At 41.5% G+C, this 72,089-nt stretch overlaps 3 protein-coding genes across 4 annotated transcripts; all 3 read right to left on the bottom strand.

Moving 5' to 3' along the window:
• Window positions 1-30,684: 30,684 nt before the first annotated feature.
• On the bottom strand, window positions 30,685-40,257 carry LOC136949555 (SH2 domain-containing adapter protein F-like). 2 transcript variants are annotated; one of them, XM_067243886.1, is made up of 8 exons: window positions 40,227-40,257; window positions 38,863-39,103; window positions 38,671-38,772; window positions 38,206-38,368; window positions 34,483-34,731; window positions 34,210-34,375; window positions 33,980-34,099; window positions 30,685-32,368 (listed from the first exon to the last, which is right to left on the bottom strand). In XM_067243886.1, exons 2-8 carry the CDS (start codon window positions 39,097-39,099, stop codon window positions 32,182-32,184), a joined length of 1,224 nt encoding a protein of 407 aa, XP_067099987.1. In that variant the 5' UTR covers window positions 39,100-39,103; window positions 40,227-40,257; the 3' UTR covers window positions 30,685-32,181. The 2 variants fall into 2 exon arrangements, with proteins under 2 accessions (XP_067099987.1, XP_067099986.1); XM_067243885.1 differs by lacking the exon at window positions 40,227-40,257 and adding an exon at window positions 39,605-39,843.
• A 4,005-nt stretch (window positions 40,258-44,262) lies between these two features.
• On the bottom strand, window positions 44,263-46,729 carry LOC136948629 (uncharacterized). Its single transcript, XM_067242528.1, has 5 exons — window positions 46,481-46,729; window positions 45,915-46,006; window positions 45,664-45,774; window positions 45,011-45,287; window positions 44,263-44,307 (listed from the first exon to the last, which is right to left on the bottom strand). The coding sequence occupies exons 1-5, from the start codon at window positions 46,727-46,729 to the stop codon at window positions 44,263-44,265; spliced, it is 774 nt and encodes a 257-aa protein (XP_067098629.1).
• Window positions 46,730-60,037: 13,308 nt separating this feature from the next.
• On the bottom strand, window positions 60,038-71,212 carry yju2 (YJU2 splicing factor homolog). Its single transcript, XM_067243288.1, has 8 exons — window positions 71,096-71,212; window positions 70,662-70,762; window positions 70,413-70,557; window positions 68,039-68,173; window positions 67,742-67,923; window positions 67,511-67,655; window positions 61,222-61,393; window positions 60,038-61,019 (listed from the first exon to the last, which is right to left on the bottom strand). The coding sequence occupies exons 1-8, from the start codon at window positions 71,117-71,119 to the stop codon at window positions 60,913-60,915; spliced, it is 1,011 nt and encodes a 336-aa protein (XP_067099389.1). The 5' UTR covers window positions 71,120-71,212; the 3' UTR covers window positions 60,038-60,912.
• Window positions 71,213-72,089: the final 877 nt, after the last annotated feature.

The following is a 72,089-nucleotide window of genomic DNA, read 5'->3' as shown; positions in this document are numbered from 1 at the left end:
GGGTGCAGCCCAAGTACAGTCCACATCCAGCTCCTTGCGAGTGTAGCCTCTGATAGTAAAATGGCCGACTCTCTGCTTCAATTAAACTACACGACATGCACACTCAGGATGACCAACAAGATTATATTAACTAACAAACAATAACATTACAAACATCTAACTGAACGAACACAACAACTGAAATCCCTCGCATGGCCGTTGTAACCAAACTATTTTCCACAAGTCTTTGCGTTTTTTGACATGCCGCACTGCATGCTGGGTCAAGAGCGCTGACAGCTGATTATCTAGCTGTGCGCCGACTGCGTGATATGACAAGATGCTAGTGACGTGCTAAGGTCTCTGAGTCTCCTGCATTAACAAGTTCTGCTCGATTAGCAAGATATTTTTACTAATGTTTTGTTAGCCATTGAATGGTAATGCAAGATAGCTAAAAACAATGTTAGTTAGCTTGGCTAAACTGGTTTTCATAGCAACAGAAATCAACAAATCAGATCAGTTGAACTTTATTCAGAAAGGGGGGGATCTGTATTTTTTACTCTACTCTTAACTCATGACTAGGTTTAACTTAATGTCTGCACTTCCCTGTCACCAACTGTCTCTGGAGTGGAGGGTGGGGGCTTCATATCCAACAAATTACACCCCTGAACTTTTAAAACAGATCTAATGGCCTACTACAATTGTAAATATCCTATGGCCTCTTCTCCAATTGGGCCTCGATACAATGTCATCTAATATTTTCTGCCCATTCTGCACAGGTTTTGGGGACTTTCCACACCAGCACCCTTTGCCCAGTCCCTCTATTCTGCCCTCCTACATGTTTTCCAACACCACTTACAATCAACCCTGGGAAGGGACGGCGCCAGATAATTTTTTATACAGGTGCTGAGGAGGTGCTAGATCATTGACAGGGGGAGCTGCGCAATTATATATACATAAATACTATTAATAAAGAAGCAGTACTTCTCTTGAGTGGTTTTTATTCAGATGAATAATCATTGGATTCAGGTCAAAAGTCTATCACTTGAACTGGTTTCATCACTTTAAGACACTCAAAGTCAGCAGCTTGGCATACTGGGACATGGAAAGGATTAAACATTTAGACTTTCATCAAAGTAAAAAATGCTGGTTTGTCCTTTTTCATCAATGTCCTCAAAAGAGCAGGCTGCAGAGCTACTGTGTCTGTGGGGTGACTGTCTGTCTCTGGAGGGCTGGCAGGCAGGGGCAAGTAGGGCCTGCAGGCAGACAGGCAGGGCAGGCCAGCTGAATGAAGCTGTCCAGCTAGAGAGGGATAGTCCAGCAAGGGGTCTGTGATGCTCTCAGCATTCTCTGTTGTTAATCTCAGCATCCTCTATTGAACTCTGTTGAGCAGGCCTCTGCATGACCCTCCAGACCTGTAAAAGTGAAGAAAGGATCCATGTCAGTTCAGTTGTGAAAAACGAAGCTTTTTCCATCTACACTTGACATAAACTACAGTTTTGACTGTGAAATGCAGTGGCATTACTTGAGCTTGAATCCAAATGTGTTGACCCAATGGAGACCCATGCAAAGTCACTCAAAACACGGGTTTGATTCCAGGCTCTGGCAAGAGTATTTAGCTCTAAACTGGTCAATGTATACACATCTGACAAAAGTCCAGCTCGACTTTTGCCTGTAAACAGTGATTCTGACTGTCAGAGACCTTTAAATAGCCTGACTTACTGAAATGGGCAAAACTAGCCTGGCTAACATAGGTCGCTTTCTCAGGGCATATGACGAATGAAACAGGCTCGCCTTGAAAAATCAGATATACTGGCTATCTTCAGCAGGCCCTTGTCTACAAAAAGCAGTCCTCCCTGACGTTTTTGGAGTAGAATTGAGTGAAATACAAAATTGTTTATACACTGCAAGTGGGCGAGCCGAGTCTGACTCTGAGGCTAACGTCAAAACAATGTACGCCCGGGACGCAGTCTCACTCCAATTGCAAGTCCCCAAATCACAAAAATAATCGGAGCATCTGGCTAAAAGCACAATTCCCACATCTCCTAAAGGCTGCCCTCCTCGAACTTTTTTGTGTAGACCTAACTGTAAAATGGTGAACTTATGAACATGACGCGACCAAAACATGGCTGCCGCCTAAGCCTATATGCGGTCTCCCTGGCGCATACTAGGCTTATTACAAAGACTTTCACGCCCCAAATCAAAATTCTGAGCCGACAGCTCTGTGGGGAATTACTTTTTCTCCTAAAGGCTGACCTTCTCGACCTTTTTGATGAACAATTCGCCGAGATGCAAAATGATTCACTAATTAAAAACAGAGGAAAAAAGCTAGAGCTAGCTACTTTTCGAGTTCGGTTTTCCGTCACTTCAGACACACGATCTAAAGGTCTAAAAGTGCTAAAACCTTCACCATAATTCAAGAGTAGTGTACTTTCACGAAACCAATCATTGATTCTAGCTTAAAATGTGTAAAAATAGGATTTACCGAATGTGGCTGCCTCCAACACTATCAGGCGATTCCAGTTGAAAACAACAATGGCCGCCGAAAAATTATTTATATTCGTAACGGCGAGCTGCGATTGGAAGCGAAATGAAACAGGAGCTAAAAACCGAGGGTGGGGGGTTGGTCAGCACACAATTTCCAGAAAGGATGTGTGTGCGTCTCGCCAAGCTTGCGCGTTTGTCAAGTAGGGTGACCACCTGTCCCGCTTTGCGCTGTATCGCACAGCATTTTCAATATGGGACGTGCGGGACAAGGGGTTAAAATGCTGTGCGACACAACGCAAAGCGGGACAGTGTCAAGGGGCAGGATGAGTCTGAGAATTTGGAGCAAGCGTGCTATCGAGCAATTCAATTGAATTCAATCATAGATTTACATATCAAGGTGAAATTGCTTATGGTACTTCAGAATGATGTCATCTTGAAGGCACAAAGGTTTTGAAAAACCATCAGTCAAAATTATATTTGAACCTTTTCAAAATCCAGTTACATTTGCCTGAAAACGCCTAAACAGCATACCCAAAGTAAATTGGAAGCTGTTCTTGAACCATTTGGAGTACATGCATGTAAATGATCTCTTTTGAAAGCTGACACTCTGAAGTTATGTCCCCTGTTGTCAGGACCCCTGTCAGTCCTACTAGTGTTGAGTAATAGAAGCTTGAACACAAGGAAAGTGAAAATTTCTATTTCCGCCTAGATTTTGTTTTGAAAACAGAGGCCTGAAGAGGCCTAGAGGTGGTAGGTATTAGCTGGAAGACTAAATTGGACCACAGGTTGAAGCCTTACCCAATTCAAATCAAAAGTCAAACATAATACCACAATATATTCATATTTGACACATGTTTTTATAAGAGTACATCCAGGCATTTTCTAAAAGGGCCTTTTGGAGACTCCAAAATGACCCTTTGTAACCAAGGTCAAATACTCAGGATAAAAGGTATTATTTTTCATAATTGTTATCTCTAATGAAAGGTGGTACTTAGAACTATCATATATAATAGCTAAATCCCTAATTAGTATTACTGAAACACAAAAATTGAAGCATGAACACATTGGAGTGCTTTATCTGATTCCCAGGATTGGCGCACAAAGAAAACTGATTCTGTCAACCATATTGCGCTCGACTGTTATTTTGAAGGCTCCACAGACGCATACAAATGAGGTATTGGCATTTTCAGCTAGCTGTCAGCTACAAGGCTAACGAGCTAATTTCAGAGCCAGTCGAAGCCAGTTCGAGAAATTAGTTTAGAACGAGTGTGGGGGGGGGGGGGGGGGGGGGGGCGGGGGGGGGCAGGACGCACAGACCTAGTTGGCTTTAGAGGGCTGTCAACGGGGCATGGAAGCTCCTATTGGGTCAAACAAGGTGTCAATCAAAAGGGGAGGGTTCAACGGACATTTTGATGCCTTCATATCGTAAATACTCCGTTGCTAACCGGAGAAAAGAACACTTTTATGTGAACAAGTTGTTTCTTCCGTCGGCTAACTTGCATAATGAAACAAAGGATAATGGCTATTCATGAACGTAAAACATTGTATTTGGACGAATTACTTTACATGGTTAGATACTTTGAACCCTTGGGAATGTACGCAGATCAAGTTTTGATGTGTTGTTTGCATACCTGGGCCCAGTTCGTCGTAAGGGTTGAAGCTAAGTTAATCAATTGTCCCTTTAGCCCGTTAACATTAGCGAGATGAGTGAGAATAGCAAATATCGGTTCGTCAACGGCTGATCCGCATCCAAATCATGTGGTTAATTTCAATCAGGGAAATTGCACGTGCACGTCCTACTTCAAAAGGCAGGAAAGGTCGATCACCAAAACCGTGATTTTCTAACGGTATGATGGCGGAAAATACGAAAGAGAGAGCGGTGATAGGCTATTCTCACCATCCGAGCAAACTATCATAATGAGTCTCTAAGAAGACAATAAGTATATTGTCATGGCTAAGTCAAACACCGCCACCGCTGCCAGAGCAAGACAAGCAGCTTGGCAAAAAATTGCCAATAAGCTAAAAGCGAAAGTTTTGGGGAAATGTATAGGCTCATTTTAAGTGCCTCATTACCCCAATCAATCAGATCACATTTCTTTAAATGTACCTGCTGGTATAGGCTTAACGGAAATTAATAATCGAATGAGATCTTGCTAGCGAAAATCATGATCTCAACTCTTCTCAGAATAAGTAGGCTAGATAAAAACAAGGCCAAAGAAATTGATACGAATTCATAGACAATTATGAGGATATACTGCGCTTATATCATGTAGGCCTACTATATATGTGCATGTAGGCCTATGTGTAAATCCCTCTTTGATTTAATTGACTGGGACATGGCCAGGGAATATGATGAATTGATTCATCAGCTGGTTAAGCGCCAAGTACACTTTTCTTACAGCAACGCATGATGCGGCTTTGCCAATGTTTTCTGCATCGCCTATACTGTATAAAAATGTAGCCTATAGCCTACCTGACGCAAAAAACCTCAAGGCTATGCAGTCTGAAGAACAGTTAAAGTTTCAAGTAGCTTTATTGTCAATTTCTTCACATGTCAAGACATAAAAAGGAATCGATATGACGTTTCCCACTCTCCCACAGTGAAACATATAAAAATCACAGGCAAAACAGATAAGACAAGACATTTCGTAAAACATAGCGTTACATATTCACATACAGCAGCATAACCTCATAATAAAGCATAAAGCTTGCTGCGGCGTGTGATATTTGCAATGTACGGCCCGAGAAGGTCTGGCAAATAAATGAGTCCTTGTCGGCTGAATCGATATCGCTCAAACAAGAACTCATCCGTGTGAAATAAAGGATCTTGGCAATCGCGAAGAACTCTATTGGTATGGAATGCTAATCTAACTAAAATATAGCTCCTTGGTCAACTGGGTCTCTCAAAAAGGGAGCTGCCATGTTATTTTCCGGGGGTGTGGCAAGCTTATCCAGCTACACTTACGTTAGCCTGCTCTGGAGCAGGTTAGTGCTAATTGATATGTTACTATGGTGATTTATCGAAAGTTGCTTCCACGAACCAAAAAGAGGGGCGTTTTTTATCTTAGCCTGAAAATTAGCTCGCTAAACTGCTTAGCGAGCTATGACGAATACCCCCCTGGACGACACAGAACCTTTGAGGGTAAGTAGAGACGTTTGGCTTTGTAAACAACACCAAAGTGGTGACTGGACAAAGACGTTGTTGTTGTGACTCGATCTTGAAATGGTTTACATATCTACAAGCACAAGAATCGTAGCTTTCCAATGATGTATAACATGTGTAGTAGTCTAAAAAATATATTTATTAACATTTAGTGCGTAGTAACAGGGGGAGTAGGGGGCAGTGTTTCGGTCCCGCGGGCGGGCCGGACGAATTAAATGGTTTATTAACACAAAGATATTGTGGCAATGTGGACATTTACATATATACACTTCTTTCAGCCATTTTGTATTGCATTCCTTATTCAATTTCACCCTATAGAAAGACATGTATTCTACAAATCTGTAACAATTTTCAAGGTTCTATGGTTCATGAGGAGAAGGGTTTTGAAGGTTGTAGCAAATTTGGACAGTACAGCAAAATCTATCATGGCGGACCTTATGGGTTCTTGAGGCTTTTTTGGCAATTTTCAGGCATTTTGGAATAATGGGGCGCTGGGGAAATCACGTAGACTTTGACATGAAGTCGTTTTGCTCTCTGCCAACGCTGGACCTGGTCGCCAACCGGAAACCAGTCTCCATGACGGGCAACAGCAAGTTTCCCGGTCCCTTCCCACGTATACCAAGTTGAACAATGGATTTTGGTGCTTCAAAACCCATTGGCTGCTGTATGAATGAGCGGAGATAGTTCAGGCATGGCACTCTGGCAGCGCGCGCATATCACCCATCGCCGTGTTCTCAGCCCATAGGCTTAGCTTGATAGGCGGCGCTATAAAGTCGCACACATGCACGCACACGCGTCCTCGATTACCTTTGTGTTCGGCGCTGCTGCCATTGCTGGTCGCGCCCCGTTCTCTGTGTTGTGTTGGCCTGTCTGTCGTTCGCGTTTCCCTGTCCGTCTCTTCGGTCTCGGACGGCGTGTGCGTGTTTTGGGGATCTGAACAAAGGTTTCGAGCTGCTTCCTGATGATTCTCCATCCGAGGAGCCCTGCACCGATGGGGTAGGTGGAAACTCGGGGGGGGGCGAGTCCGGCGCAGTTCCCGTTTGGCCTTGTCGGCCAACATTAAGGACTGTCCGTTGTACAACATGGGGTACGGCCACTAGGAGATGTTCGTTCCTCGAGTGCGGCGATGCCTTTCCATCCGCACCCCGGCATGCTGCCGGGGAAGGCTCCGGCGAAGGGCGGCTCCGTTTCCCGTGCTGCTGTTGTGCTGTCCAAAAAGGGGGCTCGCGTTCAGGAGCCTACCACGAGCACTCGCAGCCTATCTGGCATATCCGAGCAGCGACATTTGCAGATACTGTCGCGAATCACGTTCAGGTTTTTTCGGTGCACTGACCTGTTGGACAGGCGTCTGATCGATTGCGGGGTGTAGGGTTGGACATATCGTGCAAGGACAACGCAATGTGCACACTTCTCAGTCTACTAGCAGTCAACAATAATAGGAGCATTAATGCATTGCTGCACAAGCCCGCATTCGAAGAAGCAGCCAGAGTTCGCTAGGTAGCTACTTAAGCCATTAGTAGTGTTATTGTTACTAAGCTGCCCTGTTTGTCACTGCTTGACCGAGCCGAACAGAAGTGCTTGCTGTATTCGCGCCGTTTAAATTGGTTGTTAGAATCGTGGAGCAGATCCAATCTACTCGCTCGCATTTGATGACGTTTCATTCAATTCCGAGCAGCGGTATGATGAATACAGCGGAAGCACTGGAGTGCATCGTCCTAGTGACATTTTAAGTAGCCTAACAATGGAGACGGCAAACGTTGTCGGTTAAGAGTAGTAATAGTTTAATAGGATGTGTCCTGTAAAGGAATGAATCTATGATGTTAATCCTGCTGCTATTTCATATACTACTAGTTATGTCTCTTACTTAAGAGACGCATCTTAAGGTCCCATGACATGCTGTTTTGGATGCTTTATACAGCCTTAGCGGTCCCCTAATATTGTAGCCTATCTGGTCTACGGTCATTTGCACGCATGTTGTCTTATGACATCATAAGAGGAACATTTTTAGTTGGAGCGTTGACCTTCTTTTTCTCAAGGCAGAGAAGAATACCCTGGCCCGGTTACACCTTTAGATATACCAATGTGTACTGACAATGCTGAACATATGTGTCTGATGTAATCAACACGTCAGATAATGAGTAACGATAATGACGAACCGAGAAGCTCGTGAGACGGTCTGCATGAAGCCAGCTATACTGATTGCAATAGGTATCTGCATGCTGCAGGTAGCCTGCAGGGACGCTTCCCCGATCTGTGCCCTTGTCAAAGGGCAAGTGAAGACCATCAACCCCTGCCTAGCTTCGATATTCTTATACATACCATGATGCGTTCTCTGTGAGCCCTCTGCCTGTAAACATGTCTGTGCTGTGCCCTTTGCAGGGTGCACCGTTTCGAGTCCCGCAAGCTGCAACCGTGTCCATCAAAGCATTGGTGGCAGGTGTCCAGTTGTACGTTCGGTGTGCGGATCCTTCATCATGCAGTCTTCTGGGGAGCCCGTCTATCCATCTTGTTATGAGCGGTGCACGGAAGCAGCGGGGTGAAAGCAGACAAACGTCTTCCTAACACTCCCCCTTTACTGCACAAACTACTGTAGTGTCCACTGAGACAGGGGTGCATCGTGCTAAGTCCAAGCTGACACCCTGCTCGATACAGTGTTTCTCGGGTTCTGTGGTGTAAAGGTACTGAAGGATTTAAAGTCTGTGTGTCTATTCCAATATGTAATGATGGTATTCAATGACACAAATCTGTGTTCTAGAAAGAGTGGTCTGGAGTCGCAGAGGTCCGATAATATCAGCTTTAATGCAGCAGTTGGAAATCAACAAGTACAGAGCTCTGGAGTTGTCTAAGTTTCCCTACCCGCAACAGAGTTTTGGGCTGGTTCACGAAGTCCAACTGGCTATCTGTCCCTCCCCAGCATATATTTATACAGTGCAATTGAAACACAAGTATCAAAAAAGGGTTGAGCTTGTTCTCTCGTGCATCAGGGAGTTGTTCTTGCCTACGCGTCCCACCTGCTCGGGTGCCGTCTCCACCCGGTTTCAAGGTTGTTTCTGAAAATGAAGAGATAGAGACACAAAGAACAGCCTGCTTCCCACACCCAGTGTGAGACCCAATGTTTAAGCCTGAGCACACTTCTAAGTTCATAACTTTAATAAGCACAATGCATAACTTTAATAAGCACAATATATTCTTTAGTACCCTCACTGTGATGGTCCAAACTAACTACCTTTTGTCCCCTCTCCTTCATGTGCCAGTACCTGCTGTACTGCCCCCGGGCGACACCTGATGAGCCCCTGTTGAGGGTGACGCAGCCGGTGAGGCCACGAGCAGATCGTGGCTCACGCAACTACACTAAGTTCTGTGTGAGCGCTATGGCCTATACGGAGCTGTATACGGCATATTCCTTCCGGATCAGGGCGGCTGCTTCTGGTGTCCACGTCCGCGCTGGACATTGTGGAAACGCAGAACTCTTGAGCGCTTGAGAACACAGACCGGGACTGTGTCGGGCAATGCTTGCAGCCGGTACACAATAGAGGCTTGCATTGGATAACGCTCTGCGACTATCTACTCTAGGCCGAGCAGCTGAGCAGGCGCTCAAGAAGAAGCCGAGCAGGCGCTCAAGAAGAAGCCGAGTAGGCGCTCAAGAAGAAGCCGAGCAGGCGCTCAAGAGGAAGCCGAGCAGGCGCTTGAGCAGGCGCTCAGGAAGCCGAGCAGGTGCTCAGGAAGCCGCGAAGGCGCTCAGGAAGCCGAGCAGGCGCTCAGGAAACCGAGCAGGCGCTCGAGAAGGCGCTCAAGCTGAGCAGGCCTTGTAGTGGAAGAATTCTAGTGGCACTGTGTAGATTTGAATAGTCAAGAGATGGCGGTTTCAATTTAATTTATTTAGCTTGTACATTAGCATAAGATTTAACAAAGTACTTTGTGATCAGTCTAACGAAGGAGGTGCTAGCCACAGATTGTTCGCAAGAGTGATGAAGAACAATCATAAACGCTACCTTATATAAACTTTAGATCAAATGGCATTCTATAAGGTAAATCCATCAATGTAGCAAACTCTGTGATTGGCTAACTCAACTCAGTGACAGTTTGAAACAATACATCTCCATACCATTTGTCCCACAGTTCTTTGATGTGGCATCTCTCCCCAAATCAGGAGATACTAAAGCCACAGAATTTGATCAGTCAAATGGTCAACTGTCCTTTGTGTGGGCAACTTCAAACAAGTATTTAATTAACACCACCCATGCAACAGGAAGGGTCAAAGCAGCTTTATCAGTTCCCAGCTATCTCTTCCTCCCCAGGTGACAAGAACTCTCCCAAGTCACCCAGACTTCCCGTCCCTAGACTTCACGTCTCCTAGTTAGGTGTTATAAAACTACAGGTGGCATCTCTACCAAATTAGTTGAATCAACTTTCACTGTATCAAGCTTCTTAACCAACTTTTAGACTTCCCTTAAAACACATTCCTCATATATAAAACACACATTATAACTGTATTTCAAATTTCCACCACAATTTCACTCTTTTTTTGTTTTACAATACCATAAACCCAAACAGTTAATTAAGAAAAATACAATTCAAACATTAACATAAGCATGCAACTAACTCAATAAAAACATCCACACTGAACATGTACCGATAAGAAAATAACCATAACCCCTTTAATCAAAATATCCTCCAAAAGAACATTAGAAATCACATATCGCACATATTAGCCTCTTCATCCTCAAATGGCGGAACCCAATCATAATCCTCTGAGGGACTATAGTTCATCATTTGAACTGCAAACGATTTAGCCATTGTCTTTTCAACCATCTTCCTTATACAGGGAAACAGACAACAACCCAAAAATAACAGTATCAGCAAAATGACACCTACCCCACACAGTACAGACAAAAAAACTGCCTTCCATTTACCAAACATTTCCCAAGATCCATCAATCCATGACCAGATCCCTTTTGAATCATCAAAACCAGAATTTTCTGACAATTCCAATGCCAAAGTACGCATGCCTGATAATGCTTTAGTAACCGACCCATCACTCGCTGTATTATTGGGAATGTACGTACAACATGTACCCTTGAAAAGTACACAAATACCTCCTTTTTCAGCCAACAACATGTCTAGAGCAATCCTGTTTTGCCATGCCATCTCTGAAGTCTTAACCAATTGTTCCGTCAACCCAGAAATCGCATCCACCGTGTAATTAATAAAACGTTGCTGATTATAGTATATATAACTAGAGAGGGTACAATTTCTGGGGAAATTGTAGGGTGTGCTTGATTGCTTGCGTCAGTTGCACAGGGGTCCGTTTTTTTATGACATTTTTACAACTGATTTTTGGTATATTTTATATAAAAATGCATAGGGCCTACTTATAATTTATAAAGATTACATAGATTTAAAAGCATCTTTTTTTGATGCTCAGAACTGCTCTTTTTCAGAGCTCCTATCAAATTGGGAGCCTATCAATTCGACGTGTGAGCGTATTCTTTTGTTTTCTGATTGATTATTTACAACTCAAAATACGAGTGAAGTGTAGAATGAAATATGATGTGTTCTCATTTCCCCTGCAAGAGGCAGCCTCATAGCTGAATCAACGAATACATTTGGCAGACCGGTGTAAAAATGTACCTAATCTCTATGACTTAAACGTTCTTTTAAGTTTTCCCTTCTCGTGATATTGCAGGCATGTAGCCTACTCATATTGCATTCATTCATGAATAAAGAACCCCCTTTGAAGATTATTCTACGACGTTACCGGCAGTAGAAGATGGAATCGCGATTCAAACAGTACCATCTGCTAACTGAAAATATGCCCCCAAAAACATAAATAAGCTTGACATTTATTTAGTGGAAAATCGCTCATTCATAAAAAAAACCTCACTGGTAGCGATCATTGTCAGTAACAACAACGCAAAATGCGATATAGCCCTGTGTGGAGAAGCTGCCCCGGTAAATTCTACTACAGTACAGTACTAGACTACTGCTGTGTTCGTCTTGGTAGCGATTGCGTTGGTTGAATTCGATCTAACGTTCCGTTGTACGGTTTAGGCTGAAATTTATTATACATTTTTATTAATTATTTTCTTGAACAGATTGACAAAGTTTAGGCTGTGGCAATGAAGTTCAGGTTAGTAGTCAGATAGTTTCACCTATTGAAGGACTTGATTTAAGTAAGGGGAGTGCCGAACATGTTCTGTCGCCGTTTGACTTCCTAAACAGCTGTGTAGATGTTTTTGTAGTGTTGTCTCGCGTAGGCTACAGCATTGCAGTGAGCAACACTGGTTTGAAACCACAGGTAATGATAATGTCACCAACAAATCGTTTACTTGTAATGTAATGTCATAATAAATCCTACAACGAAAATGTATTTGTGAGGAATGTATATTTTAACGATTGAAAACAGATGCATCATAGACCACTGTAGTATGTGTTGCCCGGGCAACAGAGGCTAATGTCATCATGCTAATGCTTCAGTGAAATAGTAGACTACCGTTTCCGAAAGTAGATGTGGGCCTACTTCCTTAATAATATCAGCTAATATTGTACATTACATTTCACAATTGTGTTTCACATCACAAAGTAAAATGAGTAAATAGTTATCACCCTGGCCTCTTTACTTGTGGCGTTTCTGCAGCTGCCTTGCAGTAAAGCTATAGTTAGCCTAGCTATCCCCAAAGTTAACAGATGCAAAACGAATGTTCTGCTACAGGTGTTTGACGTGTTTTTGTGACGTTAGTGACGTTAGTAACGTCAGTGACTGTGGCTAGCAAATTAGCCACCGTTAGCTTCACTTTTCGCCACAAAAACTTAACTTGAGCCTAAACCATGCAACGGAATGTAAATCCCAATAGAAGCAACTCAATCGCTACCAAGACGAAACTTTTGACACCTAGATTGTCTATGTAGGCCAAATATTGACTGAGTTTTAGTGGGCGAAAATAAACAATAACTAGAGAGGGTACAATTTCTGGGGAAATTGTAGGGTGTGCTTGCTTGCGTCGGTTGCACAGGGGTCCGTTTTTGAATGACATTTTTACAACTGATATTTCTGTATATTTTATATAAAAATGCATACTTATTATTTATAAAGATTACATAGATTTTAAAGCATTTTTTTTTGCTGCTCATTTACAACTGAAAATACGAGTGAAGTGTAGAATGAAATAGATGTCTTCTCATTTCCCCTGCAAGAGGCAGCCTCATCGTTGAATCAAAACGAATAAATTTGGCAGACCGGTGTAAAAATTGACCTAATCTCTATGACTTAAACGTCATTTTAAGTTTTTCCCTTCTCATGATATTTTCAGGCATTTAGCCTACTCATTGCATTCATTCATTAATAAAGAACCCCCTTTGAAGATTATTCTACGACGTTACCCGGTAGTAGAAGATGGAATCGCGATTCAAACAGTACCATCTGCTAACTGAAAATATGCCCCCAAAAACATAAATAAGCTTGACATTTATTTAGTGGAAAATCGCTCATTCATAAAAAAAACCTCACTGGTAGCGATCATTGTCAGTAACAACAACGCAAAATGCGATATAGCCCTGTGTGGAGAAGCTGCCCCGGTAAATTCTACTACAGTACAGTACTAGACTACTGCTGTGTTCGTCTTGGTAGCGATTGCGTTGGTTGAATTCGATCTAACGTTCCGTTGTACGGTTTAGGCTGAAATTTATTATACATTTTTATTAATTATTTTCTTGAACAGATTGACAAAGTTTAGGCTGTGGCAATGAAGTTCAGGTTAGTAGTCAGATAGTTTCACCTATTGAAGGACTTGATTTAAGTAAGGGGAGTGCCGAACATGTTCTGTCGCCGTTTGACTTCCTAAACAGCTGTGTAGATGTTTTTGTAGTGTTGTCTCGCGTAGGCTACAGCATTGCAGTGAGCAACACTGGTTTGAAACCACAGGTAATGATAATGTCACCAACAAATCGTTTACTTGTAATGTAATGTCATAATAAATCCTACAACGAAAATGTATTTGTGAGGAATGTATATTTTAACGATTGAAAACAGATGCATCATAGACCACTGTAGTATGTGTTGCCCGGGCAACAGAGGCTAATGTCATCATGCTAATGCTTCAGTGAAATAGTAGACTACCGTTTCCGAAAGTAGATGTGGGCCTACTTCCTTAATAATATCAGCTAATATTGTACATTACATTTCACAATTGTGTTTCACATCACAAAGTAAAAAGAGTAAATAGTTATCACCCTGGCCTCTTTACTTGTGGCGTTTCTGCAGCTGCCTTGCAGTAAAGCTATAGTTAGCCTAGCTATCCCCAAAGTTAACAGATGCAAAACGAATGTTCTGCTACAGGTGTTTGACGTGTTTTCGTGACGTTAGTGACGTTAGTAACGTCAGTGACTGTGGCTAGCAAATTAGCCACCGTTAGCTTCACTTTTCGCCACAAAAACTTAACTTGAGCCTAAACCATGCAACGGAATGTAAATCCCAATAGAAGCAACTCAATCGCTACCAAGACGAAACTTTTGACACCTAGATTGTCTATGTAGGCCAAATATTGACTGAGTTTTAGTGGGCGAAAATAAACAATAACTAGAGAGGGTACAATTTCTGGGGAAATTGTAGGGTGTGCTTGCTTGCGTCGGTTGCACAGGGGTCCGTTTTTGAATGACATTTTTACAACTGATATTTCTGTATATTTTATATAAAAATGCATACTTATTATTTATAAAGATTACATAGATTTTAAAGCATTTTTTTTTGCTGCTCATTTACAACTGAAAATACGAGTGAAGTGTAGAATGAAATAGATGTCTTCTCATTTCCCCTGCAAGAGGCAGCCTCATCGTTGAATCAAAACGAATAAATTTGGCAGACCGGTGTAAAAATTGACCTAATCTCTATGACTTAAACGTCATTTTAAGTTTTTCCCTTCTCATGATATTTTCAGGCATTTAGCCTACTCATTGCATTCATTCATTAATAAAGAACCCCCTTTGAAGATTATTCTACGACGTTACCCGGTAGTAGAAGATGGAATCGCGATTCAAACAGTACCATCTGCTAACTGAAAATATGCCCCCAAAAACATAAATAAGCTTGACATTTATTTAGTGGAAAATCGCTCATTCATAAAAAAAACCTCACTGGTAGCGATCATTGTCAGTAACAACAACGCAAAATGCGATATAGCCCTGTGTGGAGAAGCTGCCCCGGTAAATTCTACTACAGTACAGTACTAGACTACTGCTGTGTTCGTCTTGGTAGCGATTGCGTTGGTTGAATTCGATCTAACGTTCCGTTGTACGGTTTAGGCTGAAATTTATTATACATTTTTATTAATTATTTTCTTGAACAGATTGACAAAGTTTAGGCTGTGGCAATGAAGTTCAGGTTAGTAGTCAGATAGTTTCACCTATTGAAGGACTTGATTTAAGTAAGGGGAGTGCCGAACATGTTCTGTCGCCGTTTGACTTCCTAAACAGCTGTGTAGATGTTTTTGTAGTGTTGTCTCGCGTAGGCTACAGCATTGCAGTGAGCAACACTGGTTTGAAACCACAGGTAATGATAATGTCACCAACAAATCGTTTACTTGTAATGTAATGTCATAATAAATCCTACAACGAAAATGTATTTGTGAGGAATGTATATTTTAACGATTGAAAACAGATGCATCATAGACCACTGTAGTATGTGTTGCCCGGGCAACAGAGGCTAATGTCATCATGCTAATGCTTCAGTGAAATAGTAGACTACCGTTTCCGAAAGTAGATGTGGGCCTACTTCCTTAATAATATCAGCTAATATTGTACATTACATTTCACAATTGTGTTTCACATCACAAAGTAAAAAGAGTAAATAGTTATCACCCTGGCCTCTTTACTTGTGGCGTTTCTGCAGCTGCCTTGCAGTAAAGCTATAGTTAGCCTAGCTATCCCCAAAGTTAACAGATGCAAAACGAATGTTCTGCTACAGGTGTTTGACGTGTTTTCGTGACGTTAGTGACGTTAGTAACGTCAGTGACTGTGGCTAGCAAATTAGCCACCGTTAGCTTCACTTTTCGCCACAAAAACTTAACTTGAGCCTAAACCATGCAACGGAATGTAAATCCCAATAGAAGCAACTCAATCGCTACCAAGACGAAACTTTTGACACCTAGATTGTCTATGTAGGCCAAATATTGACTGAGTTTTAGTGGGCGAAAATAAACAATAACTAGAGAGGGTACAATTTCTGGGGAAATTGTAGGGTGTGCTTGCTTGCGTCGGTTGCACAGGGGTCCGTTTTTGAATGACATTTTTACAACTGATATTTCTGTATATTTTATATAAAAATGCATACTTATTATTTATAAAGATTACATAGATTTTAAAGCATTTTTTTTTGCTGCTCATTTACAACTGAAAATACGAGTGAAGTGTAGAATGAAATAGATGTCTTCTCATTTCCCCTGCAAGAGGCAGCCTCATCGTTGAATCAAAACGAATAAATTTGGCAGACCGGTGTAAAAATTGACCTAATCTCTATGATTTAAACGTCATTTTAAGTTTTTCCCTTCTCATGATATTTTCAGGCATTTAGCCTACTCATTGCATTCATTCATTAATAAAGAACCCCCTTTGAAGATTATTCTACGACGTTACCCGGTAGTAGAAGATGGAATCGCGATTCAAACAGTACCATCTGCTAACTGAAAATATGCCCCCCAAAACGTAAATAAGCTTGACATTTATTTAGTGGAAAATCGCTCATTCATAAAAAGCTCACTGGTAGCGATCATTGTCAGTAACAACGCAAAATGCGATATAGCCCTGTGTGGAGAAGCTGCCCCGGTAAATTGTACTACTACGGTACAGTACTAGACTACTGCTGTGTTCGTCTTGGTAGCGATTGCGTTGGTTGAATTGGATTTAACGTTCCGTTGTACGGTTTAAGCTGAAATTTATTATTTTCATGAACAGATTGACAAAGTTTAGGCTGTGGCAATGAAGTTCAGGTTAGTAGTTAGATAGACTTTTGATTTAAGTAAGGGGAGTGCCGAACATGTTCTGTCGCCGTTTGACTTCCTAAACAGCTGTGTAGTGTAGATGTTTTTGTCGTGTGTCTCGCGTAAGCTACAGCGTTGCAGTGAGCTACACTGGTTTGAAACCACAGGTAATGGTAATTTCACCAACAAATCGTTTTCTAATGTCAGAATAAATCCTACAACGAAAATGTATATGTGAGGAATGTTTATTTTAACGATTGAAAACAGATAACGCTACATCATAGACCACTGTAGTATGTGTTGCCCAGGCAACACAGGCTAATGTCATGATGCTAATACTTCAGTGAAATAGTAGACTACTGTTTCCGAAAGTAGATGTACTTCCTTAATAATTTCAGCTTATATTGTACATTACACATCACAATTGTGTGTCATATCACAAAGTAAAATGAGTAAATAGTTATCACCCTGGCCTCTTTTCTTGTGACGTTTCTGCAGCTGCCTTGCAGTAAAGCTATAGTTAACCTAGCTATCCCCCAAGTTAACAGATGCAAAACGAATGTTCTGCCAAAGGTAGTCACGCGTGTTTTCGTGACGTTAGTGACGCAGTGACGTTAGTAACGTCAGTGACTGTGGCTAGCAAATTAGCCACCGTTAGCTTCACTTTTCGCCACAAAAACTTAACTTAAGCCTAAACCATGCAACGGAACGTAAATTCCAATAGAAGCAACTCAATCGCTACCAAGACGAAACTTTTGACACCTACGTTGTCTATGTAGGCCAAATATTGACTGAGTTTTAGGGGAAAAAAAAAAAAATTATAATAATAATAATAATATATATGTGAGAGAACAAAGGTTGTGCTCTCGCCGAAGGCTTGAGCACACCCAATTAATCCAATCCACATTTTTGTTAACACCACACTGTACGCAAAAGAATGACTAAATCCTGCAGCTACCTGATTTCTAGCTTTAAACTCCGTAGGCACCCCTCTTGGCACTCCAATCCCATCTATGTAAATTACACTATCAAAAGATCCAACAGGAGCAGCTTGTCTCTGTCTGACTGATCCAACCGCATTACCTAAAGGCCTAATCAATGTCTTACTAACATCACCTTAGCACACACTCCCACCCATCCTTCTGGTAAACGTGATCTAATTCTACCCCCACAATACCAAAATACATCAGCTATATCGCGTCCTGGATATACCAGTGGGCCAGAAGGTGGTGGAACATGATGTTTTCCCTCACTATCCACACGAACAGAGGCTCCAAAACTGTAACAAGGGTGTAAAGTCCCATTAACATCTCTAAACTGCATCGCCTCACAGTCTGGATTTACTACCCAAGTATGTCCACAAGTTCCAATCTTTACTTTCCCTACACTAAAGTTCCCCACGAATACTGTTTTAACAATATCGGAACTTTTCTCGAAACATTCAAACTTCTGCCCTGGAACTATAACAAAATCAATCAGAACATCTTCCGTTCCCTCGTTCTCAATTGGTCCAGTAAGCATAGGACGCACTGCTGCACATCCTAGATTGGAATTTAAATACCAAGCACTAGAACTCTGGTAATGATAGCAGTTAGTGGGACAGACTGGACAATTCCTGAACAAAACCAGATGACTACTGTCCACACATCTCGTATTACCAATGTAACCTGAAATAATTCGATGGTAATTAAAATCACAACAACTAGTTGAATTAATTGGTGCTGGCATAATCAGTGGAACATCGATAAGTGGCTGGCAATACACACATGGTGGGTGTTTTCGCCTAAAATTAGTTTTACAGAATATGTTGCTAACTTATACCAAGAATTAAACTTAATCTCCGATTCCATTTCATCTACAACTTCTCTCTCATCACTTTTCAACATCTGGAACGTTGCAGGTGAAACAGTTGAAGTCATTGCATCTATCGTCATAGTATCATCAGAATTATGCATACTTTTATTAAAATACAAAAGCGAAAATAGAATAAGAAATGCCATTCCCAAGACAAAACCCACTGCACCCCGTATACCACAAAGTCCAGGTTGTCGGAACGGATGCCATGGTCGTGCATCCGTAGTGACCATCTTCAGTTGGCTGTAGGCAAACTTCTTTCAGGCGGTGTAGTCTAGTCGAACCGATTGCAAACGACGATCAAATTGCTTAGGGCAACTTTCAACGACACTGCACTTTGCGTACAGCTCGGAAATGTCCTTGGTACTACGCAGAACCTCTGCTTCCGTCTCCAGACAAGGTGCACGCTTACAATGGTTAGCGTGTATCCACGTTGCTCTTCCCTCGATCTTAACCGCCGAATTGGTCGTCAGGAGAATCTGGTATGGCCCCGTCCACCTTGGGTTCCTCCAGGACTTGCGTTTCAGGTCCTTCACCACAATCCGGTCCCCTGGTATCAAATCATGCAGCGGTCCGATCACCGGATGAGGAATAGCCTCCTTCACCTGTCTGTGGATATCACATAAAGCAGACGACAAGGTTGCACAGTAATTAAAAATTACATCCTGACATTGGTCAGTCGTAGGCAACTGACCTCTTGTTGGCCCAATCCCTGTATTCGGCGGCCTGCCGAACAGGATTTCAAATGGACTCAATCCATATTTGGGTCTAACTCTAGCCCTCATCTGTAATAAGACAATCGGGAGAGCCTTCGTCCATGCCAATCCCGTGTCCTTACAACATTTCATCAACTTATTTTTCAAAGTCCCGTTTTCTCTCTCAACTGCACCCCCGCTCTCTGGGTGATAAGCACAGTGTTGTCTCAAATCGATACCAAAATAACTGCCTAGCTTACGAATAGCATCATTAACAAAGTGTGAACCATTATCACTACTTATTCTCGAAGGAATACCCCATCTTGGTATTATCTCAATTATCAAAGCTTTCACAACTGCACCTGAATCAGCCTTTGAGCTTGGAAAAACTTCAACCCACTTGGAAAACATATCAACAATCACTAAGCAATATTTCTTCCCCTCGCTAGGATTCAATTCAATAATATCCATCTGCAAATACTCAAATGGCTTCTCTGGACTTGGCTGTGAAGACTGTCGTGTGTGAAATCCTCTGCATATGTTACTCGTAACACAAATGAGACACTTCTGACAAAATGACTGTGCATACATAGCAAATCCTCTTGTATGCCAAAATTGACGCATGCTTGATATCATACCACCTTTAGAGGCATGATCTTTCCCATGTGTCAACTGAGCAAAATATCGAAACAGATGTTTAGGTAAACATGGTTTAAGCACGCGACCTTCATCTGGACCATACCAAACCCCATCTCTATTCACACATCCTTCCTTTTTCCAAAGGGCTTTTTCTGGTGGTTTGGCCCAAGTTTGAATGTCCTGCAAACTTAAAGCTGTCAAATTAGGGTTAACTGGACATGGCAATGCCATCTCCCCATCTCTCACGTCCTGTAAACACAGACCAACATCAAAACGAATACAAGTCATCACATCATTACATACAGGTAATCTAGAAGCTGCTTTAGCCGCAGCGTCTGCTCTGGCGTTTCCCTGTGAAATGTAATCCGTATTGTTAGTGTGAGCCTCACATTTGCATACAGCAATCTGTTCTGGTAATTGCAAAGCATCTAACAATTCCGACACATATTGGTAATGTGCCACTGGCTTTCCCGAGGAAGTAAGAAACTTCCTATGCTTCCATATCATGCCAAAGTCACGTGTAACACCAAATGCATATCGACTATCAGTAAATATGTTAACTAACTTTCCCTTAGCTAACTTGCAGGCCTCAATCAGCGCAATTAATTCCGCAACCTGGGCAGATAAATTCGCTGGTAATGAGTTTGATTTCACAGTGGCATGCAAAGTGACCACTGCATACCCAACTTGATTCGTCCCTGTATCTGGATTTCTAGACGCCGAACCATCAACAAAATATTCACATTCAGCATTAGGAATAGGTGTATCCCTTAAATCCACTCTTGGTGAACAAACTTCATTAACTGTAGCCACACAGTCATGTTGTTCCCCATCTCCTTCAATCGGCAAGAGAGTAGCTGGATTAAGCACATTACAACGTTTAACCGTAATGTTTGGCATATCCAACAAACACGTATTATACCTCAGCCATCTCGCAGCCGACAAGTGGCAGGTCTTTTGTTCCAACAACAACATAGCCACAGCATGTGGGACCATCAAAGTCAAATCAGAATATCCAAAATACTCGCGTGAAGCGCGCACAGCTTTTTCTGCTGCTGCCACGGCTCTCAAACAAATAGGCAATCCTGCTGCTACAGGATCCAACTTTGCTGAAAAGTATGCTACTGGTCTCAGCTTTCCACCATGGTTCTGTAACAAAACTGAAACCATAAAGCCATTTTTCACATCAACCATCTGTGTGAAAGGTTTTTCTTGATCTGGTAACCCCAAAGTAGGGCTCGTTTGCAATGCTAATTTCAACTCCCTAAAGGCATTCTCCGCCTCCGTCTATGATAGTTCTAAGTACCACCTTTCATTAGAGATAACAATTATGAAAAATAATACCTTTTATCCTGAGTATTTGACCTTGGTTACAAAGGGTCATTTTGGAGTCTCCAAAAGGCCCTTTTAGAAAATGAATGGATGTACTCTCATAAAAACATGTGTCAAATATGAATATATTGTGGTATTATGTTTGACTTTTGATTTGAATTGGGTAAGGCTTCAACCTGTGGTCCAATTTAGTCTTCCAGCTAATACCTACCACCTCTAGGCCTCTTCAGGCCTCTGTTTTCAAAACAAAATCTAGGCGGAAATAGAAATTTTCACTTTCCTTGTGTTCAAGCTTCTATTACTCAACACTAGTAGGACTGACAGGGGTCCTGACAACAGGGGACATAACTTCAGAGTGTCAGCTTTCAAAAGAGATCATTTACATGCATGTACTCCAAATGGTTCAAGAACAGCTTCCAATTTACTTTGGGTATGCTGTTTAGGCGTTTTCAGGCAAATTTAACAGGATTATGAAAAGGTTAATTAAACCCACATCATATTTACCCTGAGCCCAGAGCGTTTTTGGTATATCCCGTAAAGCAGGTATCAAAGTAACATCACATTGTGGTTCAACATGCGCAAACTGAAGTGTTTTCTCTTCTAACAAAACAGACTTCACTGTCTGTACCACTGAACAAAAAACGTTTTTGTAAACATTTAACACTGGGTTGTAGGCAGGGATGGAAATTAAATTTTTTGTCCACCGGCCACTGTGGCTGGTGGATTTCAAAATCTACCAGCCACTCAATGTTTTTACCAGCCACTTTCTTGTTTTTAACCGACAATGTGTAACTGCATGTGAAAATTAATACTACAAGATCTACAATACTTACGCAGTTTATTTAATCTCAGTCTCAATGAAACACTGACACTTTCTCTTTTATACATACACAAACCACGAACTGATTTACATTTCATTAAATGAGTAGGGCAGATTAAACAACAAACTAACATTCCTCCACCCATCCTCCCCAATCCCAGTACAGTTTACTCCTGCTCATCAGAATCAGATTCTGAAGTTTCAGAGGTGCTTTCCTGAGCGTTCTTCTTCCACGACAGGGCGAACAGCTTCGCTCTGAAGGGGCTTTTTTCCCTATAATGACGGCGTTCTATACATTATCCGCTTATTACACGGCTATTTGCCAAAAAAAAAACTTAACACAGTGTGTCTTATTACAATTTATATGTTACCATTCGTAGTGTTGATCAGCAGAGAAATAGTTCGCCAAAGACGTTGAACTTCATAGACTTTGAACATTCTTTAGGCTTCAAATCAGCTGACGTCGCTAAGCAACGGAGTACGCTGGAGTGGAAAAGTTACCGGACTACTTACGGAGTGCTACGAAAGACGTGAATCCGAGGCAAAAAGGCCACTTCTCTTGACAGCGGTCAGTTATACATAGCAACGGTCTGTTATCGAAAAATAATTGACTGCAGAACATTGGGAAGCCCCATTCAAGTGAATGGGGCATTCTACAGCATTAAGAACAGCCGTGTAATAATTTTATTTACCCGCCACGGTGGCCGGTAGGTGAAATGAGTTTACCCGCCACAACACAAAATCACCCGCATTTGGCTGGTGGCGGGTGCTAATTTCCATCCCTGGTTGTACGTCACGCAAGAATCCTGTGTTTGTTGCCAAAATTGCTGTCCCTCACAACCCATAAACCCAAATCTGACCATGCATCATGTCTGTCTTTGACAAGAGCGACATGAGGAAACGAATCAACCTCGCAATATGGGAAACTTGTCTGGATATCTTTTCCAAAACGAGAGTATGACAAGTTTGTTCTAATATTTGACAAAGAAACAGAAACAGCACATCTGTTCTCTGACCAAAACATATTTTTCAACGTCAATTTTTCATTCAAATGATCTTGTCTAAACCATTTTTCTTCAAAAACATCATCTCTGCCCTCAGTGGTACAAGCTACCACATGTAGGTCCTTCACATCATAACAATCGACATCCGTTGAACTGACACGCATGCTAAAAATTCAATCCTTTGTCCTTGTACCAACAATGTTATAACCAGCAAACATCTAAAAGGTTCTGAAGAGTATTTAACATAAGTTCCCTCTAACGGAACCTCACTTTCTTCAATTCGTCTGATAGTGTTTATACAATTTGTGTGTGTAAATCGGGATCTGTTACGTCACCAGTTTGAAGTTCTCCGTCTGTCTCAGTCCGCAACTCACTCTCCTCTCGGCGGCCCACACCTAGTCAATTCCCAGCCTCCAAAGACTCTCTACAATCTCGTCTCCAATGTCCCATCTGTCCACAGATAAAGCAGGCATCCCAACCGTCCATTGGCCGTCCATTCCTAGCAAATTGGTGCTTGACCTCTCTGGTCCCCTCTGTCACGGCCTCCTCGACCACCACGACCACGTCCTCTTATTTGGTTCTGGTTCTGGCTCTGATTCTGGAACATGGTGATAGTAGCCATTTGCGAGTCCTGATCTCGTTTATCCATTTTCGCCTTTCTCGCATCTCTCAAGCGTTTTTTTTCTGCGTGATTAGCATGAGCCACAATCACGTTCAGCTTCGCACTGTCCCATGTGACACAAATGTCCTTAACTTTCTCGGAGATTTCTGCATCCATTCCATTCAGGAAACAGTTTCTCAAATGGGCCTCCCACACAGTAACCTGAGGTTGATTAATATCAGCTGGTACCTCTATTCCTGAGTGAGCATTGTGCAGCTCTGTTAAACGTACCAGATACTCATGACAAAGTTCTCCATCTTTCTGTCTACATCCATTGATTTTCGTCATGTCCAATCTCAAAGGAAAAGCATCACGAACTCGATCGCACACACCAGTTATTGCTAACCGGTACGCATTATTGTCATTATGGTCCCAATTTGGATTCGAAAGTTTCAAGTCATCAACCGGCCATCCAGCATTAATCCGAGAAAACTGTGGCCCAATCTTTGTCATTAAAAGACGTCTCAACTCGTGAGTAGTTGGTTTAAAGTCTCTACAGAAAGTTACCAATTCAGCATTCTATTGCCGCCCACTTCTCCGGGCAGCGGCAAATGAACCATTGCTTCTTTGATCTCAGACAAAGTCCATGGCCTTTGAACAAGCACAGTTCCTCCGTTCGCTTCTACCATAGCTAACAGTAAGTCCGGAGATTCAACATTCCCCAGGTGACAAGAACTCTCCCAGGTCACCCAGACTTCCCGTCCCTAGACTTCACGTCTCCTAGTTAGGTGTTATAAAACTACAGGTGGCATCTCTACCGAATGAGTTGAATCAACTTTCACTGTATCAAGCTTCTTAACCGACTTTTAGACTTCCCTTAAAACACATTCCTCATATATAAAACACACATTATAACTGTATTCCAAATTTCCACCACAGCCTCCAAGCTGAGCAGGCCTCCAAGCTGAGCAGGCGCTCAAGAAGCTGAGCAGGCGCTCAGGAAACCGAGCAGGCACTCGAGAAGGAGCCGAGCAGGCGCACAAGAAGAAGCCGAGCAGGCGCTCAAGAAGAAGCCGAGCAGTCGCTCAAGAAGAAGCCGAGCAGGCGCTCAAGAAGAAGCCGAGCAGGCGCTCAAGAAGAAGCCGAGCAGTCGCTCAAGAAGAAGCCGAGCAGGCGCTCAGGAAACCGAGCAGGCACTCGAGAAGGAGCCGAGCAGGCGCACAAGAAGAAGCCGAGCAGGCGCTCAAGAAGAAGCCGAGCAGACGCTCAAGAAGAAGCCGAGCAGTCGCTCAAGAAGAAGCCGAGCAAGCGCTCAAGAAGAAGCCGAGCAGGTGCTCAAGCCGAGCAGGCCTCGAAGCCGAGCGGGCGCTCGGGAAGCCGAGCGGGCGCTCGGGAAGTGTTGGAAAAATTGAAGATGTAACACATTTATCCTGTATAAGAATGATTCTGTGTTCAGTATTCCTTGGGTGCAAAGAGAGGCTTAACCCCAAATCTGAACTCTGGGTAAACATACAGGACCCTTATCTTGGGGCTGAGGACTTAGAAGAAGGGGGTTGGTTTGGTTGTTTCAAGGAGATACTTTGTGACAAGGACTATAGGTGGAGACGCAAGATCTGGTGACCATTTGTTGACACCTATGTGAAGGAGTTTACGACCCTAGGACCGGAGATCTTGTTGTTGTGTTTCAATCAGGGTTGATGTCGTAAACACGCACACACGTAAACATGTACGCACACACGCGCTCCAGGTCTATGCAAGGGAGCCAATGAAAAAGAGCCATGGGACATTTGCATGCCTTTGTCGTAACCCTTGTGTTGTCTTCGGGTCGTTCTGACCCATCAGTCATTGTGACCCACCGTCGTATTGCGACAACTTTACCGCATACAAAAACAAAGTGAATCATTTTCTTTTAACCGTTGGGCTGTCTCAGACACCCCCACACCCCCCACATTGCGAAGGTTAAAAGAAAATTATTTTTATTTGTTTTTGTATTGGGTAAAATTGGGTAAACACAACGATGGTTCGTTATGAACCTTTGGGTCATGTGACCCGAAGGCAGCACGAGGGTTAACCAATGACTGTAAAGAGCGGGGCTGCTTAAATAGGTAGCTAGCACAACATGCTAGCAGACAAACTTTGTAGCACAATGGCGTATGATGTTTTTGTCTCCTTGTGGGCCGGCCGCAAGCAATAAAGCTTTCTTAAACTTGTTCACCGACTGACTGTGCAATACTTGATAGATTAATATTTCTGACAGAAGCCGAGCAGGCGCTCTGGAAGCCGAGCAGGCGCTCAAGAAGAAGCCGAGCAGGCGCTCAGGAAGCCGAACAGCGGATGCACCGCTGACACATTTGTCTCACACATAGCCGTAGTCATCGTAATGATGGCATGACCTGGGCATCCAGAAAACATCTTGTTTTGTTGCCAGTAACAGTGGGATGTCATGTGGTCCTCCTGAGGCTCAGGAGGAGCAACGCTCCGCTCTACACATAGTATAGACTGGCGGAGTGTCGGTGTTTTGGGGATTTAACTTGTTGCTCCCTGCCTCATGTCATGCATGCTGCAGTGAAGGCAGGGAGCGCTTCCCCATGTACATCCATTCCGCCAATGTTAAACCATTTGTCATGTGTATGAATAAATGGTTAAATCAATCACGTGAGTGTCTTGACTAAACTATGTTAAGCCTGTGTTCTGCTCCTCTTTTTCACCAACCGTCTCTGGAGGAGGGGATCCCTTACTGAATTGCTCCTCCCAAGGTTTCTTCAATTTTTTCTCCTCCAGTGAATTTTCCTGGAGTTTTTCCGTGTATCCTTGAGGATTTAGGTTGGTTGAGGGGCAGTTCTATGGGTGTATGTGAAGCCCTCTGTGACATGCTTGCGTGTAAAAAGGGCTATACAAATAAATTTTGATTTGATTTTGAGAAGTGTAGTGTGTGGACCAGCTGTTTTATATTTTATATCTTTATAAATGCTTTATATGTTTATACCAAAGTTTATATATCAAAGTTTCTAGCAATGCTTGCAATACTGCATGTTTTAAATGTTAACCTGAACCAAGATAGCCAGGGGTTCCAAGTTCTGACCAAGGGGGGCTGCCTGAAAGGTAGCTGGCATCTCCACGTGCCTCAGGACCCGAACCCTCTGCATCTTGTTCAGCTCCTCATGATTACCTTAATTCTAATAGCATATTTTGTGGTACTTTCCTTGCATTGTTCATTAAGAAATATCATTCTTTGGTGCAGGGGCTGTTGTTTCTTAGTAAATCCAACCTGTTCAAAGTCTGACAAATAAGATTGCTCTTGGTTGTTTTTCATTAATTAAAAGGATTTGGGAGAGTTTTCATATTTGTATTCATATCTAATAACTAGAATATATAAACTAGAATATCTAATAAAGCACCATCCCGAGATACCCAGGAATTTTAATGATTGTGATCATTAAACTTGTGTCTTCTCCAAGTTGGACTACTGCAACTTACTGCTCGCCGGTCTCCCAGCATGTGCAACCCGCCCTCCCAGAGGATTCAGAACGCGGCGGCCCGCCTGGTCTACAATCTACCCAGACACTCCCATGTTACCCCGCTCCTCATCTCCCTCCACTGGCTACCCATCACGGCCCGCATCAGATTCAAGACCCTGGTACTGACCTTCCGAGCAGTGAACGGGACTGCACCCTACTACAACAAGTCTCTCCTGCAGCCTTACACCCCCACCCGCCACCTATGTTCTTCTTCAAAAAAACGCCTGGTGGTCCCACCGCTCAAGAGCGCTGGTCCCAACACAAGCTCTTTTCCTGTCTGGCCCCCCAGTGGTGGAACCAACTCCCCACATCCATCAGAGACACTGACTGTCTCCCCACCTTCAAGAAAAGGCTCAAGACGCACTTGTTCCGGGAGTACAACGGTACTTAGGAATGGTTTGCTGGACCCCATGTTAGTTTCCTCAAGGATCACAATGACTCTTGCTTAGAGCCTTGCTGCTCTTGTTGGTTAGTGGTAACTGATTAAAATTGTTGAAATATTTTTACTTGTACACTTGCACTTATAGCGATTCATGTTGTTTAATTGTAACTTGTTTAACTACATAATCTTGTGGTTCTTCCCTTTGGCACTTATTTTGGTTGTTCACAATATGTGCTTCATGTTTTGGCTCCCCGCAATGTTTTTTGGGGCTATCTTGTTGTTGTCAGTGACCTATGCACTTTGTAAAGCTCTCTCTTGGAAGTCGCTTTGGATAAAAGCATCTGCTAAATGAATAAATGTAAATGTGATCCCAGGATGAGCAATAGGGACTTTGAGGGGAGATAAGCCATTCCCAGGCGGTCTCCCATCCCATTACTAAACAGCCCCAACCCTGCTTAGCTTCTGAGATCGGACGAGATTGGGCGTTGCCGTGCTGGTTTGGCCGTACACAACATTTTGACAACCATAGGCTACTTATTCATATCCAGATTTGGTATTTGACAATCCAAGGTGGTATTTCTCTCTCTCTCTCTAGGCCCATACTATAGCAGTTACAGATATACAATATACTAGATGAGAGTCAGGAGAGTGAATTAGAGTTAATAATAGTGGGAGGGTGTTGCACTGTTATGCTTCTCTTTTTCTCCACTCCTATGAAACATTTTTGGGCACCACTGCTTTTGCCTGTTAGTGACGGCAATGTTGGGAAGAAAACTATATGACAACAATAATGTTTAATGTAACTGGCCTTTCTAACAGTACAACTGGCCCCAGCTTGGCACCCTAGAGCCTAGAACCTCTGTGGTGGAAATTTACAATACAGTGTTTTAAGAGAAGTTTAAAGTTGGTTAAGAATCTTGATGCAATGAATGTTGAATCAACTCCATTTGGTAGAGATTCCATTTGCAGTTTATGACACCTGGGGAGGTTGAGACAGCTGGTCTGGAGACAATGTGGATTCAATTGTATTGTTATTGTGATCTGAGGGAGCAGTTTAAGATAGATGAACTGATCAAGCTGCTCTGACCCTTCCTGTTGCATGGGTGGGGTTAATTAAATACTTGTTTGAAGATGTCCACACAAAAGGACAGTTGACCATTTGACTGGTGAACTCCTGTGGCTTTATCTACTGGTTTGGGGAGAGATGCCACATCAAAGAACTGTGGGACACTTGGTATGGAGTCAAACTGTCACTGAGCAGTGCTGACCAATCACAGAGTTTGCTACATTGATGGATTGACCATCAGAAGAACCATTTGATCTAAAGTTTATATAAGGCAGGGTTTTAGGGTTGTTCTTCATCACTCTTGCGAACGATCTGTGGCTAGCACCTCCTTCGTTAGACTGATCACAAAGTACTTTGTTAAATCTTATGCTAATGTACAAGCTAAATAAATTAAATTGAAACCGCCATCTCTTGACTATTCAAATCTACACAGTGCCACTAGTATTTTTCCATAACACCTCCCCTAGCTGCATTGAAAATCAAGAGAAGAGCCTTTTCATTAGGCCCAGTGGCAGACTCATGCTGTTTGAGGTTGTCAAATGTCACCACTTATGGACTTCTGCCTAAACTGCACGAGGGACGGCGTGGTAGGCTCTACTGACTGTAGTGTAGCAGTGATCCAGTGTTCCCTTCTCTGGTTGGGTATTTGATGAATTGTCTGTATTTAGGGAGTTTGTGGCTGAGATTACCTTTGTTAAAGTCGCCGAGTACGATAACAAGAGAATCCGGATTTGCTTGCTCCACACTTAAAATCCGGTCGGCGAGCATGCGTTGGGCCTCTTTAACCTGTAAACTCCGACCAAAATGAGCGAAGCGAATTCACGTGGCGAGTAAAAAGGTTTACAGATTATAAAAAATGATTCCATATCCGGAGAACAGTGTTGCAGAATCACTGTCACATCTACACACCAGCCCCTGTAGATGTAGAAACAAATACCACCACCTTTAGTTTTGCCGGAGAGTGCAGTGTCCTGGTCAGCTCTCAAAGAGTTGAAAGCCTGCCAGATGTAAGGCGGTGTCCGGGATCAAATCGCACAGCCATGTCTCCGTAAAGGACAAAACCAAAGATGAAAGAAAGTCTCTTTTTTCACCATCAGGAGCTGAAGTTCGTCCATTTTATTGCACAGTGAACGTATGTTGGAGAGGAAAAAACTTGGAAGCACTGTTCGGATTCCACGTCTGCGTAGCCGAACTAGCGCTCCCACTCGCTTTCCCCTTCTTCGGCGTTTCACTGCATGAGCAAAGCCTAGCGCGGCACTGGCTAGAATTCCCACTAAATCTGCCGCTGGAAGCAGAAAAGTGGGAAATAAATCCACAGGAGTTTTAGTCCTGATGTTTAGAAGAACTTCTCTTGTTAGAGAACCCCGGAAATCTTGGCAGAAAACTGAATTAATAGACAAAACAAGACAAAACAGAGCGCACCTAACGACCAAGGCTGCCCCAAGTCTAGGGGCTGCCATTTACTCCCATGGAACTAGAATAATAACTAGAGAGGGTACAATTTCTAGGGAAATTGTAGGGTGTGCTTGCTTGCATCGGTTGCAGATGGGTCAGTTTATTACTGTAATTTTCACAACTGATATTTCTTGATATTTTATATAAAAATGCCTACTTATTATTGATGAAGATTGCATAGATTTAAAAACATATGCTTTATTTGTTGCTGCTCATGTACAATTCAAAATACAAAAAAAGTATTAGTGTAGCATTTCCCTGTACTAACTGTAAGTCGCTCTGGATACGGGCGTCTGCTAAATGACTAAATGTAAATGTAGAATGAACCTAACCTATATGACTTAAACGTCACCATAAGTTTTTCCCTTCTACAGTAGCAGGGCTCAACGTTAACATTTTGGTTTGAAACTTACTGGCCCCCAAGACCATTTTTACTGGCCCCCCTCCAAAAGTTGTAATTTATCATTGTTACAACAAAACCAACCAAACCAGACAAAAACATTGATTTTACCTGCTGTTGTGACTCAATCTAGAAATGGAATTACATCAATAGAATCACAAGAATCGTAGTTTTCCAACAATATATTTTCCAATAAATATTTGGTGCGTCGCATAGTTTAGTTTAACAATCCTCCCGTGGAACACTATTGGATAGCTGTATCTGTGCAACAAATTTGCCCTTGGGTACTAATAAGGCAACTGAGGTCTGAGCAATATGGAATTAAAACACAGATGGTTTTATTAAACAAAACAAAAAATCACATTTTATTTGCATATTACAAAAACAGCATTTTATAGAAACAGCACAGTAAATAATCTACCTCTGCTTTTTCATATATCATTATGAGTTTAAAGCAAAGAAATGGGCTTTTCTAGAACACTGCAATACGTCTCACTGCTCACTGGGCTGCCCTGTAAGAAAGCTCTCCTGCTGAACATGGTACCTTTTCGATGTGGCTTTGAAATTTAGTACACTCTGTGACTTCCTTGGTAGAGAAGACTTCACAATGTATTTATGGCACAGACATTCACAGGCCTCCACTGTGGGGTAAGGAAGAAGTCAATGGACAACAAGTAAACAGGATAACATGGGGTGGGGCGCTGTTTCCAAACAACAGTATACAATAATACCATCAGGTAAATCAGTCACATCCGAACTGATTTACATATGATCTTGGGTTAGTGTTGCTAGTTTTGTGGCAATGAGTGCTGGAGCTTATGGAGTGTCCATTATCCTTAGTGTCCATTGAAATAAAAACATACGACAACAAGTAACAATGTTAGTCCATAAACATGGATAGATACGGTTGGGATTGATCGAGGTGGGCTGTTCTCAAACAGACTGGCATAGAGTGTCTGACAGGACAGCAAGGGCAAACGTCAGGGATTCATTGGCCCTCATGTAATTCTAATGTAGAAACCAGCGTAGATTTGTGAACATAAATCATCCCACGGCAGGGTTCACATGACTCATGAGACGTTCGTATCTCGCCGTACATAAGAATGATAGGAGCATTGTGGCGGCTGAAAACAATCTTAATTGAAATATCACACCCCTTTATTCTTTCGGTTTAGAGGCCTCACCTCCAGGGTTTACGATATGGAGATCTAGAATACATCCATGAAGAGAAATTTCTCAGACTTCAAAATGGAAACTCTTCTGAAGTCCATTGAACCAATCATTATCAGTAAAAAGATCCCTGCCTAACACAGTAAGCCATCTCAAAATGAAAGATAAATTGATCTTAACCCCGTAATTTGTGTACGATTGATTTTTCATTTAGAGAGAGCCTACTTTGTTAAGATAGGCCACTATAAACCCAGTTAATTGCAAACAAATGAGTAAATTCCTATTAATGTTAGGGATACATGACATATAGGTGACGCAGGCCTTTACTAAATACAAATATGTAGGTTATGGCAAAAAAGTCTGAGTGATGGCTGTATATGCTTAGATGCCAGTCAGAATATTTGGTCAAATAATCCTCCAACTCAGCCAGATTACTATGCTGCACCACAAATCCATGCTGAAAACTTGCATGCAGGAGTTGAAACTTGACGTGAGGTTTGCGTAGCCTTCTCTCACATCCAAATCGATAAATACAGAGCTTTGCCTGGATGGAATGACCGAACTACCTGTTTTCTGTCGTACGTTGTTTCATAAATGAGAGCCATTGTGTTATTTAGTAGCAGTGACAGTGTGTGTATGTGTGCCTGTGTCAGAGGGTTTGAACTATGACAGGGTAGAGCAGAGACAGGTGCTCTGCACCTCTGATGGGCAGTTTGTGGGTGGTGTAGTAGTGAATGACCTCTGGTATTGTAGAGAATGGTGGGCTATTCTCTCCAAGGACAAAACGGCCATCTGCAGACTGAGTGAACTTCATATGCATGAAGCCCTTACAGCTCCTGTAAGGAAATAGAAAAATAAAAGAACTTAGCGCCTGTGTCCACATAGATCTTTTTTTCTGGCGAAAGAGTGGTGGCGGGGCCCTGGGGAGCACCTAATCCCAGCATTTTATCAAAAAGGGTTGCCTGCTTCTTTTTTGGGCTGAGGAGTTTTGTTTCTATGACAACAATATCTTGACAACATTTCAACAACTCACAAGTGAGTAAGATCCTGTAAAGTCAAATCCATGATTTGCTTCTCAGTAAATTATATACGTGTAAAATGAGTTCCTGAAAGCATGTGCAAAGCGCTAAAACTGCGACCGTTCCTCCGGTCGCACCTGGACAATCCACCGCCGCCAGCAGTTCATCACTCTGTTCTGTGTGCTTGTTATAATTATACTAGATAACTTTTCCAGAGGTATCTCTGCTAGGAGTTAGTGCAAACCGCTAAATTGATAGGCTAATCGGTGTAGAATGATGGTATTTTGGTGAAATGGTAGCTAATGTGTTAGAAGTAGCCTAGTTGGAGAGCTTGCTGTCTCTGGTGTCCATTTTTACTGTTACAGCTCAGGGGAACATTTCATTTATATGCATCTGTATGTTTCAGTCATTGAACAAATAATTTCTAATGCTATACGGTTTTGTTCGGCTTGACGTAGCGTCCATTATCTGGGTCGTAGGTACTTGAGAGAGCTGGGGCCTTCCAGCGAGGGGCGGAGCTTCAGCTCCTTCAGACGACATGCCCCCCCAGTCTCAGGCAGAGAAGACTGCTGATTTTTTTCACGATTTCAAAGCCTAATTTAACATACTTGTCGTGTTATTTTTTCATTCGAATTTGGAAGGGTAGTTCCTTCAATGTGTCCTTATATTTCAAAAAGCAAGAAAAAATATATTTAAAAAGCAGTCTACCTAGGTTACCGCTATGTAGCTAGGTTTGCTAACTAGGTTTTCTGGCTAGCTCCATCCATCTGATATGATTGATTTACTGCAAAGGCACGCCAGCAACGACACCAGCAACTTTCTGAAAAGTTAAGAAATGTTCAACTAAAACGGACACACACTGGGTGCTCTAAGTACCTCATTGGGAACCACTGAAAAAAGACACTGGCACTCTGATAAAAGCACTATGTGGACACAGGGCCTTAGTGGGGCGCTACAATATCATAAAGATAGTCTACTCATGCACTCCAATGTCAGAAAGACACCATTGTGTTCAAAGAGGTTTGCCTCTTTGTGATCTCACAGAATTTGCCATGTGTCATATTAGAAGTTAGCATTTTTATAGCATTGATCAATTGAATAATGGGCCATTCAGAAATCTGTAGGTTTGTTGACATACTCAACAACACAGACAAGCACACTTAAAAACAGCAGCTTGTCCAAATTATCATTTATGTACCCTCAAGGCTGGAATACACATAAAAACTATTTGAGGTGGTCAGGGTGTTGAGGTTGAAAAGGAGAGAGCGGGTGGGTAGAATGAAAATAAGGTCGGAAATAGTCCTCTTGCAAAGATGGAAGATCGACACTGTCTAAACTAACGGAAGATACACTGACATCAGATAACATTTCAGAGAGTGTAGCAGGAGGGGGTCTAATCGAACAGCTTCAGTCAGTTAGGGGTCCTACCTGAGGGAGAGAGAGTAGTCGCTGCGGCAAGTCTGGCTGTTCCTGACGAGGTAGGAGCTCTCCTTACACAGTGTGAGCAGCATCTCTGCTTCTGAACGACTCACAGCCCCATGGTACCACCTGGACACAAGGACAACACACAAGTGACACCTAACCCTTCGCTCCTGTAGTAAATCACAATGACCTGTGTCTGTCTGGATAGGTCAGAGGCAAGATGCATAAGTACATACACTTGTCTTTCCAGGGACAAGGACGGGTCCACTCTCTCTCCCAGGATAGGGAGGGAATCTCCTAGTTTACGAAGGCTGGAGGTGCCCGCTGTGTCAGTGGGGCTAGTCCTGGAGTGCCAAGCCTGCTCTGGCTGGCCTCGCAATCGGTCAGCCCCTTCAAACTGCACTGGAGAGAAAGAGAGATGAAGAGAGTGAGTGATAATACTGTGAATAACAGTGACCCAACTCACACACTAAAATATCTCTGACTTACGTTTACGTCTCCAACCCTACCTGCAAGGGCTTTAGAGATGTTGTCCTTCTTCCACTCCCATGGCAGGTCATACTCATCTGCAGGCCTTTCATCATCCTGAGGCAGCCTGCTTTCCCGTTCGTCACCAGGGGCTAGCCGCCCCTCGGACCCTTGCTGGGGCAGTGGTGCTCCCCGGTGGTAGTAGCAGGTCCTTTCCTCATAGGGGTTGTCATACAGCTGATCCCCATTCCCTACCATGGGTATGGTGCTCATAGGGCCATGCTGGAGGTCTATAGATAAATATAGTACACACACACACAGCATACCACAAACACAGAAATCAATAGACACATCATTAAAATGTCAACCCATTTGTGATCTCAACCTGGCAACCTACAACCCAGTTGAGCTGTTGAAATTCGCGCAAGTAGTAGACGCAAGTTGAATCAAGCATCACTGGTAGAAATGGGAGAACATACATAGGCGTACTCAGGGTGCCGCCAGCACCATGAAATAATTGCGGAGGCGAAATATGCGAGCAAAGCAATTCGGTCCGTTGTGGCAACACTGCCGAATATCCAGAAGTTAAAGCCGGAGCAAAAACAATCCTTGCTGAGTTTTGTTGGTGGCCATGATGTTGTGGCCCTCCTCCCCACAGGGTTCGGGAAAAGTTTGATTTTCCACTAGCTCTGTTATTGGTGAAAGAGTTGGCTAAGGCGAACGCTAGGGATTGGTTATGGCAGATCCAGAGTGGCTCTGGGCAGATCCAATAGCTTTAAACTTCAACAGAGTATCCGCCTTCAAGGAAGTTAACGATTGTCAATGGAGCGATCCCAGACTCTCTGTACAAATGAAATGTACGAGTCTGGTAGGACCAGGCTACCTCTGCGCAGCTGTTGTCACCACAAATCTAGGACCTAACTGTCCAATCAAAAGCTTAACATAACTCTAATAAGGCTTGCAACTGTCTTGCTTCTTGTAGTTCAATACTAGTACTAGCACAATATTTACTGCTGTTGATTTGTACATGCAAGTCTGCATGTGTACATCATCATAATCATCTCTGCTGGCCAGTGCCCTCACAAAAGCCACCTTGTCCCTGTCAGTCAAATCTGCTGGCCACAAACCTGGGTCAACATCCTTTTTATGACTTCTGTCTTCTTCCACCATGCATCTCTCATCCCTGTAACTTTCTTTCCCTTCTTTCTGTGCTTCCACAATTGTTCCTCCTTCTAGCTCTACCTGAGAGGGCCCTGGCTCTGTAGGATGTACACAATGCATGTGATATATACATATATACTGTGATATATACAGTATATATAAAAATATGCCATATACCAATAAATGACACTAACACTACAGAACATTGACCCAAATTACGTACAGTTCTGTATCACCACCACTTGATTACATACATTAGATCCAATAGATTTTTGATGTGTATGTGTGCAAGCTTCTCAAATAAGTTGCCCTTCATGATGGGAATAATAAAGTCTGTATCGATAGATGTCATTTAACTGCCATAATTCAATCTAAATGAACGTATCAAACTGGATTATTTTAATATTGTCTGTAACTTACATGCAGGCTGAGGTAGGCTACTCACAGTTTCCAACTGTCCATCATCCAGTACAGACAGTAGTTTATTTGTTATTATTTCATAATGATCATTATGTGAGAAAATTATTACATTATTTTTTGTTATGGTAAAAAGAGCAAGAAACACAGAGAAAACCCACAGACTCCCTGGAATGATGCTAAATGGCATGTCGTTAACACAATGTTGGTCACCTTCTTCAATGGGACAGGGAGGGGTACAGTTATGATGAGAGTGGGGTGCTGCTGACTCATCTGTTAAGTGACTGACTAAACACCGTCAGTGATAAGTGCACTAAGTATACAGTTTACCCATGCCGGTCTGATGGCAAACCCCACCCTACCACCTTAACTAACACATTTTCTGTGGGAAACCCTCTATACTCAATGATGATGGTTTATATGATATGTAATATAATGTAATTTCATATTGATTTTTACCTATTTTTTGGGGCCCCTGTCTGTCAGGGGCCCTTAGAATCATCTTAACTTTCCCCCCTATACGGCGCCCCTGGGCCTACTGTACAGTAGCAAGCATTTTGTAAAGAAATTGAAACAGGTCTAATCTAACAATTATTTGCACTCGCACAAATGCTCCAGAATATATTTTGAGGTCGCACAGGTATAATTTTGGGACAAAAATGGTTGCAAATTTAAGCCCTGGGTACCCAAATGTTGACAGGTATGATGGGTGTAGGCCAGTAACACTTCTTTAGTAATTGTCTAACAGTATTTTTGTAATCGATGTAATCGAGGTTTCTTTGTTGAGAAATGTTACTTAATTAGATGGGTAAGAGCATGGTCAAACCTTTGTTTGAAACCATCACAGGGCTCGACAATAACGATGGCCCGGGGCCAGTAAAAAGTAACGTCAGGACAGTTAAACTAGCAACTCACTGGCCCGATCGGGCCACTGCAAATTATTGATTGAAAAAAAAAATTGCATTGTAAAAGTTAACATCCTTCATATGTTTTGCTATCTGCTAAATGCATAAATAACTTTGCAGCTCGTGGGGCGCACAGTTGGCAAATCAAGAGTTGAGTAATGAGTGACGAGTGGTTGTGAAATTGTAATTCTCTAACTCGATCCATTTTTTAACAACTGGCGCAAGACTGGCGCGAGACAATAAAGTGAAGATGGCAGCAAAGTAGAGCTACGAGCTCAAACGGAAGCAACTTTTTTTTATGGAACGAAGATGCACTGTGTCGTCTGTCGTATGTTCCCGTCTACAGCGGACAAAAGTAGATCTTTTTACACAGGCACTGACAATTTTCGAAAACAATCCCTGACCAGCCACGATAGCAGACAGCACCTGTTTTGCGTGACAGCTAAGCGGATGGTTGACAATCCATCTTCCAGGCCGTTGACCAAGCTGGTCAGGAATTTAAATGTAGATTCCCATCGTGTTATTGCACGACTTATAACAACGGCATATCACGTAATTAAAAAGGGCCAGCCGTTCGCCTCGTTACCCCAGGCTATTGAACTGCAGCAGAAGAATGGTGTCGACTTGGGTACTTAGTATCATACTGATGAAAAGCTATGGAAGCTTTTATATATTAGCGTTGAGGGACCAGAGGTTTCAGTTTCTGCCAGACAGAGTTGGGCAGAGATGGCTGTCAGCAGGGAAGAGAGCACGTCATGTTTGAGGTTAAAAGTCAATTGTTTTGCTAACTATTAGCTTCTTCTTTTTTTATCACTAGAAATGTGATTTCATTGTTGTTCTTTTTATATCCAGGATGCGTTTAATAAATGGTTAAACATGTTAACAAAATAACACAACTTATAAGTCTTTGGTTTTGTTGTAACAATGATAAATTACAACTTTTGGAGGGGGGGCCAGTAAAAATTGTCTTGGGGCCAGTAAGTTTCAAACCCACTGTGCCAATTTATTTTTATGTTGAGCCCTGCATCAGACACATTTCCAATGTTCACGTGCACCCTGTAGTGTCACAGAACAGTATCTATCCTATCAGAGTACAGAGCCCCACCCACATTGACTTACAGTTGGCGAGTCAAGTCAGCTTTTGACCGTTACATAATTTAGCAGTTTTGTGGAAGCTGTGTTGTACCATTGAGAATTACCTGTACTGTAACATTTAACAATGAAATGGAAGGTAAAGAAGCAGAAGATGTGGAATAAGGACGTACGGCTAGGCTAACTGACCTGTGATGACCCTCTGCGCTTCAAAAGGCTCCATGTAGCTGCTGCAGTCTGCTGGTGTGGGTCTGGGCTCCCAGTCTCCTCTCACCCTCGGGTCAGGACGGGCGTCGAACGGGTTAGAGTAGTCTGTGTCTGAGTCTCCTACCACAGGGGCAGAAGGGATGACCTGCAAGGGGAAGGTTGGTAGAGAGAAAATACTATGAGGCCCAAGATAGACATACAACAATGAAAATAAATTACCTCTACAACACTGTAACTGAAATGAATGAAACTGTAAATGTACTGAGAACATTATGTCCGTGCACTTTTAAGTGTAGGTGGCACAAAGCATGTCTACTGTATTACACATATGTAAGCTTTGGTCGTAACTACTTTGGACAGAAGTAGAACTTGAGGGAGAGAACGTGGGTTGAGAATTCAGAAAGTAATAACCTAGAAGTTCCTCCTACTTCCTCCAACATTACATACCGGTTCAACCTCGATGGTCACAGTACTCAGGGGGATTTTACAGCGCCCAAACTCCTGGGAGTCCACTTTGATGAGTCTATGTTTGGGTGACACCACCTTCACCTTGAAACACAATCAAGGAATTGCGTTGAATCAAGCCACTTTGAAAACTGACACTGCAATGTAACAATCGTGTCACTTCACGTTCATTACCGCCACGCCGTTGGACAAGATGGAACCAAATGCTGGGAAAGCCGGCAGGCTCAATGTCCCACTGCAGGTGCCATTAAGGGGCTCCTTCTCAGAGGTCTGGTAAGGGTCTTCGAAGTCTAGGTCTTTCTGGGCTCTGTAGGCCCGCTGGATCTCACTTTCCGTGTAGTCTGGCCTGGGGGGCAGAGGGGGGTCACGCCTGCTGCCAAAGTTTAGGTAGTCCTTCAGCCACTTGGCCATGGGTCTGCAGAGAGAACCATGGGTGAAATGAAAGTTATTAACTACTACCAATAATTTTATTTTGTGAACCCTGTTGACCAGCCTAACTACTTTAAATCAAGTGTGCATTCAGTTGTGGGGTAAAATATCATATACATATGGCATCTTTCAGGTTATATTACATAAACTTCGACTAAACTTGGAAAAGGCGTTAAGATAGACGTTAATTAAAGCATTGGCACACCGCCTTAATTAGTGGCAAGGACCTTGCCCATAAGTAGGCAACTATTATCTATTCGTTTCGTAGCTGGACGCAAGCTAGCCGAACAGAGGGGGTTACTGACTAGTCGAGCAAGTTATTCCCTAGACAATAAAGCTAGTCTCGAGCAAGCAAACAAAAGAGTAATTTCCAAAGTCACTATGTCAATAACAATATCTTACACGTTAAACTTCACTAGATAATGGATACCATGCGTTTCGAAATGTAGCTACCTAGCCGGTAAGAAAAGTATATAGCAATACTTACGTTAGCTACAATGTTGTGCTAACTCTAACTGCACACCACGAGTCGTCACTTTTAAAATCTTCAAATCATGTCAGCCCGCAATTAGTTTCTTTTTTTTTGATGTGTCAACCTTTAAAAGTTAAGGCGATCTAATTATTGAATTTCGATATCGTCTGCAAGACAACAATGGAGGCATAACAGTGTCGCTCAGATAACTGGCTACAGTAGCTAGGTTGCACTGCTGGCTAGTTGTAGCACTAGCTAGTTTATTGCACAATGTAGCCTAGCTCTAATGAAAGAAAAAAATGGCCCCGTCCGTACTATGATCCGTCCCCTTAGGTGTGCCCCCAAGTACAGTAAAATATCTGACTAAAGTTTATAATCGAGCTTCATATGGCTAACAGCACTAAGTGCCGGAGAGGCAGTGCAAGAAAGGAAGACCATTTCAGACATAAAGTTTTGCAATCTAGTGTAACTCTAGCCCCCATCCCTCACTCCTCGGCTTAAAGTCCTTGCAAGTGACAATAAAATGTGTTCTGAGTTTGTCCCACCACAGAAAAATGTGTTCCTAACCACCCAGCCAAATTTGAATTATAAAAAAATCGTTTAAAAAAAGTAACTAAAATAACTTAAAGATCTTCACCAAATTCGCAGTTTCATCAGATCTCAACCGCTGGGGGCGTGTCCGCTGATTTCGCTGAAACCACGCCCACTCGCGGGTAAAGGCCGATTTATACTTCTCCGTTTTTACGGAGACGGACACAGGGAACGCCCTCTCCGACTAGGAACTCCCTCTCCGTGCCCTCTCCGAGCCCCTGTAGAGCTCTAGGTGCACCTCCTGATTTTCCTGACTATCCGTCCGTCCGTCATTTTACGGATACCCCTTGGCTGTGATTGGTCCGTATTAAGAACCGCTTGCGTCAGGGGCGGATGCGGGGTTGACGTGACCAACAAGACGGAATAGAATCCTTTGACCGCCATTGCTGTAAGTTTTCACAATTCATATTTCAGCTAAACAGTACATGTAAATCAGCATCTGAATTAAAATGTGACGATAAATGGGCAGTGCAGTTGCTGAAAATGTGCTTCTTTTATTGATGAAACGGCTAATTTGTCAATTTGCTCCGACTTCTCGATAACCTAGGTAAATAAACACTCCACGACAATTTACCGTTGCGCCACCTACTCTTCTGGCGGTGAATTGTTTTCAGCACCCACAGCCTACGGAGAACCATAAACGCAGTCTAACCGTCCGTATCCGTCCGTACGCAGAACCATATTGCGGCCTTAACCCAAACCCAGGGAACTGCCGCGAAATCACTCAATATAGTTAGTGGTTTTCATTCGAAATGAAAGCTGGCAGTAAATAATACACTCTAGAGTGAAAGATCCATATCTTTTTAATTTTTTTGCGCTTAACTTTCCCAGCCAACATTTGAGATCAGTGTGTCCAGCTCAAGTTTAGTTTAGCATGGCGAATACACCAACATTGCTATGGAGGACTAAAAGTGCCACAATGAATTAAATAAATACACCATTAAATAAATAAATACACCATTAAATAATTACTTAAGTGTGTCATTAATTAATTAAAATAGACATTAAATACATAAATGTGTTATTAAATGTGTCATGAATTAATTAAAATACCAATTCATTTAATGTAAAATACATATATAATTATTTCACTATTTAAGTATTTCATGCTACATTTCATGCTACATTTCACAAAGAGTTGTGTTGCAGTGCTTCATTAATTGTGTTATCTGTCAAACTCGCCCATCAAAGTCAGTGGGTGGGGCTAGCGCGAATCTAGTCTGATCCATTGCGTTGGTCTGAAGTAGAGTGCCTGGATAGAGACGATGGAGGATCTTCATGAACTTTCTAGGGAGTTGGTGAGAGACATTTTAGACTTAGCTGACGACGTGGAAGCAGGACCTGCTGACCCAGAGCATGTAGCGAGTAAATCAGAGGAACTTCTTGAAGTTTGGAGTTATTTCCGCACTTTCCGACCAAGATAGTGACCTCCATACTATGTACTCCACTTTTAGTCCTCCATACATTGCAGCCGGTAAGCATCATACTAACACTTTCATTGAATTTGATGGGTCAACTTTTCATATGTCAACAATAGCTCTCTTTAAACCATACATTTTCATAGCTTTAACAGTATTATTTAAGTGAAAAGATATTTACTTTATCATGAAAAGGATCTGAGGGGGCTAGCATTTGGCCAGAACCAGACATCATGTAATATAGATTGATTTAAATACAACATTATGACCCTCACTTATATCTATATATTTATTTCAATCTTAATCTACCTAACTCACAGGGGATGCTGCCATTGGTGAAGGTGTGAACCGTCATGTCCTAAACCTAACTGTTCAGACTCTCCAAACTGGCTTCCATGTGAACTATGGTATGTGGCCCAATAATCAAAGTTTTTGTCATCTGGCAAGTTCTTTTATGATAAGTGCTTAATGCTGTTTTTATCTCCCGTATCTCCATTACTTTTTTACTCAGGTAACGGAGATGTAACCATACTTTTTGAAGGACAGCAGGACCACTTAGTGCCCTGTGCTTCTCAACTTCTTCTGGATAGTGACCTCTTCCTCATGACTGGGAGGATTCTGGGACATTCCTTCCTTCATGGAGGCCCTGTGCTGGCCGGACTATGTCCAGCCGTGGTGTGCGTGCTCTTGGGAGACAAGCCAGAAGCTACTACCATCACCCTGGATGATGTTCTTGATATGGACATGCGGAAGATTATTGCATCTGTATGTATAACAGTAATAACAAACATTGTTTTGTTATTTTATGGTCCAGGTTAACTTTAATTAATTAACTTAATTTAACTTAAGTTAACTTAATTTTTTAAACGATAAGATTCCGTCTGTTGGATCGGACCAATATATCTCACCCACTGACAGGGTCTATGACAATGAAATTATCAGTGTTATTCACGTCACATGACAATGGTCATAATGTTATGGTGGTGTATTCATCCTATGCATAAAGAGCACATTTAAACTACACATTGAGCTTTAATTAAGTGACTTTGGTTGTTTGAAGCTGGAGGGTCAAGCAGATCTAAGCGAGGAAGAACAGAGCGCTGTAAAGCAGTTGGCGGAGAGCTGGGAGATAGGGAGACAGTTCCTCACAGAGGAGACCCGCCACTGGCTGTTCCACCGCCTTCTACAACATGCGGTACTCTACATATCCAGTCAGATTTAAACAGAGGCAGAATTTATCTTTCTATCCAAAAAACATTACACATCTTAAGACACAGAGCTGTCAATTTAATATCAAGTTCTTCACAGAAGTTAGTTCCTACTGTACTAGACTTGAGGATGGTCACCAGACCACACTAGCGTCTCACATTGATATTTGTCTTGCCTTAACTTTTATGATCATGTTACCTATGTTTTACTGTTTTTTAGGTCCTTGGTAGAACTGCACAACAGATAGTACAGTTAAGAAAAGGCATCAAACAGAATGGAGTGTGGCCTTTGCTATCCACCAAAAGAGCAACAGCCAGATTGATGTTTCCCCGCTTGGCCGATGTGGCCATCAGCCCTGAGGTAAAATAAGGTTGTTGTGTGTCAGTAAGTCATTTAAAAATGTTGGTAATATACTTTGTTGGTATTGAATCTATAATGATTTTGAATATACATTTGTTTAAATCAGAAGTCACAATGGACTTGCACCTATTTAGTCATTTTCCTCTTAGCACCTTTTAGTGTAATCATGTGCAGATGAGTACAATGAAAGTGACTAACATTTGGAATGGTTCAACATGCTTTTTTTTTTTTTTTTTTACATCAGACGATCCTTGATCGCATTATCTGGCCTGTGGAGAAACCAATGGAGGAGGAGGAGGATGAGCCCTAATCTCTGGAAATTAGATGCACTGTAGCAGGATACCTCCGCCAATTCATTGAGACAGGTTTTTGTTACATCTGCCTATTATGCTTGCTTAAAGGTGTAGCACATAAAGATATTCTTTTTTAGTTGTGAGGTTTTAAGCATTCAAAGTTGCACATCAACCAGGCAAAAGTAAAAGGCAGGAAGCTTCCTGTAATATGTATTGAATTTAGATTTCTTACTCAGCGTCACAAAGGTCTTTGAGGGCCCTGCTTCGGTTTTGGACAGGATGGGAGGTCCCAACAGAGGATCTCCACATGGAGGTGGTCCATGGCTCGCACCCTCGATCTTCCACTTGTTTCCAGTCCCTGAATTTGCCTGGAAACTATGACAATTATGCCATGTTCAGCTTGTCACTGGAGTCCTGCATATCAACCTGTGACACAGGTTTTGGTCTCGTCTAAGGCCAGGAATACACCAGGCTTGTTCAATTTGCAATATATATATTAGGAAGGTCTAGACAAATGTACCATTTCATTCAACGTTTCGTTTTTGTACAAGGTTTTATTCACAAATTAAACACTCAGAATATTTTTCATTGTCAGGATTCATTCAATTATCAGATTGCCATGTCAAAGATACTATACTCTACCAGCAAGATCTGATGCATGCCTGACACACATTAGGTAAATGTCCCTGCCAAAACTGACTGAATGTGCAGTAGATTCTACAGCCATGCGCAGCTCCGCAATGGCGGCCTGGTCTGATGGGCAGTCGATGTCTGGGACTACAACTCCACTGTCTGGATCCTCTTAAAATCCTGTTGTATCCCAGTCAATGTCATCAATCTGCATTCCCTAAAATGGAGAACAGATCATCAAATACTTCCAATTTTAAAACCCTTTAGCAATCGAATGGGTTCCAGGATCTGTGTTAGGATAATTTCTCAAGTAACGCAGTTGTCGGATTCAAAGAAAGTACAATGGTTCAATGCTTGCCGGCAAGGAGACAAAATCTGATCGCAATACAAAGTTTTTCTGTCAGTATGTTGTGCTAGCTAAACTATTTAAGCAACACCATGCTAAACAGTCATTGGTTCATACACAGGCATGCAAATGTCCCATGGCCCTTCTTTCATTGGCTCCCTTGCATAGACCTGGCGCGCGTGTGTGCGTGCATGTTTACGTGTGTGCGTGTTTACGACATAAACCCTGATTCAATCACAACAACAGGATCTTGTGATGTCGTAAAAGCTCCTCCACAGATGTCAAGCACATGGTCACCAGGCCTTGCGTCTCCACCTAGTCCTTGTCACAAAGTATCTCCTTAAAACAACGAAAACCCCCAACATCTAGTCTTAACAAATACTCACCCATCCCCCAGAGTTATAAGAAAAGCCTAGAGTTTGTTTAGGGAGTCTCTCTTACCTACTGAAAAAGAATGCTAAGCACAGTATCATTTTATACAGAATAAAAGTTATGACATCTTCAATTTTTCCAACAGTCGGTTATTTCAGTGTGCTGACAGGGCTTATTGTAATTAGGCCTTTAAGTGAATTACCTCTGCAGCGTCTGGCTCGGTAACTGGATTCTCCATGAGACCCAAGTGCCAAAGCTGGTTTGGGGTCCGGCCTCTCTCTGTGCGCAGAGAGTGGTCATCCCAGCCTTTAGCAAAATGTTCAAGGTCCTGCTGCAGCCGAGGTACAAAGACAAAGTGTACACAGAACAGATGCAAACTGTCAGCAAGGTCCAGGAGTCCTTCATCCTCTAAGCTGTGCAGGACATCGTAGTAGACATGGGTCACTGCAGTCCACACGTCCCTCCATAGGCGTTCAATCCTTTAAAATAAGGCCATGATAGAAGAATCAGTTTGTACAACATAACATGAATCTAATCACGTTGGGACATTTTCTTTCTGTAGATAATGGGTAATCTAAAAATGTATTTAGAATGATTCTTAACTCAATTGGATAAATGTCAATTGATCTGCCTTAATGTGTGTAGGTGTTTAACATATTCCCTTGTCTTGCAAAGGCACCACTTGGTCTACTGCAGCCTTGATTAATAATCCTATTTGAATTTGTATGTGTTAGACAACTTTTCTAGTGGGGACAAACACAAAGTGTCTCCGGCTTTACGATTCACACCTACATGTGTTAAGTTACAAAAAGCTGGCACATTGAGACAAGGCTGAGTTGAGTGTGCTGGTATTACCTCTGGTTATGGACGCTCTTTCCAGATATGAAGCTTCCATGTCCAGTTCCTCGGGTGGTGAACATTGCTCTAGCAATGTCAACATTCTCTACACCCTGATCAGCTCTCACCCTTCAAAGAGAAAGTCTATGATCTGTTTTGCAATAGTAAAGGACATTTCAAACATGCTGTATTAATTATTGAAAACACTATGACAATCACTCATCATAAATTGAACCATTTACAAAACTAAGAGGTGAGAAAAACTTTACTTGTAAGGCCAACCAAACATCATAACACCTTCCATGAAAAAGTCAAAGGCAGTGGCAGCACGGTTGTTGGTGGCTGTTTTAAGGTACATGATCTGTAGGGAAATAAAAATCCCAATTTAGAACATTGAGTCATCAAAGTATGTATCAAAGATTAGGAAATGGTGCATAGATAATGATGAAACAGACCAAAAAATTAGATATACATTCTTGAACAGAAGATGTGACACTTAGCGCAGTCTATAAGTTGCAAATAGATTGTCAAGATAGCATGTGTGTGAGGAATGCAAAATGATGGTTAACAGTCAGTAGGACAATGCATTAACCTCTAGCTTGTGCCCCAAATGAACAAATGGACAAAGAAAATAGACAAATTACAGTACCTTGCGTGAAAACCTGTCGATTCCACCAAAGATCACTATGTTGTATCTAAATAGAAAATTTAAAGCATTGTCACTATTTAGATATGTTATATCTGGTTGATCAGTAACAAAGCCAAGGTTTGATGTGATATACCTGATGAGTTTATGGTTTGTGTCTATGTGCTGTAAGTGTCTTGGTCCACGTACTGAATATACACGACGAACAACACAGCCCATGCCTGTCAACCTGTCCAAGATCCCAGCTGTATCCACACGGTGCATGGACGCCTTCACTCTCTCCCACTGCACATGGTAGCCCTCTGACTGCAGGCACCCTTTCATAAGGCGGTAACCTGTGTGGGGGAGTCTTGACTTGATTGCCATCACTTTACCGTCTAGTTCATCATCAGTCATGGTGGAATACTGACTTCTCACTGACAGGTTGAAGTCACTCATCCGGCGAAAGATGGTTCTTCTCGACACCCCAGTTACTTCTGCAATGCAGGTAGCAGAAAGGCCAAGATCAAGCAGACTTCTTATGTGTTCTTCTGAAACTTCAAGTATCAGACGTCCATTGGGTGTAATCTGCCATGTCACGGATGGTGAGGGTGAAGAATGAGTTTGCCTCATAAGCAAATGATAGAGATGTTTAAGGGCTTCACTGATTCCATTTGGCAGGATTTGGCCTGCTGCACTGAGGAAAGTCCTCTCCTGTGTGACCATATACTTTAAGTAGTCAAGGTCTAGCGGGTTGTCATTGAGGGCATGCTGCAGTCTTGTCATTAGCCTTGACGTACAATCTTGAACAAAAATGTCCTGTAATAACAAGATTCAGAGGTCAGTTACAGCATTACTTTGATTTTAAAAAGTGACATTAGTTACATTAAAAAACATGTAAAGTTGTGAACGCTTAGTATGATGCTTACCGGCTGCAATGTTGGTGTATTTGCCATGCTAAACTAAACATGAGCTGGACACACTGGATAGATCTCAAATGTTGGCTGGGAAAGTTAAGCGCAAAAAATTAAAAAGATATGGATCTTTCACTGTAGAGTGTATTATTTACTGCCAGTAATGACTGGTCGTCTAATTAAATATCCGTATACATATTTACATTAAAAATCTATTCAACTTACTACTTACGACTCTTATCCATTAATTTATACTGTTAAGAGTCTGCTAACCGAATAATCTTTAAATGTTGCATTAAAGATACATGCCCATGGATATTTTGAACTACTTACCAGATGACTCACCATTGAAATCATCAGCATTCTAGTTTTGTTCTTATTCGCTGACGTTCTTTGTGTGATAGACAGACGAAAATGTCCAATGATATTAGACACAGAAATGGCTATATTTGATTGGCTTAGATGGTTTTGGGAGCAGTGTTCCCGCCTTCTTCTTACACAAAACTTTTTTTTGCAAGTACACGAATCATTTTCTACAGAGACACAAATCTTTTTTGCAAGTTACAAATCGTTTTTACAGAGCTTGCTCTCCTGGCACTAATTTCACGCCATAATCACTAGCACCAAGGTTGACAAACCATGGTCGTAGCTAGCATAGACATATATACAGTATATATGTCTATGGTAGCTACGCCTGGTCTTAAGATGCTTGTCCTTGTGAAAATGCCAAAGCGTCGACTGTTGCCAAGCAACGCCTTTATCCAGTGGCCAAGCAACACCTTTATCCAGTGGTCTCCCATCATGCACTCCTTCATCCAGTGGTCTCCCATCCAGCGCTCCTTCATCCAGTGGTCTCCCATCCAGCGCTCCTTCATCCAGTGGTCTCCCATCATGCGCTCCTTCATCCAGTGGTCTCCCATCCAGCGCTCCTTCATCTAGTGGTCTCCCATCATGCGCTCCTTCATCCAGTGGTCTCCCATCCAGCTCTTCTTCATTTAGTGGTCTCCCATCATGCGCTCCTTCATCCAGTGGTCTGACATCCACCTCCAAGGCACTGGGCCTCCTTTTCAGCTCACGTCAACCTCAGTACCAATGCCAGACTGCAAGGGGCCATAGACACACACACACATAAACAGACAGTAAGCTGTAATGACATTCACTTTATGAATAGATTAACCATGTTGTACTGTGGTCTTTGTTGGTTCCTTGACACTGTATAATATCATCCAATTTCCATCATTTTACAGACTGAACTGTCGTTATTCAACTGTGACAAGGTAAATTCGGTTCTGCAATCAATGACCCCTTTACAGTTTTTCACAATTGTTAAAACACATTTCTTGAAACAGTCACCCATTTTCTCAAAACTGTAAACACAAAACCTCATCTTCAAGCACTATTTACAAAACCTCTGAATCCTCTTGCAAAATGAAACTTTCGCCTCAAAACAGATTTACCTGTGCTCAAAATCAAACACTGCTCTCTCAAATCATAAACATAGTGATCAAAATGATATACACTATCAAGCAGTCAGTAAACAATACACCAAAAAATAGAAAACACATTGTTCAAAACATATAGTTCTCAGGGAGAAGTACGTTTTTACGTAATCTCAAAACAAATTTCATATTTATCCATCATTGTCTTTTGATGAACGAAAAAATGTTCTATCATAGTAGCTCAACATTTATCAGAAATTAGTACTCTGCTTTGCTCTTTGCAATTTTTCTTGTTCTTTCTCCTCCTTGTACCCCTATACCCTATACTCGCGTGAAGTATTAAAATAAATATGTAAAACTATCGGTATTCTTGATCTGAGGCAAAGGATCCGTAAACAGAGAATACGGCCAATACTCTTGACCTGGGGAAAGGATCTGTTAACAGAGTGTATGGTTTTATATATACAGACCAGGGGTGAACCAAATGTATGTGTGTTACTTGTAATCCTACTTCTATTAGTTATATTATTGTAGAATCTTGGTTTAGTAAATTTGGGTCATTATTTGACTTGCTATTTTTACTTTGTCTAGGTCAGAGTTGGCGAACTCTGATAGCGTACAAGAACTCTGGTTGCTTGAAGTATTTAAACAAATATGTAAAACAATCTGTATTCTTGATCTGAGGCAAAGGATCTGTTAACAGAGAATACGGCCCATACTCTTGACCTGGGGAAAGGATCTGTTAACAGAGTGTATGGTTTTATATATACAAACCAGGGGTGAACCAAATGTATATGTTACTTTTAAGATGCATGTTTAAAGTTGTTTTCTCTCTTGAACAGAGATCTTATTGGGATTTTTATTTTTGTTTGAATTGTTTATCACTTGTATTATTGTTTTTATTGATTCTATGTAAAGCACCTTGAGCTACAATTCTTGTATGAAATGTGCTATATAAATAAAGTCTTACTTAATTACTTACTATACAGTACTGTACCCTGCATTGGGGCGGCTGTGGCTCAGGGGGTAGAGAGGGTTGTTTGTTACAGTTTTTCACAATTGCTAAAACACATTTCTTGAAACAGTCACCCATTCTCTCAAAACTGTAAACACAAAACCTCATCTTCAAGCACTATTTACAAAACCTCTGAATCCTCTTGCAAAATGAAACTTTCGCCTCAAAACAGATTCACCTGTGCTCAAAATCAAACACTGCTCTCAAATCATAAACAAAGTGATAAAAATGATATACACTATCAAGCAGTTAGTAAACAATACACCAAAAAATAGAAACACATTGTTCAAAACATATAGTTCTCACATTTCTCACATCTCACATTTTTACGTAATCTCAAAACAAATTTCATATTTATCCGTCATTGTCTTTTGATAAACGAAAACATGTCCTATCATAGTAGCTCAAAATGTATCAGAAATTACTACTCTGCTTTGCTCTTTGCAATTTTTCTTGTTCTTTCTCCCCCTTGTACCCCTATACAGTACTGTACCCTGCATCTCACTACTCACTCTTGTTCTTTGTTGATATGAACCTGCAACCAGTCAAAATATATTGAGCAGTCAGTACTGTTACTGTAACAAATGGAAAGTACAATGTTCGGGGCCATACAATTTGTTCTTTGTACAGTATACAGCAATGCAGTATATACAATGCACTGTAGGCTACTACAGTATACAATACTACTGTAAAAGGGACACAAATCAAAGGAGTAAACATGTGATCAATGTGCTTCTTCTTGTCTTTGGGCTGGGACAGGCCAGAGCACTTCGTCAACATCACAAGCAATATTTTTCCACCATCAACAACCTGTTTGCTCTCTGAACTGGCTTATATTGGTTGTGTCACATCATTTGAAACAAGTTAAATCAATTTTGAGTGGTTGTGTTTAGTCAATGACATGTTTTCTCTATTTGTATTTGATTGTTGCCATTTGTGTTTACCAGTATGGATGACATGTGCATTAGAGTGCAAAATGTGTTTTGAGAATGAGAATTTTTGAGTTTTGCTGAAAATTCTAAGTGAGATCTGCAAATGGTGTTTTACCATGTGAAATGGTTTAAGGTATTGACAACAGACTGCACTATTAGCTACCGAGTTTAGGCAACTGAGAACTTTGTTCAGTCAATGGGTTTTAGTGTTTTAGCAATTGGGAAAAACTGTAATCGTTGGTGGTTCGATCCTCGACTCCTCCTAGGTCATGTGCCGAAGTATCCTTGAGCAGGTCTCTGAACCCCAAGTTGCTCCCGATGGGCAGGCCGGCGCCATGCATGGTAGCTCGCTGCCGTTGGTATGTGTGAGTGTGAGTATGAATGGGTGAATGAGAGGCAAACATTGAAAAGTGCTTTGAGTGCCGCTAAGGTAGAAAAAACAAAGTGAAGCATTTTCTTTTAACCGTCGGGCTGTCTCAGACCCCCCACATTGTGAAGGTTAAAAGAAAATTATTTTTATTTGTTTTTGTATTGGGTAAAATTTGTTAAACACAACGGTGGTTCGTTATGAACCTTTGGGTCATGTGACCCGAAGGCAGCACAACGGTTAAGATTGTCCATAGATATTATCCTGCAAGTGACTACATGAGAAAGTATAAAAAGGATCTACTTTTTAATTGTACCTTTTGTGACGAGCACCCAGAGACAGTTGTTCATCTGTTCATTTGGTTTATTTTCCTTTGAATATATTAGTATTGGTTTATATTGATCAATACTGATCAATATTGATCAATACTTTAAAACAATCTTATGTACAAAAAAGCACTTAAATTGATAAATGTTTGTTTGTCCCTTGAGATCTTTGTTTACAGTTTTTCTCGATTGCTAAAACATATTTTTTGAAACAATCAACCATTTTCTCAAAACAGTAAACACAAACCAAATATTCAAACTCATTTTCCAAAACCTCTGACTCTTCTGGCAAAATTAAACACTCGCCCCTAAACCATTTCACTTGTGCTCAAAATCATACAAGGCTTTCAGATCATAAACACAGCAAATCAAAATATAAACACTATGGAGCAATCATTGACACAACACAAAAAAATGGAGAACACAGCATCCAGGGGGGTGTTCCATCAACTTCGCTAACGCAAGTCGCGCTGACACGAATAAGTCTCACTTGGGTAAACGTCAATTTAGACTTAAGCCTCAAGCCGTTCCACTAACATTTCGTTCCACTAACATTCCGTTCCACTAACAGGCAACGCTAATTCAAGCTAGACCTCAATAAGCTTAGACTGTGCAGCCCAGATCAGGCGATCGTCGAAAAGAGGAGTTATGTCACAAAAAGCAGAGCGTAAACCAGCAGAGTGGTGTTGTTTCAGCAGCGTAAATTTATTTTTTGAGTTTTTTGGGAGTTGTCCCCAAAAAGGGCAATGTTGCCGCAATTAACAGGGCAAGGGAGACAACTTGTCAAACCATTACGACTGTTAAAATGCGTAAATTGTAGACCTACCAAATCTACTTAACATATATATATGCATTTAGGCCTACTGATAATTAGCGTAATTTGATGAGCTGTCTGAAACCGTTCTGACAGTAGGCTAGTTTATGGCCGATATTCTCAATAGGAGATTGTGAATAATAGCCCAAAAAAGAACGTGGCAGCAATTGAAAATTGTAGGATAAAATTCAAAACACTGAAGAAGGCCATGGTTAATTGCACTTGATGTGGGCTAATAATGTTTTTGTCTTCACATCTTGAACAAAATTAATAAAATACTTCAAAATTACTTTGCCACGTACGCATTTATTAACTGATAGGATAAATGCTGAGCTTTAAGATAAAAGGGAAAGATAACCATCACTAAAATGGGGATTCACTGAAAAAACTAGTATTGCACAGATCCAGCACCGACTTCAGATCAGAAGGTGACCAAAACTGTAGCACACTTTGCTTGGCAGAACAGTCATTTAAAATTGCTCAGCATGACTAAGAATATATCATTATTATATTACGCGTGCATATTTAATCCAAATCCAATTATTACTATTCTGTCTGACAGTGTATGGACAGCTGCCCCATATTTCCATATTTCCAATTAACATAGTCTGCCTCCACAGATCCAGAGGGGGCTTGGACAGTGACAGACTGTGGCTGTGCCAAGGGTTGTCACAGCCTCACTTTGGGAAAGCATGCCCTAGTGGGAACATTAGGGGAGACTGTTGGGCACAGCATCTAATCGTCTTCTTTGGAAAGGGCAACATTTGGGACACTGTCATGTAGGGGCAGCATAAAGGGCACTTCATAACAGCACCCTTTTCCATTGGAAGTAAGGGCATGGGAACAGTCCAATTTAGACCATTGTAAGGGCACCTTATAGGGTACGGCATCACATTTTCTCTACTATAAAGGAACTAATGAAGACATGTTTTTACATTTATAGAGGGCACACTGTCATTTATTGCATGGGGCATCCTGTGCACTCAAGCATATTTCACAATGTGAATGGCAGACAGTAGGGCACTTGGTCTAATTTTTGCCACTCTAGAGGGCATTTTATAAACACTTTTTCAACCATGGGGGCACCAGGCAGTCACCCCCTGAGTCTTCCAGTGGGCCTGGATACACCCATGGGGATAGTATATTGCACCTATAATATTGGGGAAGCCAGAAGGAGAGGTAATATAGAGGCTTGTCAACATATAGGCTACTTTAAACAATGAAAATACTATTAATACAATTGAATAAAAAGTCTCCATGATTCTTTGTGTTTCAAGATTACCTGAAAAACTGATGATAATATTCAGGTACTGCTTTGGAGCCAGGTTTACCCTTCATATTTCCTGGCATAGTTGCCCGTTCAAGAATGTCCCACATGCAAAGACACACAGAGATGCAGACAGACTGAACAGTGTCAAGGCTTGGCTACAGTGAGTTTGCTTCCTTGTGTGTGATTCCAGCAGACTACATAGTTTAGGCCTACCTACATAGACTGCAGTCTACTACCCTCCTTTCCACTATTATAGTCTACTACTCTCCTTTTTATTACTTTCTACAAAGGATGGTAGGCTGCTCTTGTGTTCATTGCCATCCTTAAGAGTTGCTAAAGTGTTATTTCATATATATATAATATATTTATGTTTTTTTTTTTTTAAGAATGACAATTAAATCTATCTATATAAACTATGCTGGGCCTGCTGAACCTATACTTCTTCCACAGATACTGGTCAGGGAAGCATTACTTCTGTCTCTGAAGACCCTTGGGGCTGGTGGGATAAACGCTCTTTGTATAATCTGAGCACCTTCATCCACCACAGAGTTGTCAAAGAACGGATACGCCGTAATTGATTGTAACTTGTCTAGACGCTCTGCTTAAATTAAAGATCCTGTAAAGTAAATTCCATGTTTTGCTTCTAAGTACATTATATACGTGTGAAATGAGTTCCTGAAAGCATGTGCAAAGCGCTAAAACTTTGTCGCACTGAAATGTGGAGTTAGACCGAAGAACAGTTTCTCTTCCGTTTTCAGTTTCAGAGCCAAAAAATGCCCTATCTACGTCATTTCGCCCCATCTACGTCAGATCCCTGAATGTCTCCTCCTGCTGTACTGTTATTGTAGCTTACATCAGCTAGCTAGCTAGCTTCAGGATGTCTCCCACCACCCGCAACTGCATCTTCCCCGGATGCAAGAACTCCAGCTGCGCTGCAACGCCATTTAAGTTCCCTGTTGATAATGAAAGGAAAAATAGGTTGATAGATTTTGTGAAGAGCCACGCTCAAGGAAAGCTTCGGATAAACTCCAACACTGACCATGCGCCACTGACCATTTCACGGCGGACAGTTTTAACATGGACCAGAGACCGACGGGGTTCACCAACGCACGGCTTCTCTTGCAGCGCGGAGCCGTACCGAGCATCGCCTCCCCGGCCGTTCATCCTCCGGTCGCACCTGGACCATCCACCGCCGCCTGCAGTTCATCACTCAGTTCTGTGTGCTTGTTATAATTGTACTAGATAACTTTTCCAGAGGTATCTCTGCTATAATTAGTGCAAACCGCTAACTTGATATTAGGCTACTCGGTGTAGAATGATGGTATTTTGGTGAAATGGTAGCTATGTGCTAGAAGTAGTTGGAGAGCTCACTGTCTGCTGTCTCTGCTGTAAATGTTTACTCTTGTGTTACAGCTCAGGGGAATATTTCATTTATATGCATCTGTATGTTTCACTCATTGAACAAATACATTCTAATTCTATACTGTTTTGTTCAGCTTGACATAGCGTCCATTAGGTTCGTAGGTAGCTTACTTGAGAGAGGCGGCGCCTTCCATCGAGGGGGCCGAGCTTCAGCTCCTTCAGGCGACACGAACAGAGAAAACCTAATTTAACATACTTGTCTGTGTTTTTTTTTCATTCGAATTTGGATGGGTAGTTAATAACACATTATTCTATGGTGTGGTGAACTTGAAACTCGTTTTTAATTCCACTTTACAGGATCTTTAATATATTTTTGGGAGATGAAGTAAACATGTAAATCATTCATGTCTGCACTTCAAAAAGTCTGAATTTACATTTCCGAACACGGACTAAAGTAGCCTGGCTCTGCCCTCCTACGTACTTCCGCTCAATTTTCATTTTGCTTCTGTACTAGGTCTGGCCATGAGGTACGTAAATCAGATTTTTCAGGTTGATTTTCTACCGGCGAATCAGCGAACAGAGGGAGTGGCTGAGAACGATGACGTTGATGTCGTGCGCTAGTTTGTATTGTAGTTCCGTAATGGCGGCGGGGAAAGATGCGAGCAAAGCCATTCGGTCCGTTGTGACAACGCTGCCGAATATCCAACAGCTAAAGCCGGAGCAAGAACAAGTTTTGCTGAGTTTTGTTGGTGGCCATGATGCTGTGGCCCTCCTCCCCATGGGGTTCGGGAAAAGTTTGATTTTCCAGCTGCGGCAGCTAGCTCTGTTACAGTAGTGGTGAAGGAATTGGCTATGGCGAACACTAGCGATTGGCTAGTTTCAGCAAGTCAAATTTAAGACCTTTTTAAGACATTTTAAGACCATAAAGATGTAAATTTAAGACCTACACGACGCATTACCCTAAAAAATATTCAAATCAAAGAAATTCTGAAAAAAACATTTTATTTCAATGAATTCAGTCATTGAAAAAGCATAAATGTAATTTACAGATAAAACAATCACATTTGTAATTTTTGAATATTTTTTAGGCAAAGTTTGCAGCGAGCCTTGTACCTGGAGCTGGGTATACCGCTTGTAACCAACAGCGGAAATCGCTGTGACCTAGCCATGTCTCGTTGAAAGTACACTTTCCCATTTTCCACACGTAGCCGAACTTTAACAAACTCTGAGGAAGCCAGACGTATTTCGCGGGCAGGTATTGCATTTATAACAGGATTTGTAGTTTTATCACCGTGTACATACCAACACCAATATCCCCCAGAAAGAACTACAACACACCGAACCAACGTTCTGAGGGCAGCGTTTTGCTGGTTACGTTTGTAGAGCTCCTTGCTACTTTGTCATAACTTTCTGCGGCCAGCGGTTCTGGAAATGAACGAGGGTAAAACCTTTTTTAGACCTGACTAAATTAAATTTAAGACCTCGGATGAAAATTTGGCCGTTAAGACAATTTAAGGCCTTACATTTCAAGTTCCGAATTTTAGACTTTTTAAGACCCCGCGGGAACCCTGGATTGGTTATGGCAGATCAGAGTGGCTCTGGGCAGATCCAATAGTTTTAAACTTCAATGGAGCGAGGCCAGACTCTATCTACAAATGCAATGTACGAGAGTCTGGTTAGGACCAGGCTAGGACTAAATTGCTTTGCGCGCAGGAAATTTACTCGACGGAACGGTCTTTTGAGATTCTGTTTCCGCCATTTTTAAATTATTTGCAACACATTTTAGTTTAGCTTTTAGGGTCCGTGTACCTTGTGGCCATTGGTTTTTCTAATTTGCAACCCGTGTTGGGAGTCAGGGATGGGTATGGGAGTCAGGTGGCTGAGCGGTGAGGGAATCGGGCTAGTATTCCGAAGGTTGCCAGTTCGATTCCCGGTCATGCCAACTGACGTTGTGTCCTTGGGCAAGGCACTTCACCCTACTTGCCTCAGAGATTGTCCTTGTAATGTAAGTCGCTCTGGATAAGAGCGTCTGCTAAATGACTAAATGTAAATGTATTGACAAACGCAAAATAGGGCCGTAATATCGTTTTGTCACTTTAGTAAATCGAAAACACATTTAAGTATAACGGCTTGTTTTTGGTAGTTTCGTTTTTTTTTAAATAATGAAATAACCATATAACACAAATGGTATAACGAGCCATTAATCGTTGTTTTGATTATTCCATATCCTTTATGCTGATATCTGCAAAAGATGAAAAATAGGCTCGTAATATCGATTTGTCCATTTCGGAAGTCAGAACCAGATGATGGGGAAATGCGTGGTATCCGTTGTTTTGTTTTATTTTGGAATAACGGAATAACCATATAACACAAATGGTATTACGAGCCATTTACTCGTTTGTTTGATTATTCCATATCCTTTATGCTGGTATCTGCAAAAAATGAAAAATAGCCTCGTAATATCGTTTTGTCCATTTTGGATGTCAGAACCAGATTATGGGGAAAGGCTTGGTTTCCGTTGTTTTGTTTCATTTTGGAATTACGGAATATCCATATAACACAAACGGTATAACGAGCCATTTACTCATTTGTTTGATCGGCCATATTATGCATGCTGGCACAAGTGAAAAAGAGAGAGAGGGGGAAAAATGTTAAACTATTGGGGGTGTTATTACTTGCGAACACCAGAGGGCAGCAACGACTAGTATCTGTATATACAGTACACAGTCATCTTTTGTGCAGGATACAGAGAGAATAGAATATTGAGACTTGTTTAAACAATTGGAAAGCGTGAGAAGGTAAAGGAGTGGAGAAAAGAGAAGCAGAAAAGTGCAACACCCTCCCATTACCATTATCTCTAATTCACTCTCCTGAGTCTCATCTGTGTTGTATGTCTGCAAACATGCAGTCATTGGACTTGTGTGGGGAGGGTTTGACAAGTGTGATGACTGTATTCCTCCACAGATACCATGGGCTTGGACATGGAGTTGGACCAGTTACTTTTCACTTTGACTTGATGGGTGTGACCCGTGAAGAATGAATGGCACCATGCAATGGTGAAGGGCTATAACCCAGGGTTGATTGCAACTGGTGTGGGAAAACACATGTAGTAGGGCAGAATAGAGGAACTGGGCACAAGTTACTGGTTTGGTCCCTGGTTAGTCCCCAAAAACGTGGCAGAAACAGCAGAAACTATTCGATGGCATTGCATCAAGGCCCAATTGGAGCAGAAGTCATAGGATATTTACAATTGCAGTAGGCCAATAGATCTGTTTTAAAAGTTCAGGGGTGTAATTTGTTGGATATAAAAGGTGAAGCACAGACAAAGGGAAATCAGATTTTCCTGGGAACCCTCTCGTTGCTGCTCCGTGCTGTTTTTGGACTTTGAAGAAGTTGAATTTGGAATATGATCAGAATTTTTTTTTTTAAGTATCCACAACAGTGCCTCTGTCAGTTGTGTGTCTATGTAAACTGCAAAGGTAGCCCACATGACCTCAACTTTCTTACTATGATTGCCTCAATGCACTTAATTAAGACGTACAACAGAACTGAAAGCGTCATTTAGGTGGGGGGAGGGAGGGTTGGGGCGTGGAGTGTTACTTGCACGGGTGTGATTGATACCGTCTGGCACTTTTGGCCTTGTTTGAACACACACTGGAGCCCTGTCTTGTAATGTTTCTAATATATATTAAAGAAACTTAATATATATTAAAGAAACTTGGGTTCATCAAAGATTTATTAACTAAGTAGCAACTAGCAAACACGGTCAACATGTGCCTTCAGTTTGGTGTGTGTGTCTTCTACTAAAGAAGCTGCTGCCATGTCGTCAAGATTGTAGGCCTGCAGATCACAGGAATTTTTTTTTTTAAAGCTAGTCGTTGCTGCCCTCTGGTGTTCGCAAGTAATAACACCCCCAATAGTTTCAAATTTTTCCCCCTCTCTCTTTTTCACTTGTGCCAGTATGCATAATACTGCTATAAGCTGTGTCTAATTCTAAATATCTTTCTACGATTAATTTTCATACAGAACAAACATGACTGGACAAAAGCGATCTTGGCAACAAGTCAATATAAAATACAAAAACATTTTGCAGGCTGTTAAGTGACTTAACAGTTTGCAAATGGTATGTAGAAATTAGATACCTGCTCACATATTTGATCTAAACTGATTTTAATAGTGAAGAAGAAGACTCATTTGTCTGGCACTGGGGGAGGGCCACCAGCTCCAGGCTTCACCCCAGCTGAGGAATTGGCCCTTGTCTTAAATAAAGGCCTGTGATGGAAGGGATTGATGGTGGGACAGCTACTGACTATGTTCCACCTGCAGAAACTGCCCTCCTCATACATGGTACATTTTCCAGTACTGCATATCAAACACAATCACCCATTTATAAGGGCATATGTGGACTGTCTGACCTTGTTTTGCCTTGCAGTGTCCGGCGACACAGTTACACTCCTGCCACCAGGCGAAGATCAAGTGAGTATTATTCGTTAAAAGCACAAGGCATGGCACATCCTGTCAATACAAATTTTATTCAATATGGCAGGGGGAAGGAACTTCTGCAGTATGGGAAGGGGCTTCTGCAGCTGATGACGAGGAGACTGTCACTGGATTCCAGAAGGCCTGAGGTATCATGTAAATTGTATGGAAATGCATATTTAGCCCATAATGGATGAGAAGTCAGTTCAGTTTATTATCACTGAAATGTGTGTGGCCTACCTTGTGATGGTTGCTGGGAAATGGTACTCGACCTAAAAACTCGGTCATGGACAGACCCAGGCCACTTTGCCTCCACATTAGTAAAGATACAGGCAGCATCACAGATCATCTGAAAAGATGTGATGTTGCCTATTCGTTACACATTTAATGCACAGAATATATTTTGCCGATAGTTGACAGTAGAGCTAATTAAATCATTTTTACCTGAACATTGATAGACTACTGTGGAAGGATTTTCTGTTCACATAATCTCCCTCATATTGTAGTATACCGTACTTGTGATGCTACTATTTAGCTCATTTGTGTGTAACGTTTCTCATTGCAGTACTGCATTTAAATAACATTTAATTACTGAAAAAAAGGATCTTGGAACAAGGCGAGCCACTGTTCTGCGCAAGACCGGACGAGTCGGTCTGGACAGATAGCGCGGTCCGTAGATCAGTAAATGTAATGTGTTTACTGATGTCAAAACTGACAGCACATTGCAAATGTACATACGCTGTATTAGGCCTACAATTATGACAACTGGCTCAACCATTGTGCATGTAATGTCTTATGAACTAAATGTTTAGATGTTTGTAGTGTTAATACAATTTAACAGAGAACCAATATAGTACATTTTAATCAACATAACATCAGCAATTCATAACATGGGAAACAGCAGACAAATGAAGGCTACATAATCATTTGCATGAATGTAGGCTACCACAGCATTGTCAATTTGACGAGAATAGATGTGGAGGTTGATTGGGTACTTCAGAGATGACAGAAACTTGTGATCTGAGAAATATAGGTACCCAAAACCACTGATAAGAACTGTCATCACCAGCTGCATCAGACACTGCACTATCTATAATTCCAGAAATCTGGGTCACCGACATCATCACCATCACTATATCGATGATATATCTATAGGCTAATTGAGTGGTTGTTGATAGCTTCTCTATACAAGTCAACGCTCGCAGTTTAAAATTACTACAATAAAAAAATATATTGACATTGAATACACTTTTCTGCTTAACAAGGCCATAACATTTTATATGGATAATGAGGATTTGAGAACCACAGATTTACTTAATTTTTTAATCCCAACAAATGCATGCCAGGTTTACAGGTTTGGGTAAGGACTGTGTATCAAATCCAAAAGGCTGATCTCAGGTTTCTTTAGTGTTTGATGTACAGAAGCATCTCTATTGTTGACACATCTCCACAAACCAAAGTGAAAACACCAAACCCCAAACTTTGGTCTGATTCAAACAAGATGCAGACCAGTGCACACCAGGTATGTAACAGCAGGCACCTGCCCCACCCATATTGCATTTTCAAGATTTAATCAAAACAGTTTAGGGCCAAAAAAACACCTTGATTACATGGACACTAGACAGTTGACCTTCATAACAAGAGAAAACCACAACATATATGCTGTTTGGGAAGTCCAGGGATGAGCATGTTTCACTAGGCCCTTATCAGTTTCTCCTCTGTTCTCATTCGCTGTCATCACTGTCAGAATATGCCCCTACAAGGCTGAGAGATGACCCATTCTGTGTGGCGAACAGTTTAGCTGGGGAAGCAGGTGGAACAGTTGTTGAGACTGTAAAACAGGAAGTGTACTTTGTCAGAATGACAAAACATAACAGCAGGAAGCACTGATATTCACATCTCAAACTGCTGGGGAGATTTATTCAACAACTTCAGTTAGATCACTGTTACTGACTACATTTAATCCTGCCCCTGCTCCCAGATTGTCTGGATCACCCTGATGATGTTTCTCTTCAGTGTGAGCATGTCTTTACCTGGGTGGGAGTACGTGGCTGCTGGAGGGCCAGTTGACCCAGCTTTGCTAACAACATCACCCACTGGTTTCCTCCTCACAACCAGTGATCCCAAAGCTCCTCCACCCCCCAGGGTTCCCACACTCCGCTCCCAGCTCTCCACCTTAGGCTTCTTCACCCCTCCAGAGGGCCCCTAGAGAGAGAGAGAGAGAGAGGGGAGGAACCAAAAATAAATTCACACTGATACAGGTGCTCAAAATTGTAGTTACCCTTACAGCTCATTGAAATAATGCTTCACTCCTCCCAAAAAGAGATGACATTGAAAGCTATTACATCATATACTTGCATGCCTAGGGAGTCATGTGGCTGAGCGGTTAGGGAATTGGGCTAGTAATCAGAAGGTTGCCGGTTCGATTCCGGGCTGTGCAAAATGCCGACATGTCCTTGGGCAAGGCACTTCACCCTACTTGCCACGGGGGAATGTCCCTGTACTTACTGTAAGTCGCTCTGCATAAGAGCGTCTGCTAAATGACTAAATGTAAATGCCTTTGGTATGTCAGAATAAAGCAAAGAAGCTGTGAAAAAATATTAATTATTCCTCATTCTACAAAGACGTTCAAAAAAGGCCCAGACATTTGTTACCTTAGAAAAGATAAAAAAATAATTTGATTATAGTAATTTTCCAAACCAATTCGTTTCTTTAATTAGTATCACCCATGTCTCCATTCTTGTAATCAGTCATTCAGTCTATTTAAATGGAGGAAAGTAGTCACTGTGCCGTTTGGTATCATTGTGTGCACCACACTGAACATTGACCAGAGACAGCAAAAGAAAGCTGCTCCAAGGTGAAGGTACAGGAATTTTACGAAAATGTTTGGATTTAGAGCGTGTTAAACCTGTATTTAAATAACAAGTAAAAGGCTGTAATTTGGTATATATTGAAAAGGTGCAGTCATATCGGTGAGTTACTTTCTTTCGTTACTGCAGCAAATCTTCTTTAACAAAATAACGAAAGAAACAGTCTTGGCCCACAATGGGGTCTGGAAATGTGAAGAGTTTGAATCATGATAAGTTGAAAAATCTCACCAGAAGTCTCGATTGGCTCTCTAAAGTCGCTAGATGACGTGTTTACTCTTTTTCAATAATGCATCAACAGAGGAATATTCTATCTGTCCGCTTACATGGCAGGCGCAAATGCACGTATCCGATTCATATTCGTTTTTATTTATTTTATTTATTCGTTATTATTTTCACATATGAATGAGGCCTGAAACTGATCTGAGAATATCGGAATCCATGTTCTTTTTTCCTGCTTACACTTGCATAGGTCATATCTATGGTTGGGTACAGAAACCCGGTTCCTACGCATCCGGTAGGAATCGGACTGGATTACAACACACATTTCGGTCCCTCATTTCGGTTCCACTTAATGTGTCGACTGAAATATTTTTCCTCTGTCGCTACAAAACGGACGTAAAATATTCACACTTTCTATGTAGTCTACCGTTAGCTAGCTACCGTTAATGTAGTCTACTTTCAAAATGCCATATTTTCCCTCTGGGCTCACCAAAAGACGTAAAAGCATATTAACCATTCACTGCACGGGATCGCTAGTAAACATATTACACTTGCTCTGCCAGACTATCGTTAGCTAGCTTTTAGTGCATTTAAAATGCCTAAAGCGAAGCGGTCGAAAGTGTGGCTGTATTTCACAGCAAAGGATTCCGACATCGCAAAATGCTACAAGTGTTTCCAAACGATTACGTGAAAAGGGGGAAGCATGTCAAATTTATTGAAACATGCGGCGAGACACTGAATACTTCTTAAAGCAGAGGGATGCACCGTGTTCGACAGCCTGCAGACATCAGTCCCTAGTCCCGGGACAGCCTCCCCAATTTGTCTGCCCTTTCAAACTCATACCTGTGTGTACAGGCCTCTTTGACACAGTTTTCTCCTGTGCAGGACATGCAATAAGTCAGGAGAGGTGTTGTATCTTGCCAGAGAAGGCAAATATGGTAATTTTTCTTCAAAAGAACTGCTGAAGTCTGAAGCTGGTTTAGTTAGCATACCCAGTACCACGCGCACTACGCTCGTAGGGCACGCGCACTACGCGCTGTGCGTAGGGCACCAAGTCCTGAGGGGGCAACTCAAAAATCATCATAGTACTAATAATTATAATGCCGATGTTATATCAGTATATAAATATTAGGCACCTTTTAGGCATGTATATCACAAAACAGGCAGAACAAGAGATATATTTAATTACTCAAAAAAAAGTTACGATGGTGCCCCCCCCCCCCCCCCAAAAAAAACAAAACAAATAAACACAACTTCCCAAGCTCGCCGTGGGTGCCCTTTCCTATCTCAGTGGCCTGACGCACTTTGACAGTAGGGTCAACTTTTCGAAAATGGCCTCAAAAAGACAACAGGAGTCAGGGGCAGAAATAAGAAAATTATACCCGTGCATCACTTTCAGGTAAGTCCATGTTTACTCATTGTTAATTACGGGAAATGTGCTGCTAATTTAATGGTTAGCCTATGCATACACCTCGAACTAGCTGACGTTATTGCTAATGTTAGCACACTCAAATACGTTAGGTGCAAGCTAAATTGAGATTTTACTGTTAAACATTATCTACGCATTTTACAAGTAACTGACGCCAGCTAGCTGTTACTTTACATTCTATGATGCTTTTATATTCGATTTATCAAATAGTTTTTAAATGAGTGATAAAGGTGGAGATCTCCTTGGCTGCATGCTTTCAGTTTTAAATGTTTATAATTTGGAAAACCAGGCTAAGAAACGTAAGGGTGGGGCTGAAGCATTAAGAGACAAAGATACATCACCTTCACTAGACAAGGTTCTACCAATTGAAAAACGGCTGTTTATTTTACACGAAGCTCAAAAACTATTTTGCGCTCAAATAAAGGCCAAAAATGTTCGCTCGCATTACGTTGGGAACTCCGTAACTAGCATCACATCACACAGAATCTGGATGCATTGGCAGGGCAGCTGTGGTGGCGTATACGGGGGCCGGTTCTGGTGGGCCGGTCTGGATCAAAGTCCAGGGCCTATTTTTACTCCCAGTCCGTCCCTGCCAAGCCCTGATCAACCACCCTCAACCAGCTGTTTAGGGACAGATACACAGCAGAGAACCACCACCTCTGAATAGGTGTTACATTGTGATGCTGCTGTTGTGTTAGGCTATTGGTATTGAGTTATATGTTTGGTAATAAACAGTTAAACTGGCAAAAACAATCGGGTTTTTTTAGGGGGGGGGGGGGGGGGGGAGGCATCATAAAGGAATTATGCTTAGGGCACCAAAATGGCTAGCAGCGGCACTGAGCATACCAACTCAACATTTATTTAGTTGTTACTTGTTAAGTGTAACTTATTTATTGTTAAATTATTGTAGTTGTGTGTTAGGTTTAGTTATTGTATATTTAAGTAGGCTCCTTTTTAAAACGTTTATTGTATATTTAAGTAGGCTCCTTTTTAAAATGTTTATAAATTGTTACATTTAAATAATTTTTCATTTAAAAAAAAACACTAAAAGAGCCATTACTTTTATTTTTTTCAAGAATTGGTTTAGGAATCGAAATCTTTTTAAAAGTACCAGTTCGGCATCGAAATCGTATAAATCCAAACAATACCAACCCTAGTCATATCCGATCTATGCCACATGGGAGGAAAAAAATCTGAATTGAGTCCAGTGTTTCCCACATAATGTTATTATATTTGTGACGGTAGGCGGGGGCAGCCAGTCATTGTAAAAATGTGTCCAAATTTTGGGCTCAGCTCAAACTATGTCCTAGTATCGGTTAGATGTGAGTATAAATAGGGACTTCAACAAGTAATACAAGCAAATTAATTTTTCATTAATTTGACCACAAAGGTTTTTTGAGCTTTACGTAATATAAACATTAGGTTGGACTCATTGTTATATTTGCCGAATATATTTAACTATGAATATTATTATATTTAACTTGAATGTATCAGTTTTGGACAATTGTGTAGAGAATTATGATGGGCCTATTAAATTATGATTTATACTAAATATGAATTATGATAAGCCTACTAAACTCCAGATTGATTCTCCGGCCGTCTTCTGAGTGAAAAAGCCGTTTGTCCCGCAAATTGATTCAGAGCATGCACGGAGAGAGGGGGGCTATTAACAGACAGGTTCATTGTTGTTAGAAAAGTTAAAGATGTAACTGTTATCCTGTATAACAGGGGTGTTCAATCCTGGTCCTCGAGAGCCCCTGTCCTGCATTTTTTAGATGTTTCCCTGCTCCAGCACACCTGATTCAAATGAATGGGTTGTTATCAAGCTCTGCAGAAGCCGGGTAATAACCATTCATTTGCAAGCAAGCAATAAAGCTTTCTTAACTTGTTCACCAACTGTCTGTGCAATGCTTGATAGATTAATATTTCTGACAATTGTACTGAGACAGAACGCAAGCGGGGCAAGAAGGGGCTGAGCACATCAATGCGCTTCGTGCAGCTCTACAATGAAATACTTTTTTGCCATGTTAAACTGAAGAAAAAAAAAATCTGTCAATTTTTTTATTGTGGCAGGCCGCCACAAATAAATCAATGTATGGGAAACACTGGAGTCACTTGAGCCATGCATTGTAAACAGGGCTGGACTGGGCATTTGTCCCGGTGGGCCGACGCACTTTTGGTCCGAATCACCGATATAATTTATAGGCCTTTTTTTGTTTTTTGGTCAGGCGTACTATGATAGTACGCCTGGCCAATAAATGCTATTGATGGGTGGGTTTTGGCGTGGCCATAGTGGGATTCATATCGCCTCCCGCCGGCCCTGAGACACGAGCTGTAGTAGGCGAATGCTTATGCTGGAAGTTTAGCATCGTTAAAATGGACAAACGACCACCAAAGCGCAAGGGAGGTGCAAAGAAATTACGGGAGAAAAAGATAAAAAATCTCAGGCGAATGCCTCAAAATAGACGGAGGACGGAGGAGAGGTGGCTGGCTCAGAGAAGCTAAAACAATATACTGACAGGGTCAGGGAAGAAGCCTAGGAGGAGGGGAGTGACCATGACAGGGCCATGGGAGCGAGTGAGGAAAACATGGGAGAGTAGTTGACGACGTGGTAAGGAGTAAGCAAATTAACAGGGACTGTTAATGGAAGGGAGGGAGGCTGTGTGTGTGTGTTATGTGCGCCTCACGTCATAACTGCAAAAATCCAATAACATGAATAATACTGAATGAAGTACTGAAGGGGAAGATTATGGGCATATACCACACTCACACAACTGATTTGTTATAGGCTAGCAGTTATATAAGAAATAAAATAAATGATCTATTTCACTAAATTGGAGGACATAGTATTACTAGGTTACCCTATTTTAACCACTGCGGCCACCAAGCATAGGTAAAATTGTATCAAAAGGTATCTGTATTGTATTGAATAGAAGAAGTTAGTATTACATAATATACCATGAAAAAACTCCATGAAGTAAACAACTGTTTGCTTATTACTATTATGGTTTTGTTTTAATTGTAAATTGTAGGTATATCTTGCAAGTAATTGGTATTTCCCAGCCAATCCCCCCTTTCTCTCTCTGTCTGTATAGTCATGCCAGGTTGTTGAGAGTCAAGGAGACAGCCAGGGAAGAACAGGCTATAGACTACTTTGCCCGTCCTGATCCTGCTATTCTGCAAAAAAAAATATATATTTTTTTTAAATATATACAATACAATATCAAATATAATAAACAAATCTACAAATACCATAAATATACAAATCATAACATAATTCATTATTTAAGTGTAAGATCAACAGATAAGTCTTGAGACCCCTCTTGAAGGTTCCAAAACTATCACATGAACGCAGAACACTAGGCAACTCATATCATAGAATGCGCGCATATTTTAAGAGGACTGCAGGGAATGTGTCTGACCAATCACGGTGGGTGGGCCTCCTGGGCCAAAAATGTCAGGGCCGATTTTTTGTCCCAGTCCAGCCCTGATTGTAAATGCGGCCTATAGGTTGTGCAACTAAATATTAGGTTGAGGGTTCCATCATGGTTGTCCATGCCATTTTCATTTGTTTTATTATTTCCAATATTATGTTGGAAAACTAAATCATATTTCATATGGAATAAACAGTGGATGTCAATTCCTTTAGTCAGTTTCAAGTTATTTCAGAGGAAACTATGCATTCTTGTTTTTTTGTGGAGAGGTACCAAAAACATATAATTTCTCCTTCAACACCAACTGACAGAGAGCCATCTACATACATATTTATTAGAAAAACTGAATTAGCATAGCTAGCATAAGTACCTGTGTATCTGTGGGTTTGTCTGTGGTCAGGATGTCAGTAGGCTTGTCTGTGCTGGGTCTCTTTGGTTTAGTTCTGCTGTTCTCCTCATCTGGGTCAGAATCTGAGTCTCTCAGTCTCTTAACCAGAGCTCGCTCCAACATATCTCTAAACATGAGGCAAAAATGAGGTAGATATTAGAGAAAACAGCTTAGTCATTCAGTCCCTCATCTCTCATGCTCACTTCTATTTACCTGGTATCTCTCTCATCCTCCTCTTTCTCACGCTCTTTTTCTCTCTGCTCCAGGTCTCGGTACAGGCCAATCATTCCCTCAAAGTCCACCTGGGCCTGCCTCTGGTTCAGTTCCTTCAGCTCCTGAAGATTTTCCAGAACCTCCATTTCCATTTTAGAGTCCCGTGTTCGGTTCTCCAGAACCTAAAGGAAAACAGAACGTAATCAGCCATGTGCTCTGGCTCCTGTGGGCTGAGCATCAGCTCTGATCCTGTTGTGTTCTTTGGCTGTGTAATCATGACATATGCTTTCTTAGTACCTTCATGGGGTTATTCAGTTCCTCCTCTTCTCTCTCCTTCTGTATCTTCTTCTCCTCTTCCTCAATCAGTTTCTCTGCCTGGAAGTTCCTTGTGGCACCGTGTTCCATGGCATAGTCAGTGTTCTCAGGATCAGTCTACAGAAAGAAAAAGTTAATGGTGATACTTAAAGTAAGGACTGTGTAAAAATTACACAAAGGCACAGTTTCTTCCAGTAGAATGTTCTAGATGTACAGTAAAGGTGCTATTCGACTGCATGGTATCGGCTCAACTTGACTCGACTAAGTTTGTTTTCCATTGCAGATAGTATCCCATTAATGTAGCTGGTCGTCATATAGCAATGCCACATGAAACTGCCATGACGTCTTCAACGCAACACACCCCACTCTCCCCACTCCCACAACACACACCACATCCTTTTATCGGCAACCACAGGAACTTCAACACCTCAATTGACAATGGCATTTTGTGGGTTGACATTTAATAAAGTACTCTAGTGAGTAAAAGAAATCAATATCAGCTGCTATAACAGACAGCCGTTGCAATTATTGTGTCTCTATATACAGGGTTTCTGCAGGTTTCAGTAAGTCAAATTTAAGACATTTTAAGACCATAAAGATTGAAATTTAGGCGGATGATGAGACAATCGGCCCCTGGGCACGGACACGTTAAAGGCCTAAATTAACAAACTAATCTGAACAGGATTTACAGAGTACATACACACATTTTATGACAACAGAATATTAGAATTAGAACAGAATTCTTGTACATTTGTATTTTTTGTAATATTTTTATTTTTGTATTTTTATATTGTAATTTACGGCAACTTATATTTTATTGTATATTTAATTATATTCTAATCCCATTTAGTACTGCTAGTTTATGTACCCTTAGTATAGATAGTCCACATATTTAAATTTTAGGTATATGTTTATTGTATGCACCTTCCTGCCAAAGCAAATTCCTTGTCTGTGCAAACTTTCATGGCGAATAAATCCCATTCTGATAGTAACAGGATTTATAAACAGGAGCACTCAAAGCCAGCAGCGCAAGGGTATAAGTTTGATTTCAGCTTAGGTAGGGACATCAATAGTCAATGTGAGCGCGCAAAGCAAAACAATGCATTAATTTGAGCACAAATGCTGTTTTCACATTATGAGTGCAACGTAATGTTATATTGTTATTCTGTGTCTGAGTCAAACATTATTGTATGCGTTTGTTACATATCTGGTTTGTTTACTATGCAATTCAGTGGTCGAGTGAGTCTTGTCATGGCTCCAACCAAGCCACCTTTGCAACAGATCAATAGCAAACTAGTAGCTCTGACTAAAGCACCAGCTACAGTTTACACTTACAGCCAACGCAAACTATTATCATTTATACAACTCTGAGTACATAAAAATAGTAGTCGGTCAACATATTTTACATTCTTAGTCATTTAGCAGACCCTCTTATCCAGAGCGACTTACAGTAAGTACAGGGACATTCGCCCCGAGGCAAGTAGGGTGAACCGGCAACCTTCTGAGTAATAGCCCGATTCCCTAACCGCTCAGCCCTCTGACTCCCCACTTTGTAACATTTCATATTCTATATTTTATATTGATATTTATTTTATATCTATTTTATATTGTTTAGCTCTTTAGTATATTGTTTAGCTCTTGAGGACATGTTTAGCTCTTTAGTATTAGACTTTTAGATTTTATTTATGCATTCTGCTTTTTTTTCTCTTTAGATCTGTATATGTTCATTGTATGCACCTTCCTGCCACAGTAAATTCTGTTTTTGTGTTAACTTACATACAATAAAAAACAATTCTGGTTCGGACTCCCTATTGTTCAAGAAATTCAATCTTGCTTCTTAACAAAATTCCCGTTGTTCTTGATGAACCGCTGATGAGTTACATCAGAGTGCGAATTATACAATGACAATTGGGGGGGTCAACTTCTCCAGGGCGTAAAGTAATATTTACAATTACAGGTAAGAAGGATATATAAATGTATCGAACCCCCCAACCTGTTGTTTTTACCTCTTTTGGGAGGGGTCCAAGTCTTAATTAGGGGGTTCAAACCCCCCCAAGCCCCCCCGTTGTTGTTTAAAATTGGCATATAACTTGCTGATGTTAATGCAGCTGTCGACCAGACCTTCTTTCGCAAAAGATAGCCTAACGCTCTGTAATTATAATTCTGAAACTAAAACTTCACTCTGTTGTGAATTGTAAAACAAACCTACAGTTTTCACTCAATTTTTGTTAGGGATGTGTTCATATTTCCGTTGCACCAGGGACTAGGTACCAGATTTATGCAATGGAAATCAAAAAAGGCGAGTAAGTTGATACTATGCAGTTGAAAAGCACCTTAACTCAGTATTCGGCCTCACCTTGAAGGTAATCTCTGCCAAGCAACGAGTACACTTAATGTAGAACCGGAAGATGGGAAGTCCCATGTACAGCTCATTCTGAACAGTCTCTTTGCGAGCATTAAACTTTTTCCCCTTGTAAATGTACTCTCCGCACGTCTTACACCTGGAAGAAAGCAACATAGCATTGTCTGGAGAAAGAACTATGTGAATTTTCTGTGAATATGACGAACATGAATGGGTAGACATAAGCAATTAGTGTCGTCTTACCTCATGTTGAATGGAGCCATCAATCTGACAACATACTGACGATCTTTGGGGAGTTTGAGCTTTGGGATTTTTGAAGGGTCGAAGTCTGGGGGATAGTATTTCTGTGAAGCGGAAAATGCAGACAACCGTTTCATGTTAATATTCCTGTATAAGGGGTCCATGGCATTAGGCCATGATATGTACATGATAGGGTACAATCTAGCCAGTTGACGTAATCCCACAAACAGCTCATAATCACTAGTGTATACATATAGTAGTATTTCAATCTAGTTGAAGCTAGTCTAGCTGGCTAACGCGTTTGCTTTTCTAGTTAGCACTAGTGCTAGCCTACCTACAGTCCTGTAGCAAGCTAACCATGTTTAAACAAATTAGTAATGAAAGCTAAGAGTTCAAATGAGACCGGTAAAATCACAGTAAAGTAGTACATTACTAACGTTTAAAACTTTTCTTTCAGACATGCTTCGAGGAAAATCTTAACTAGATATGTAACACCAATCGCTAGCTACTGTAGCTGTGTTTCGCTTGCGGATGTTGCCGACCGTGTACTTCCGGTTGGTTTCTTCTTCTACGTTTTAGGATTAAGGTCAGTCGGATATGGAAGGCCGTGTTAGTCAAAATTAAATAGATATGTAAGTAAATACATAAAAACATAAATAAATAAAGATGGCTATGAAATAAACCCTGAAATAAAAAGAGATGGCAATAAATATAGCATCAGATAGCTGAATCAATTTACCTACATCAATAAATAAATACATTTACTTATTTCAAAATGACGTTTTTGTAAAGACAACATTTATTTATTTCATGGGACTTTTATTTCCTAATGCCGCATCTATTTTTTATTTGTCCAAACTTTTATTTCCTAACGCCACATATATTTCCGAACACCAGGGGGGTATTCGTCGTAGCTCGCTAAGGCGTTTTAGCGAGCTAATTTTCAGGCTAAGATAAAAAACGCCCCTCTATTTGGTTCGTGGAAGCAACTTTCGATAAATCACCATAGTAACATATCAATTAGCACTAACCTGCTTCAGAGCAGGCTAACGTAAGTGTAGCTGGATAAGCTTGCCACACCCCCAGAAAATAACATGGCAGCTCCCTTTTTGAGAGACCCAGTTGACCAAGGAGCTATAATTTAGTTCGATTAGCTTTCCATACCAATAGAGTTCTTCGCGATTGCCAAGATCCTTTATTTCACACGATATCGATTCAGCCGACATGGACTCATTTATTTGAAAGACCTTCTCGGGCCGTACATTGCAAATATCACACGCCGCAGCAAGCTTTATGCTTTATTATGAGCTTATGCTGCTGTATGTGAATATGTAACGCTATGTTTTACGAAATGTCTTGTCTTATCTGTTGTGCCTGTGCTTTTTATATGTTTCACTGTGGGAGAGTGGGAAACGTCATATCGATTCCTTT

The sequence above is a fragment of the Osmerus mordax genome, chromosome 9, assembly GCF_038355195.1.
Source record: "Osmerus mordax isolate fOsmMor3 chromosome 9, fOsmMor3.pri, whole genome shotgun sequence".
Lineage (NCBI taxonomy): Eukaryota > Metazoa > Chordata > Actinopteri > Osmeriformes > Osmeridae > Osmerus > Osmerus mordax.
This window is presented reverse-complemented; position numbering and strand designations above follow the sequence as displayed.

Coding starts and splice junctions, on each gene's coding strand:
- LOC136949555 (XM_067243886.1), bottom strand. CDS start 39,099: ATGGCCAAGTGGCTGAAGGACTACCTAAACTTTGGCAGCAGGCGTGAC. Junction 34,100..34,209: donor TTGTCCCTGGAAAGACAAGT/GTATGTACTTAT, acceptor CCTTGTGTCCAG/GTGGTACCATGGGGCTGTGA. Junction 32,369..33,979: donor GACTACTCTCTCTCCCTCAG/GTAGGACCCCTA, acceptor ATTTCCTTACAG/GAGCTGTAAGGGCTTCATGC.
- LOC136948629 (XM_067242528.1), bottom strand. CDS start 46,729: ATGAGTGACTTCAACCTGTCAGTGAGAAGTCAGTATTCCACCATGACT. Junction 45,775..45,914: donor ATGTTTGGTTGGCCTTACAA/GTAAAGTTTTTC, acceptor TTCTCTTTGAAG/GGTGAGAGCTGATCAGGGTG. Junction 45,288..45,663: donor AAGAGCGTCCATAACCAGAG/GTAATACCAGCA, acceptor CTTATTTTAAAG/GATTGAACGCCTATGGAGGG.
- yju2 (XM_067243288.1), bottom strand. CDS start 71,119: ATGTCTGAAAGAAAAGTTTTAAAC. Junction 67,924..68,038: donor AACTGAATAACCCCATGAAG/GTACTAAGAAAG, acceptor GTTTTCCTTTAG/GTTCTGGAGAACCGAACACG. Junction 61,020..61,221: donor AGCCACGTACTCCCACCCAG/GTAAAGACATGC, acceptor CCTGTTTTACAG/TCTCAACAACTGTTCCACCT.